Source organism: Pyrus communis, chromosome 14 (assembly GCF_041283825.1).
Source record: "Pyrus communis isolate YQ-2024b chromosome 14, ASM4128382v1, whole genome shotgun sequence".
Lineage (NCBI taxonomy): Eukaryota > Viridiplantae > Streptophyta > Magnoliopsida > Rosales > Rosaceae > Pyrus > Pyrus communis.
Window position 1 is genome coordinate 20,828,452 of NC_142578.1, and position 70,392 is coordinate 20,898,843.

At 36.2% G+C, this 70,392-nt stretch overlaps 5 protein-coding genes and 1 long non-coding RNA gene across 14 annotated transcripts; 2 read left to right on the forward strand and 4 right to left on the reverse strand.

Moving 5' to 3' along the window:
* Positions 1 to 3,398: 3,398 nt before the first annotated feature.
* On the reverse strand, positions 3,399 to 5,010 carry LOC148691370 (uncharacterized). Its single transcript, XR_015955615.1, has 2 exons — positions 4,532 to 5,010; positions 3,399 to 4,442 (listed from the first exon to the last, which is right to left on the reverse strand). It is a non-coding gene; the product is annotated as an uncharacterized LOC148691370 (long non-coding RNA).
* Positions 5,011 to 6,389: 1,379 nt separating this feature from the next.
* On the forward strand, positions 6,390 to 7,129 carry LOC148691371 (uncharacterized). The gene has a single exon (XM_088683879.1). It carries the CDS (start codon positions 6,548 to 6,550, stop codon positions 6,746 to 6,748), a length of 201 nt encoding a protein of 66 aa, XP_088540005.1. The 5' UTR covers positions 6,390 to 6,547; the 3' UTR covers positions 6,749 to 7,129.
* A 9,081-nt stretch (positions 7,130 to 16,210) lies between these two features.
* Positions 16,211 to 22,408, forward strand: LOC137712626 (uncharacterized). 4 transcript variants are annotated; one of them, XM_068451736.2, is made up of 9 exons: positions 16,211 to 16,401; positions 16,546 to 16,751; positions 17,076 to 17,183; positions 17,277 to 19,816; positions 20,081 to 20,153; positions 20,291 to 20,450; positions 21,305 to 21,374; positions 21,632 to 21,767; positions 22,131 to 22,408. In XM_068451736.2, the coding sequence occupies exons 1-6, from the start codon at positions 16,305 to 16,307 to the stop codon at positions 20,444 to 20,446; spliced, it is 3,180 nt and encodes a 1,059-aa protein (XP_068307837.2). In that variant the 5' UTR covers positions 16,211 to 16,304; the 3' UTR covers positions 20,447 to 20,450; positions 21,305 to 21,374; positions 21,632 to 21,767; positions 22,131 to 22,408. The 4 variants fall into 4 exon arrangements, with proteins under 4 accessions (XP_068307837.2, XP_088540180.1, XP_088540182.1 ...); XM_088684054.1 differs by having other exon boundaries at positions 20,291 to 20,513; positions 21,632 to 22,408; XM_088684056.1 differs by lacking the exon at positions 21,632 to 21,767 and having other exon boundaries at positions 20,291 to 20,513.
* An 820-nt stretch (positions 22,409 to 23,228) lies between these two features.
* LOC137712627 (uncharacterized) lies at positions 23,229 to 31,034 on the reverse strand. Of its 4 annotated transcripts, none has more exons than XR_015955666.1 (15): positions 30,854 to 31,032; positions 30,615 to 30,719; positions 30,005 to 30,073; positions 29,720 to 29,809; positions 29,527 to 29,610; positions 29,047 to 29,211; positions 28,188 to 28,375; positions 26,977 to 27,049; positions 26,279 to 26,332; positions 25,691 to 25,948; positions 25,105 to 25,311; positions 24,853 to 24,956; positions 24,048 to 24,192; positions 23,725 to 23,873; positions 23,229 to 23,603 (listed from the first exon to the last, which is right to left on the reverse strand). XR_015955666.1 is itself a non-coding variant. In XM_068451737.2 (15 exons), the coding sequence occupies exons 1-15, from the start codon at positions 30,941 to 30,943 to the stop codon at positions 23,427 to 23,429; spliced, it is 1,944 nt and encodes a 647-aa protein (XP_068307838.2). In that variant the 5' UTR covers positions 30,944 to 31,034; the 3' UTR covers positions 23,229 to 23,426. The 4 variants fall into 4 exon arrangements, 1 of the variants encoding a protein (XP_068307838.2); XR_015955667.1 differs by having other exon boundaries at positions 23,725 to 23,859; positions 24,760 to 24,956; XR_011065233.2 differs by having other exon boundaries at positions 23,725 to 23,859; positions 24,675 to 24,956.
* Positions 31,035 to 32,337: 1,303 nt separating this feature from the next.
* LOC137713217 (chaperone protein dnaJ 10) lies at positions 32,338 to 37,232 on the reverse strand. Of its 2 annotated transcripts, XR_015955723.1 has the most exons (11): positions 36,968 to 37,229; positions 36,486 to 36,545; positions 36,082 to 36,164; positions 35,769 to 35,928; positions 35,320 to 35,449; positions 34,569 to 34,727; positions 34,079 to 34,257; positions 33,908 to 33,988; positions 33,659 to 33,817; positions 33,288 to 33,420; positions 32,338 to 32,920 (listed from the first exon to the last, which is right to left on the reverse strand). XR_015955723.1 is itself a non-coding variant. In XM_068452495.2 (10 exons), exons 1-10 carry the CDS (start codon positions 37,052 to 37,054, stop codon positions 32,801 to 32,803), a joined length of 1,218 nt encoding a protein of 405 aa, XP_068308596.1. In that variant the 5' UTR covers positions 37,055 to 37,232; the 3' UTR covers positions 32,338 to 32,800. The 2 variants fall into 2 exon arrangements, 1 of the variants encoding a protein (XP_068308596.1); XM_068452495.2 differs by lacking the exon at positions 33,288 to 33,420 and having other exon boundaries at positions 36,968 to 37,232.
* A 1,748-nt stretch (positions 37,233 to 38,980) lies between these two features.
* On the reverse strand, positions 38,981 to 48,701 carry LOC137713482 (uncharacterized). 2 transcript variants are annotated; one of them, XM_088684721.1, is made up of 16 exons: positions 48,681 to 48,701; positions 45,256 to 45,528; positions 43,953 to 44,382; positions 43,652 to 43,745; positions 42,864 to 43,050; positions 42,515 to 42,773; positions 41,939 to 42,154; positions 41,772 to 41,858; positions 41,552 to 41,686; positions 41,324 to 41,437; positions 40,939 to 41,186; positions 40,747 to 40,827; positions 40,348 to 40,579; positions 39,977 to 40,075; positions 39,695 to 39,880; positions 38,981 to 39,529 (listed from the first exon to the last, which is right to left on the reverse strand). In XM_088684721.1, the coding sequence occupies exons 3-16, from the start codon at positions 44,307 to 44,309 to the stop codon at positions 39,431 to 39,433; spliced, it is 2,394 nt and encodes a 797-aa protein (XP_088540847.1). In that variant the 5' UTR covers positions 44,310 to 44,382; positions 45,256 to 45,528; positions 48,681 to 48,701; the 3' UTR covers positions 38,981 to 39,430. The 2 variants fall into 2 exon arrangements, with proteins under 2 accessions (XP_088540847.1, XP_088540848.1); XM_088684722.1 differs by lacking the exon at positions 48,681 to 48,701 and having other exon boundaries at positions 43,953 to 44,390; positions 45,256 to 45,460.
* Between the last annotated feature and the right edge of the window lie 21,691 nt (positions 48,702 to 70,392).

Consider the following 70,392-nt stretch of genomic DNA (forward strand, 5'->3'; position numbering starts at 1 on the left):
GCATCTTAGCATTGGTTGTGTGACTATGATTTGGATAATTTTATTAGGAATAATCTTCAACTCAAGATTAAAAATTGAATAATTAAAATTTTGAAAATTATACGATAAATATGCAATTTGCAAATGAGGAGTTTGTGCATTCTCCCATGAGAAATGCAACTATTATTCAAATTTTATAGCATGCAAAGCAAGGCTTGCAAAGCTGGCTTAAACAAGGAAGGAAGAAAGGAAATGAAGTCAATGGAGGATAGGAGGAAATATCGACTATTTTAATGTTTTTTTTCTTCTTCTTGTAATTTTGTTAAGGATGAGATGATGCGATGAAATATCTCGAAAGTAGATGTTTTGAATTTTTTGACTTGTTCAAATTAAGGTAATTTTTTTTTGACATGTCAGTTTTAGTTCCATTACATATAGATTTAAAGAAAACAACCAGATTTTTAAGATGTATTTGTTACACAACGAGCCTAATAAAAATTTAGCCGAATTTCAGCTTTTACTTGGATTCCTAGCATTTTTGAGGTTAAATTACTTTATAAATAGGTCATATTGGTCTACAGTTTGTAATCTTTCAACTATTATTCAATTAAAAATGAGGTTCCTCTTTAATTTCTTAATAAACTTTAGGACTTGCTAGTGAATTATATCTTAAAAATTTCGTTCGATTTTTCGTATCATATATCCCGCTGCGTCGGGCTGTTACTCGGCACTACAATCTTTATTACTCTTACCGTATATATATAAGACTGCCATGCTTCAACTTCCCATGTTCTTCTTTGAAATAGTGTTTCTCTGATGTGATTGCTATCTTAATCTGGTCAAGAGGATCCCACCGTATGTTCAGGAGGGGATCCGGTTCCTAGGTAGAGGTTGGTTCGAAGCTTTCACACGTTACCTTGGGTTTTTGTCTGCTTGACACGTCTCAACCAACCAGTCACACATGGAAACCAAAGTGCAAACCAAACCTTCTTATGGCACCAATTTCTCCTTTGAAACTCCAAAGAACATGATACCACTTGTCCATAAGAACATTCTTTTGGAGTATTTTTTTTTTAATGGGAAATGAGAGTCTGGTTCTCTTAGTCACCAAGTAATATTTAACTTTAGATCCAAAGTTTATGTTAGGTACCCTCACATTTCCAAGAAAATATGTATTGATTTGTTAGTATTTTTCTTCATTTTGTTGCGAGAGTTCATTAAGTTTAAATCTCTCACCTCTAAATAAAAAGCAAATAAATTAAGGGTAATGATAGGAGATCAAATTTCAAAATTAATTTTGTAAACTGAATAATGTGGATTTTTTTTTTTTTTTTTTTGGAAAACCTTGGCGCTATGAAGGGAATATTATTGATGATGAAAAATGAAGTTACACCTAATCAAGAAGAACATAAACCTTACCCTTCATAAAACAAAGAAAAGAAAAAAAAAATTGATAAAGAAGGTGAGACATAGACCTTATCCCTCTAGAAATAAAAACAAGACCGATACAAAAAAAAAAGGGAGACATGAAACCTAACCCCCTAGAGCCAAACTAAGGTCTAAACCTGCAAAACGAGTCGAACTCCTCCACAAAGTTAGGGGAAGAAAAAAAAAAGTGAGACAAATCTAAATACCGAGACGCACATTAATTTGAGAAACGGTAGCTAGGCAAGCCAACAGAGTCCGAAAACAAAGCAGCACGTGCAAATGATGTGGATGTAGATAAGGGTGGGCACGGGCCGGGCAGTACCCAAATTTAGAGGAATTGGACCAGACCTGTTTTAAATTGCAACAGGACGGGCTTAGCTGGATAATGAAATTTCAAAATTTGAAACCGGACCTAACCTGACCCATTTGAAACAGGTTAGTTTGGGTCGGGTCCAATAACATTTTTTTTATTAGAACATATTTAACACAACACACAATTTCTCAATTTGGTTGCCAATGAGCAATCATGTTGCGCAGGCACAACGAAACTAAATGCAACTGGGTAACTTAACTGACTGGAATTATAATTTTCTTATCAACCAAACATAATCTAATTAAAATTACCCAAGTATGAAATAGAAGATTCAAATATATGCAAGTTTGGAACTATCACATGACATACATATATATATATATATATATATTCAAATTCAATTTAATTAAACAAAAGATTTGAAATTGGAACAAAACAAAGGTCAAGATTCAAGAACCCAACAAAATGCTTTCGAGTTTGACAGAGAGAGAGACTGATTTCGAGAGAGTAAATGAGTGAGACGCATCTGAAATCAAGGAGCACCAGATCATCGATCACGATTGCATTCCTATTCCCAATTTCTTGCATGCGTTCAGAAATTCAAGCCACAAAAAAAATGAAGGATTTCCCTATAAATTGACAAGAAAAAATAGGAGAGGATTTCAGTGACCTTGGATCGAGATCTGATTATGATGGGGCGGACATAGCTAATGATGATGACGGTGGACAGAACTAGGACGGTGGGAGCCAGTCAGGAGGAGAGATCGACGTCTGATGATGATGGTGATGGACGGAGGAGAGATTGACGTCTGAGTGAGAGGAGATGAGTAAAGAGGAGAGATTGAGGGAAAGGGAAACTGAATAAATAGTTGAGTATCTGAATGATTCAGATTAGAATAAAATCTGAATGATTCATATTAAGATAAAATTACAATGCAATTATTCTAGAAACAGGTTGGGCCGGGGGCCCGTTCCCTCCTATTTTAAGAACCGCCCCGCCCCTCTAAATTTGTATACCTACCTCGGCTAGCCCCGTTTTGTGTTTTGAAACTTTGGACCCCCTCCTTACACGCCCTAAATTGTGGGTACCCGCCGGATCCGCGAGTCCTAGACCCGTTTGCCCTCCCTTAGATGTAGATGATTGGATTATTATTAAGTGTTGATTGACATACTTATTTTCTATTAAGTGTTGATTATTAGTTGTAAATTAAATTGGATGAAATTTGAAATCTCTCGGCGAGGCAATTATGTGGATATTTTGAATAATCAATCTCCCAAATTCTTGAAAACCAATTGGATTGAATTGTTTATTTACTTTGCTTGGATTAAGAGGATGAAACATCCTACAACGTCAAAACTCTAAATAATGGACAATATCAATGAAAATGTTTTCTTTGTTGTAAAAGTTGTGGGAGTGAATGCCCACATGTTTTTAGTTAAAGGTGAGGAAGACCTTTGTTATAAAAGTTGTGGGAGTGAATGCCCACATATTGTTAATCAAAGGTGAGGAAGACTTTAGAATAGTAGTCATGTTGTTGTTGTATGAGTTTATTCAAAGGGCATTCATTTCACTTTTGTAAATATTCAAGGATGTGGCTCTATATAAAGAGTGACACATCCAGACCAGAGTCGAGGCATGCTGGCGGTCACCCAAAGGTGACGTAACCAAAAAGGAAAGTGAAGCATAAAAATATGGATAAATTTAAACCAAAACTAACATTTATTTAATCTAAAGTAGAGAGTGCGCAGTAGTGTGAAGAACCCATAAAACAGAAGTGTTCAGAGCATAGATGACATAAGTAGTGAAGTCAAACTAGTTAAGTACACAAAAGGAAAAGCTCCTACATTTATTTAGGGGTATATCAAAACCGCCGGATATTCCTCGTACGCCATAGAGTGATCAGCTATGAAGACTGGCGTTAGGCGCGTCACATACAAGTCGGAGTTGCCTAATGCAACATGTATGACAGGACTGGCACCTACAATGGATCTGAGGTGAGCTTGCGGTGTGATGTGAACATACACGTGAAGCCTGGCCCTGGCCAAGGCGAGTACTACACCGGTGAAAGCATGCATGATGAGCAAGTATAAAGTGTATGAACATGCCATGACAATATATAAATCTCAACGTCATGATAGCATTTTTAAAATTAAATAAATCATGGCATATTGACATAATATAAATCTCAAAGCATTTGCGGAAACTATAAAGCTTTATATATAATATATAAAAACAAATGCCCACTCATTGATACGTCGATGGATCGTAGCCTCCTAACCTTGTTTGTCCTCGTACCTCCTCGGGGTAAGCCTCACCTATATGTGAAATAACTTTACTAGTTAATTAATTAGGACCTGTAGTAAAAGGCTAGGAAAATCCCCCATAGTTTGCTCAAACAGAGGGTTTAAATATATGAAAACATTCTACTCAACGTCGTGAATCTGTACACGTCAAGCACACGTCGGCCGTTGGTCGGACACGCCCTTATGCGCCGACAGGTCGCGGCCACACGCGCCTGACAAACTGATAGCAACCCTAGGCGAATATTCCGTTAAACTTGACGGAATATTCCGCTAAACAGTAACGGCATCAGTTACCTTTAACAGTGTCAAAATATTCTGTTAACTTTAAAGGAATATTCTGTCTTCTTCTCCAGTGGACCTCTATCGTCGTCGCCGCCACAATCTGGTTTGTCAGAATTTGGGGAATTTTCACCAGTTTCTGGAAAAATTTCAAATCTTCATTTCTCAACCATCTTTGACAAACTTTATATGGAAATGAAGCTTATGAAGAGTAGAACAAGTATATACCTTTTGGAAGTCCAAAAAATGGACAGAAATTTGACTGAAAAAGCTCGAAAGTCTTGGACCTAGTTTCCACTCCTTAAAATTGAGTGCTTCGATGTTGGCTCCTCTCCCAACTTAGGTTAGTGGCCATGGGGAGTTATGTAAGTGTTTCCAAAACTCCCAAAACCTTGTAACTCGCATGGAAAAACATCGAAGAATCCACACCTGAGTCAGAGCTCCGAGTTGCTCCGAGTTGGACACTCAAAACTTGTTCATTTCATGATCGGTTCGTATAGATGGGTTTGAGAGGAACATGATGGTGGAGGTTTAAAGGTCGATCTGTGAAGTTTTGAAGTTGATCCTTGTTGTTGCAGAGAAAAAAGAGTTACGGGTAAGGGAGAGAGAATGAGAAGATGAGAGAGAGAGACAGTTTTCTAATTAGGATGAGAAGAGAGAGAGCAGTGTCTAATTGGGTGAAAAGAGTGGGAAATGAAATGATTGGTGGTGAGGGAAAATAAGGCATGGAACAAGTTTTAAAAAGGGAAAAGGTGATAAGATTTGTACAATTTGAAATCAGATGAAATCTAACGTACCCTATAAAAAACAGTAGCTTCCAATACTAAATAATTAACGCACATGTGTACAATTCTACTCGTTGTTAACGCACTTTAACTAAATGTAACTTTTTCGTTACAACTCCGATTCGGGTCTAACTCGCGCTCATGCATTCATAACAACGAGTACTAACTAATTACGGTATCAAGAAAAATAATTTAAAAGCTAAATAACTACGTCCGCGTCAAGTTTCACTTTTCCAATAACGGCATAAACATCAATTTACACGCTCGGGGAGAAAATTACATGGAAAATTTGGGACGGGTTGTCACAAAGAGCACTCCATGTGTGATCTCAGCACACAGAAAAGAAAAGAAGTGAAAGTAATAATATCATTATCTCTTCCTTCCTTTCTTTACCTGCAATCCTTTTATGTTACAATTACGAAAACAAACAGTGTAATACATTACACCCGCTTCGCTCCTGTCCCTAGCAAAGGTTCTCTCTCTAACTTTTGCCTATTTATAACATGTTATTAGTACGACTCTCTAACCCTAACTAGCTCTTATTTCCCCTGGCCGAAAAATGCTTCCTCCAAGGATCTTACTGTTCTTCTTCCTCCTCTGCCTCGCTTGATGTACCCTCGCCAAGATCGGCTAGCACCATGCTTTCTCCTAGTTATTAATATAACAATTACTTATATTTTTTTTATTTCTTGTTTGGTGTAGCTCCTGATTAGTAACCCAATGTTTATATATGTTAATTTTACTATGATTTTAGATGATGTGGAATAATTGTCCATCTTGAACTGCATATTTAATTTTACTGTAATTTTAGGTGGTGCTGTATAATTGCTTACTCATCCTTAATTTTATTTCTTGAGCAAAAAAAAGATATTTTCTAAAGTCATATGGGGCTTAGAGAAGTTTTTATAAAAATTGAAGAAAAAAAAAATTGGTGGCACAATATTGTCCAATAAAACATGAGTTATTTGATCTTTTTAATTTATTTAATTTGATTGTCAAAAATCAAGAAGAGTACGTAAAAAGTAAAAATAAACACGTGGATAAGACACCTTGAAACATCCCCTGGTTTTACAACCCCACCGACCAATAAAAATTGAAAAACCTTTTTCTTTTTTGAGAAACTTTTTTGGAAAACCATAAAATAATAAAGAAGCAGCCCCATGTTTAGAGTCCAAAACCACTTACCAAAATTATAAAGGACAGAGACGAGTAAGAAAGTTTCAATTTTCTGTCTCTCTTCGAAAAGTCGCTCTCTCTCTCTCCCTCTCTCCCTTCGGCACCCATCCCCCCCCCCCCCCCAAAAAAAAACAAAACACGAAAACAAAAACCAAATCGTGTTTGTTTCACCAGAAATTCAGACCCCCAGAGTCCTCGTAATCTTTTTCTTGGTTTCTTGTTTTTTCCGAAATCGAAACAATTCTCTGGACCTTTTGATTTGTCCGAAATTAATTAAGCTGAAATGCTGCAGCTGCTATTCGCGGTGGCATTCTCGGCGGTGCCTCTGACGCTTTACGTGCCGCCGATCCGAAGCCTGAACCTGTTCGTGGAGACCGTCGAAGACCTCCTCCACCACACCACCGTGTACACCCGCAGTCTCTACCCGCGTCTCCGCCTCGGCTTCTCTCGCCTCCTCAGCTCCCTACTCCGCTTCACCAGGTAGACCTTCCGTACACACGCTCTCCCAATTTGCCAGGAAGTCTTCAAGGTTAAAACGCCATTAGATTACTCACCGTACCCGATCCACCCCCAACAACCCCAGATTTTTTATTTTTTTTATTTTTTGAAGAATTTTCTTTAATTTTAAGAGCTGTGATGTTTTAATTTGTTGAGGTGGTGTTGTTAATGATATGATAATTGGGTTGGTAGAGGTTGAATTTTTATTTAGTTATTCTTTTGGGGTTGATTAATCTTCCATTTTCCAAGTGATTCAGGTTTATGTTGAACTTGTACATCATTTACATAATCTGCTCCATTATTATTGCAAAATTAACCCATGATTAATAAATTAACTGGGTTTTCATTGAGCTCAAATTATTGCAAATCTCTCTCTTTATTTGTGTTGGTATCGTTGAGTTCTTGTGGTGGTTGAGCTATAATTTTAGTTATATGCATGGACTTGGATAGTTATCACGAATTATTTATCATTTGTAACGGGTTTATAAATCGGTTGGGTAAAAATATTCACTCTTACAAGTAATGTTTTGAATGGTATTCTTCTTCATTAGAGAGTGAGAGATTTGTTCAATTCTTGCAAAAACTGAATTTGAATCACATTATTATTACAAGTTCTTTGTGAGATTTAACTCACTTTCTTATCCTTTAATGTAAATAATATCGTTTGTACAAGTAATATTTCGAGGCTGATTTTCTTTCTTTATTAATGGGAAGTCGGAATAAAGGGGAAGTTATCTTGAACTTACTACTTAGATACTTTCAGTTCAGCAGGTATCTGCTCCACACTTGACTACTTAACGTTTGCTCTAGACACAATAATTGGTACACAAGGGGTGCGCCATCCCGGCCCTCTCGTATTAGGGAAAGGTCCTTGCAACTCTAACAACCACATGAATACCGTCTCACGATGTTCTAAACCCTGCCCACATACTGCTTAATGTGCGAACAGCCCAAAAAATAAAATAAAATTGTCATTCCATTAGTTCGACTACTAAATTAATTAAATAATTTGGCTCCATAAAAAATTGATTAATGTGTCGCTTTTGTTTTCTTTGATCGGAGTATTTTTCCTTTTGTGTGTAAATGAATGATTGGGTGCTTTCATGGCTGAGAGCTTGACAGTTGACTGCATGTCTGGATCTTCTTGTGCTCGTTGCACCTGGTATTTTGAATTTTCTAGTTTAGGAATTTCTATCCCTTTCTTTTGGATAAGGAGGACAAGTGGATTTTACATGTATTGGATCACAACAAATATTAATTAATTTTCTATGAAAAGAATATTTAGTGAATGAATAATGTGCTGAAATTTAACACGCTATCTACTAGAATAATAGATCCACGCTACATCTTGACATAGTTGCAAGTAATTCTCTCGTGTCAGAGCTTCAAAAAGACAGGTCAATGGTCCAACATCAATATTATCCCTAACTTAATCACATGTGAGACCAACAATTCTCTTCATTTACTAATTTATATTTATTTTAGGGGCATAAAACCAAATAGAAATATAGGGAGTAGTCCAACTAATTATAAGCATGTGCAAGGTCTTTCATTTCCCCGATGTGGGATTGATACTCTCAACACAGCCCTTCACATGTGGTGAATTTTCAAGCACGTGGACAACACAAATCAGGTGACATGGAGCACGTGTGGCCGTTGGACTTCACACACGAGACAACTTAATCTAATACCATGAAGAAAGTTGCGATTCCACCGTAAAACCAATGAATTTGTACAAATTGTATAGCTAAATAACACACCCCGACCGAAATCGAGGTGTTCTAGCCGTCGCGTGAGAATGACATAGCCAAGAGTGCAAAAGAAGTAAATAAGAATGTGAACAAGTAAAAACCAAATTAAAACTTATTAAGTAAGTATGCGGAAGTTGTCAAACCCAACTACAAACATTCAGAGCATAGATTACATAAAGGTGCAGTCGAATTGATTAAGTACTAAATATACAACTAAAGATAAAATATCCCTACATTATTTGATGGAGTGTCAGAACCGTCGATTAGTCCCCGTGTGAGACCAAAAGAGAACGGCTATTTAGGACCTGGATGGGTGAAAAACAGAAAGGTGAGTGGGCAAAAACAAAACTTTAGAAAACACGTTACTCTTTTCTGAAAGTAATAACCCCTCACTGTAAAACTCGTATAGTTTATAGAAAATAATACTACATAAGTACGAAAAAGAATGCCTGAGTGCAGTGAAAATGGAAGCATGCCATGCCACGATATCTCAACAATAATAAGCGTAAGCCAGGTGTGAAATCAGTCTAACTAGCATACTAGTTGGAGCCACCTAATGTGACCTGTACGACTGGACCTATTGTTCATCAGTCTATGCTAGCACACGAGTCGGAGTCACCTAATATGACCTGTATGACAAGCTAAGTGTAAATATGTAAGCTTTAGTGCTACGATCACGTGATGGCTAGCGATAAATCACGGTTCACCTACGAGTCGAAACTGCCTAATGCAGTCAATACGACAGGCTAACACCTACTTGGATCTAAGGTGAGCGTGCAGTGCGGGAGGTGAACATACACGTGAAGGTTGTGCCCTGGCCCATGGCGGGAGTACTAACACGGGGGTGCAGCAATGATAAGCTCTAAATGAATATATGCATGCTCATATAATGCAACCATTTTAATCACATAATAACTCACCTTTACCTACCTGCGCCTCCATAGGATCATTTGACATAATCACAAATTCCATCATAATGCAATATTTAAATATAACACATTTAAATCATGGCATGCTATGCATAATCAATTTAAAACATTTCTGGAAACCGTAATATATATATATATATATATATATATATATATATATATAAACAAATGCCCATTCACTGATATGTCGAAGGATCGTAGCGCCTTAGCCTCGCTTGTCCGTGCTCGTCCTCGGCATAAGTCTCCCCTATATGTGAAACAACTATTTTTAGTTAATTAATTAGCACATACGCAAGAATCTAAGAATAACATCTCATAGTTTGCTCAAACGGAAGGTTTGAATATACGAAAATGTTCTACTCGAAGTCACGGACCCGCACATGAAAACCACTCGTCGGCTAGAGGCCGGACGTGCCCTCACGCGCCGTCCAACCCAAGACCATACGCGCAGGCACGTGCACATCATGCGCGACGGAAACCCTAACGGACGTTAGGAATATTCCGTTAGGATCGGTGGAATACTCCATTAAATATTAACGGTCTTACCTAACGCCGTTAGAATATTCTATCAACTTTGACGGAATATACTTTGTCTTCTCCAATGAGCTTTGCCATCTAGTTCGTTGGATTCTGGGAAAATTTTCAAACCTTAATATCTAGCTCATTTCTCAACCAAAATCCATGAAATTTATATGGATTTGAAGCTCTTGAGGAGTAGAACAAGTTCGTACCTATTAAGAATCCAAAATCGAACTGAAAATCCCTCGAAAGTTCTAGCCAAAACTGAAACTCCTCGAACTTGCGTGATCCGAAGTCCACTCCTTCCCAAACTTAGTCTAGGGTCTCTATGAAGTTGAGTAGATGTTCCCTCATGTCCTAAAACCTTGTAATCTCGCCAAGATCACAACGATACCAACTCAACCGAGTCGGAGCTTCCGAGTTGGCAAGTTAAAACTCATTCGTTCGACGATCGAATGGTACGACTGGGTTCATGAGGTCGAGAAGAGTGTGATGGTGGTGATTTCCAACTTGATCTGTGAAGATTTGGTGTGCGTTCAAGGGTGATGGTGTCTCGGGTGCAAGAAGGAAGAAGAAGGTGCGAGAATGAGAGAGAGAGAACACCTGATTGGGCGAATGAGAGAGAGAGATATAATCTGATTGGGCTAGGGAAAATAGGAACTAAAATAATTGGTGAATAAGGTTAGGTACGGGTCAAACTTTCAAAAGAAAAGAGACGATAAAATAATTTAAAATTGCATATATACATCCACGTCACCTAGTTAACCAGACATAATCGTCACTTACACACTCGAGGAGAAATTATATAGAAAATAGGGACGGGTCGTCACACTAAATCTATAATCTTCGGAGAATGTTCACCGATGTTGGTCCACCCCTAATGCAAATGGACTGGTAACTAAAGTGGTTAAGAACATTTACCCTTGCACTCAAGGTTCTATCTTTAAGTCCTTCTCCAATCTCCCCAATATCACTCATATAGAAAAAAGAACCTAATTTAATGCTCATTCAAGAGCATAACATCCAATTTTCTCAAAATTGGATCATCACATCATGTACTAATATATGCGAGTAGGGGATTGCCCTGGTCGATAGGTTCTTCCTCTTCAACGTACTATGTTCTAGGTTCAAACTTTCACTCTCCCGTTACTGTATCTCTAAGAACTAATATTGTACATAATAACAATCATGTGCTAATGTATTGATCCATCACTTAAAGATTTTTGTTCAAGTATAAAGGTTGTATGGGAGGTCTGTGAAAACTTTAGACCTACTAGCCTGCTAGTAATACATTCCATATATTTTTATTTGGGGTGGTGCTATCCACACATCTATTTTTACCTTTTACACACCTCTCTCAATTTTCAGTCATTGGAACTAATGAATTGAAAATATTAATGGATAAAAATTAACAAGGATGTGTGAAAGGTAAAAAGGAGTGTGTGAATCACTACCCACTTGGTACATTCATGCATTTACATCATTCATTGTATCCAACTATATGGATTCACCTATAAAACTTCTATATATACTCTCCTGTATTAAAAAATCTATATTTTATTATATTAATATTTTTCCATAAAAGAAAAACATTATCTTTTGATAAAAAATAAGAAAAGGCAAAACCATAGGGGTTAATCGGTTAATTTAAGCCATTTATTACTATGTTTTAGTCATATTCCTCTTTACTTGTTATTGAGAGGTCTCAAGTTTGATTCTCGCCAAATGCGAGTTTAAACTACATTATTGTTAGCTCATTGTGAGGTTAAGCCCACCCCTTATCGTTAGTGTAGACAATATCATTTGTTAAAAGAAAAATTGTTAATTTAAAATTTTGTGGATTAACAAAGAATAATTAGTGGAAGAAGAGGAAAGGCTAAAAGGAGTTCCTAGGACAACAACATGAATATCGACAACAAAAAAGGAACAAAAAATCTTTAGTTTATTATTTGCAACAAATTTCAATTTGAAACCTAGGAACAAAACAAACACAAACATGTCATTCACCAAGGAAGAAAATCTATTAAAATGAAATTGGATTCAAAGAAAATATAAACCTATAAATTGCAATGTGGGAACGTTAAAACACATATGTTCTATTGTATTATTGGTCTGAAATGTCATGCTGACTTTTTTTTAGGGTTGAAAAGAAATATGGAACAAACATATAATGAGCGTTCATCCAAGTATCCAATAAGTTTCTTACAATTTAGTGAAAAATTGACATGTAAATGAAAATTATCTATTTTATGTCTAAATGATAGTTGCGACCTATGCGGTTTAGGTTGGTGCCAAGGTTAGTTTATGCGGGCTAGGTGGATGCCTACGTAGATCTAGGTACTCTTTCTTATTTTTCTTAAAAACGCCTAGGGATTAATCGTGACGGTGTCTAGCTACCTAGCATTTAGGCTTGGACGTTTAGAACACTAGTTTTTTCTTGTTCCATTCGGTAAAAGCTCATGAAAAATCCTCTTTCACGTATAATACTATGAATCACAAGTCTTGGGTTTGATTTGAAGTCACTTTGGTAGATGTTCCGGTCGCATTTCGAGTTTTAAGGATCAAAGTTTAAGTAATAATATGTTCCACAATTCCAGTTATGAATAAGTTGTAAAACATTGAACCTGATATATTCCAGACGACAATTAGGTGTTTTCCAGATAAAACGCATTCAAAATATACCATAAAAGAAGAAAACAAAAATAATATTTACTGAGTATGGGCGCTATAAAAAGATGGCTCAAGGCCAGAAGCTGCACCTTCAACCTTTTCAAACCCGATATGCAATTAAATTCATAGAGATTTCTTCATAGATTTCAATCCAGATTTCAGATATTACTTCTTGGAAAGCACTTATAAGGTTTGTCTTAGTACCAATTTGTAGTTAAGATTAGTCAATTGCATGTACTTCTCATTCTTGAATATGTTATTGACATGTGCACCTATCTTTATTTTTATTTTATTTTATTTAGATTGATATTGAAGTTAATTAGACTGGTGATTCTCTTTGTTTTGCAACACCGTATCATGGATGAGTAGGAACTTCTATTCAAAACTCTTTGTGTTTGAATCACATAGTTTTGTCTTGATGATAAGAATCGTTCATATTATGAATTACTCTGTAAAGATCATTTTTGCAAAAAAGAATGAATTAAAACTAAGGTCGTATAGTCAATCTATTGTGAAAAAATACATATACGGTTCATAATGTTTTTACCAATTTTGTTCATCTGCTTTATACAGTTCAATGATTAAACGAGATTAAACGATCTTAGTTTTAATTGATTTTTTACATTGGCAATATTTAATAAGTGATTTATAATATAAATAGTTCTAATTATAAACACGAAGTTCTATGATATAAATCGTCAACTAACAATTTGAAGTATGAACTCTTACTCATTCTTTAAGTAATCAAGTATTATCTTATTCAATACTCGATCTGTGCAAGTTCAAGGACTAATTTTTACAAATATTTAATTCAAGGACCAAAGCTTCAGTTAGACCAAAATTCAAGGACCATTGCTTTAATTTTCTATTTCAAATATTTATTTCCATCCGGTTTTGATTTTTGTTTTATTTTGACAAAACAAAAAAAAAAAAAAAAAAACTCTTCGTAGCAGCAATGGCAAAGAACAACGGCGAAGACATCGATCTGGAGGCTCAGAACAAGGACATTGCTGAGCAAATTGGAGGTCCCAATGGCAAAACAGAACATCAAGTAACATGTTTGTACGAAATTCCCGACCCACTTCCTCCTTTGATGGAACTGTATGACTTTGGTAAGAAGAAAGCGAGTTCTACTGGTCGACCTGAGACCGAGAAACAAGTTAAAAGCAAATGCTATGAAGAACATGGTTGCTGTGAGCTTCCTGCACCAGCGTTGAAGAAAAGAGGAAAAGAAGTAACGAATGACGATGCCGGTGGCCTCCCAGATATTGTTGAACCACTCCCAGAAAATCTTGATCAACTGTGGGAGGACCATTGGACTCTGGAGAATTTCTTTGATAATGTGCCTGAATTTTAAGTTCTAGCTTTGACACAGTTTTTTTTTTTTAAGTTCTAGCTTTAAACAAACTAGTCCGAACTATTGAAGAAAAATAGTTATTAAGTGGACAAACTAAAATAAATCTAACTGCCGTTGAGCGGTTTGGGCTTGAGACCAATGTTGTTTTATTTTTATTCTTTCCCCGCTATCCAAAGTTATATCATATGTTTTCAGTGTTTTACTTTTAAGAACTTACATTTATACACTTTAAATCTAACAACATGTGAATGAAACAACAATTCTATACTTCAAAACTAAGACATTCTAACAATTACAGGATAGTTCAGTGGTTCGAGACGAATGTCAAACCTGTATTTCGCACGACATGTTCTAGTTTGATTCCTAACACTGTTGAATCACACGATGATAGTCAGAGATAGGCTGAAATGCTTTTGTGATTCTTTCCGACCCTGAAAAATTGGACTTGAACTGTCATGACGAAGCTACCAGCTGGTCCCCTTTTAAATGAAAAAGATTGAGAGACTCTAATAAAGTACTTTCTATAATCTTACAAGGATAAATATAAAACCTAACACTTTTAACAATTTGAAAGACATGTAAAGTCAAAATTGCATCTAGCAGTCTAATTTCTAAAATTTTAAAAACTATAAACACAATTGAAAATTCAATCAAAGTTAACAACTCACAATGTAATGTTATTAAAGGTTACTATTCAATTCTGAAAGATTCAAATCAAAATTCTGGGAATCTCTAAATGTCTTCCAATTTCCATTTTAATTTTTTTTTTTTTAAATATGCAGATTCAAAATTTTTGAGTTCGGATTTAAACTTTTACAATCGAAAAAACACTAGTCCAACTTGCACCCTAGTTGCCTTGAACGGCTCGTGATGTTTTTTGCTACACGGGTGGTGGTGTTCGTTCTAAAATATTTGCAACATAGAACTTGGCATTGTCGTTACCTTCCTTGAACTTTTTCACAATAATGATTTTTTCCTCAAACTTTTATATTTTTCAAAACATGGATAGCCAATGAGGAGCTTATTGCGAAAATTTGGAATTTTACATGTCACTAAAATATAAAATTTGTTTAGTCACTTAGTATTACTATCAAGTAGTATTTCTCTTTATTTGTAAGTGAGAAGTCTTATGTTCGATTCACACAAGCAAATTTGAATCTCATTATTGCTAGCTCATTGTGAAGATAAACTCACTCTCTATCCCTAAATATAGATAATATCATTTGTTAAAAAAATATAAAATTTGTTTATAAAAACTTCTAGCTTAGTTGGGCAAGAATACATCATCCTACTGATGGACTTTAGAATTTCGAGTTCTCAAATTTCAAATTCTTCTTGTCCAATATTGCTTTATAAAAAACAAAATTTTTGTTCATATGGGTAAGAGAAAATGAGATGGAGTTTAGAATGACAAGTTGGCAACTCTAGTGTAGAATTAGAAGGTTCTTTTGGAATGGATTTGTGTGTCCAGAGCTCGCCAACTGAAAGATTCGGAACATTTAAAAGAGAGAGAGGAAGGGACTCAGGTTGTTTAAGTTTTTTATTTTGTGAAGTAAGTCAGTGAGATGAGCTAATATGAAGTATGATTGAAACTAGAAAAATGCTAAGGAGACTCTTTCAAAAAATGGGACTCTCTATGAACTCTCTGACACATCTTTTTTTTTACACAATATTTTATAATGTTGGTGCGAGAATTGTACTAAAAATACGATGGGGCGGGGTCCATAGAGAATCTTACTTTTGAGAGGGTCTTGTTAGCATTTCTCTTGAAACTAAGTGGTTTGAATATGCAAGTGACCATTTACTACAGTAGTGAAAAAAAAAAAGAAAATGTGTTATGCCCTTATATAATGATGTGGGTTCAAATTCTGTCGATGACTAATCTAACATTTAGCTTATTAACGTTGTTGTTCTAATAAAAAAAAAAAAAAAAAAGAGGCAGATTGTCTACCCTCTTGTTTGGTACCCTTCTATCCCCTCCTATTTTTGTACGGTCACGGTTAAGTCACGTCAATATTTTATATTGATTTTTTTTATAGAAATAATAAGACAAAACAATAGAAATACCATAACCGCACAAATAAAAGAGAATAAAAATAGCACCCAAACAATAGAGAAGACAATCTGCCTCTATAAAAAGAAAGTGGTCTGAATCTCTTGACACAGACCGGTTTTTACTCAACCGAGCATTTACATGGTATAAATATCATTACTCTTTCAATATCTGAAGATCCAGCAAAAAAACTGTCCCTTCTGAAGCAAAAAGCTCCCGTCTTTGGTTTCTGAACCTTCTTCTACAGCAGCGTAGGGTTTCCCATGGACGGCATGAACGACCATGAGAGAGCCATTGCTTGGCTTTGGGCCATTGAAGCCCTCGCAAGCTTCAAACAAGTAGACGCATCGCTTTTACACGGTATTCACAAACCTACATTCTTACTTCAATGTTTGATTTTTTCCTTTAATTTTTTTTTTTTCCAATCAATCTGTGTAAGTGTGTAGATTGAAGAAGATTAGGGTTTTTTCATGGCGTTTTGGTACTTTTTGGTGGCCTTTTCAGATTTGATTGCGTTGGCTCCACCATTGCCTGATGATATGGGGAATAATGCAAAGGAAAGGGTTGCTTTGAAATCTTTGGAGAGTTTGTTCAAGTTCGATTCTTGTAATGTGACGAGTGGTGATGTTCCTTCTTCTGCCCAGCGTTCGAAAATTGGCTTTAATTTGTCGGAAACTTGTCAAAATGTTCTCAAACGCATTGTAAATGAGGTGAAGTTCCCAACTTTTTGGCTTTAATGTGTAGGTAATTTGGATGAGTATCTAAAAGTGGTAGCTTTTGTGGCAACCCATATTCTTTCAGTATTTGTACCCTTTACGGGATGGAGTCCGTTTTTGTTCACCCCTAACCCTGGTGTAGCCTTATCCCCCTTTAACATTGTGGCACGATCTAGAATGCGGTAATGCTACACCAGAGTTTGGCGGGTGAGCAAAAATGAACTTTCTAAGATTTTTGGTAGTGGCTATAGTTGAACTCAACTCTCGTAAGATTTTTGGTAGTGGCTATGTTAAGCATACAAATATTTCTTTTGTCAGACGCCAGAATCTGATTTGAGAACGGGTGGACCGGGGCTGTTGAAATGGGATATTCAACCCTTTATTATGCATAAAAGAGCTTCTTTGCCCAAATGTGCATTGAAACAGGTAAGCCTTTGGCTTTTCTTTGCATATTTTGCCCTTCAATCGATTTTTCTGTATTGTTTAGAAATGAATTTGTGGAATTCTTTTTATGAACAGCTGAAAGATTCGATTCTTGATGGCACACATCTACATGCAGAAGTCTTGAGAAAAAAAGGCGGTTTAACACTTAGAAATGATGGAAATAGAGTTCTTTTGAGAGATAGTAATCCCAGGCTCAATGAGAGTGGCTCTAATGCTCAAAACATGGGAGTCAAGGGAATCACAGATCCTCTGATTATTGAGCATGAGAATAAACTATTGGAAGAACCGAGTAATGCAAATCTATTTCCTTCCAAAAGGCATAGGATTTCTTCAGATGCTGAAAACATGGAAGATGACAACCGTAGTAGCGCGAATGATTCTGATGACTGGAATATAAAATCCAAGAAGATGAAGCGGGATGCCTCTTACGTTTCAGAGTCTACAGAACAGAACCAAATTCCTTTACATGGAAAAAAACAGTTGGAAGATTTGTCTGAGAGGGAAAGCTGTGACTTGGCTGAAAATCAGATGGGAATGATGGAGGAAGGTGCGGTTTTAGAGGATTGTATTGATATTTATACTTCCTCAAAGAGATGTGGACAAAGCAGCGGTGATGCAATCCTTAAGAGTCAGTCAGAAAATCATCTTAATGCCACTTCAATGCCTCAAGATAAATTTATGGATGAAGCCCATCAAAATTTATGTATTGATCAAGCCAAAGATGATGGTGGGATTCATCCTGAACTAATAACATCAAGTGTTGCTCCTCCAGATGGAACTCAACAAAAGGTTTCTGCTAAAGTAGCAACTTGTAACAATGAGCATGAAAGTCATATTAAAGCATCACCTCCTGTTTCTACCGAGGGACCCCAAAACAAAAGCATCTCTGAAAGTGGCAATGGCTTGGTTATGGAGAATCTGGCAGATGAAAACCATAATTGTGTAATTGGTTGTGATGATCGCTGTGTAATTACCAGGAAGATGAAGTGGGATCCCTCATATGTTTTATGGTCTATAGAGAAGAACCAAATTCCTCTACATGTAAGAGAACTGTTGGAAGATTCATCTGAAAGAGATGTTCCACTTCCGGAGAGAGAAAGGTGTGACTTGGCAGAAAATCAGATGGGAACGATGGACAAAGGCAAGGTCATAGAGGATGGTCATGATGATCATACTACCTCAAAGAGGTGCGGACAAAGCACTGACCCTGCAGTCAATAAAATTCAGACAGAAAATCCGTGTAATGCTGGTTCATTGCCTCAAGACACATTTCAGGATGAAGTCCCTAAATATACATATAATGATGAAGCGGAAGATGATGGTGGGCTTCATCCTGAACAAAGAGCATCTTTTGTTGCTGCTCCAGATGAAACCCTGCATAAGATTTCTACTGAGGTATTCAATCGTAACAGTGAGCATGATTTTCATGTTGAAGTATCACTTCCTGCATCCACAGATGAATCCCAACAGAAAAGCATTGCTAATGAAGGTAAAGGCGATGAACATTGTCCTGAACCAAGAACTTTAGGTGTAGCTTCACTTGATGAAACCCAGAATGATTCTAACAGTGAATGTGATTCTCATGTTAAAGTGGCACATCCTGCATCTGACGAGGAGTCCCAGCAGAAGAGTATTGCTAATGAAGCGAGAGAGCTCTTGGACTGGCTATGTCATTATGAATCAGAGACCATGACTGATAGTGTTGAATTTCATGATGAGAAGATTGATGCTGTCATGAAGAAGCATGCTTTGTTGAGCTCTCAATCCACATCCAGTCAATTCTCCGAGACAACCAAAAATGTCTGTAAGAAGCCTAATGAAGGCAGTCTGTTGATCTGTGATACCAGTAATTGCCCTGTTGTGGTTCATGAAAACTGGCTGCGTTCCTCAGACATTTTATATGAGAAGGATAACTTTAAATGCCCCTTCTGTTCGTATTCTCTTGCTCTTACTGAATACCTTGATTCTAAGAAAAGAGCCTCAATGTTGAAGAAAGACCTAGATGCATTTATTCATACTCTGGAACATCAACCAAAAGAAAGCCTCGGAAGCGAGCACAACAAAGAGAATATCTGCATGAGAAAATTTCATGAGGATCTGAATGCAAAAACTAAAAATCATCAGAATGGGCATTTGGGAAAGAGTGTAGAACACCTCGGAAAGCAATGTGAAGAACGTGCAAATGAAGTCAATGACCCTCAACTACAGAATATTATAGGCACCGAGCAACAAGTAGCACCTTCTGGATCTTGTATTCCTAACAATTCAGAGTGTAGAGATGAAAGTGTAACTCTAGTTGGTATAAACCTGGATGTATCAACTGGTGAAAAAATATGGAAAGAAAAGGTGATCCAGAAGTGCATAGCTGTGGTAGGGCTTGATGGATGTCAGAACCAAGTACCAACTAAAGGTGATACTTTGTCCGTTAAAAATACAGTAAGCCTCCTTGTTGACCAAAGACAAGCTGTAGTATCTGAGAAAGGAGGTCTGCAGCAGCACATTAATTATGCGCCAAGGGAACAAGGCCATGCACTTAATGTTGATTCCGAGCAAGCTGGTGCTCAAAAGTCTAGCACTTCCAATTACAACACAAGACTCCGGAAGAAAATTCCCTAGTAAGTTATTGGCTTATAAAGTGTTTTCATTTCTATTTTCTTTTTAGTGTCTACTTTCATGCCTTATTGAAATGTAAAGTACACTGTCTACATGCTCAATAATGTCTGAATAAAGTCAGTATTTATGTTAACCCGATCTTTAATTGCAGTCCTGTATTTTCCCCAATATACCCATATACTTACCTGTTGATTAGAAAGCAGTGATTTGAGAATTCGATTGCAGTAGTTGTGAAGTGAGAATAATCCTTTTTTTGTGTCTTGTAGCACATCCCCGCCCATCTCTCAGTTAAGGCGGGTAAAAGTTCCGTGGAGCGTTGAGGAGGAAGAAATGCTTAAGGTTCCTGGGTTTCTATCTAATTTACCTTTAGAAAATTATGTTCGGTTCCATTTTAAATTGATTACCTGACTGTAGTTAATTAATTGCATGTATGTTGCTTCAAAATATTTGATTATAACTCTTTTATATGACTGCAGAAGGGAGTTCAAACCTTTTCAAGAATTGATGAAAGAACTCTTCCATGGAAGCAAATATTGGAGTTTGGTGGTTCTGTGTTTTTGCATAGTCGTACGCCAGGGGACCTTAAGGACAAATGGAGGAACATATGCAGACGGCGTCCAAAGTCGAATTGAAGTGGTCAGTTACATATAAGGATATGCTCTCTTATTTTGGTCCACCTCTGAAATTTCATTTGTCATGGTACCAATTTCCATAAGAAACCATTAATACAGAACTATACTGGGAAACTTTTGAAAGAGGCAATGACTGCTTCTTGCAGTTTACAGTTCAAACTTGAATTTCTTGTTTTTCGTTTTCATCTTTATATCCCTCAAATTCATTTCCAAATGGTGTGATGCTAAATTTCTACTTGATATTGATATCAGAGACCTCATTCCTTAATCAATCTTAAAATCTATTACTTATAACTGAATAAAAAACTGATTTCAAATATCCGTTGATCCATGCTGCCCTCCAGAATCTTTCCTTTCCAACACATGATCTAGGAATTTCAGATCAATAGTTGTATTGAAATCAACCTTAAAAACTAACCCTCCTTTTTAAACGGTTACTCTCTTTCATCACTTCATTTGCAGTCATCATATTTTATCTCAGATGTTACCCTTTGGGATAACTTCAACGTTCTCTTGCGTTCGATCTAACCCCTGTATTGCTATGAATCCCTGATATAGCCTTTGTCCTAAAAATATGATTGCTGAATAGCATGTCAGCCATCTTTCCCCAGCCCTTCAAATCCCCCACCACCTTGGCGAGTTTACATTATATTTCTGGGCACAACTCCTCTGTCTGGATTCTGAAATAATGACGATGAATGTGGCCCTATATATTTCTCAGACCAAACTCTTGTATTTCCCTTAAAAATTTCAGTTGATTGTCGCGATGACTTTCACAATTTTACTTTTTACTCTTTTTCGGTTCCACATAGAAGCATATTTGTAACTACTTAATCTGAAATGCCTTCTATTTTACAGATGATGAATTTGATGGATGAAGGAAGGGAAAAAGTCGCAGTTGTGGTGGATGACATGATTGACACAGCTGGTTAGTTTTAATGCTCTAATGCTTTCTATAAAAGATAACATATATAGAACTTATGAAAACATTATATGAACACGGCAAGGAGCCATTCCTCCTGACAAGCTGATACATATACTGAAGTGACTGATTCAAACATAACATTTCCTTCCCCCTTGTTTGTGATGTTGTCATGTATGATTAATGGAACAAATCATATTTAGTTGTTGACCGAAATCATGTTTTAAAGAAAATCAAGGGAAATGAAAATTGTGTTCTTTCAGGATCCAATTTGAAGAAATCAGCATGCTCTTAAGGAGCCGAACCCAGTCTTTGGACCATTTTGGCCAGGGAACTTGGTCAGTCCGTAGCAAGATTGGGGAATGATTGGAGAAACTGTACTAACCACGTCCATCTCAGGTTTAAATTGCAAAAGGTTTCTCAAAATTTGTTCTGGTCACGAATCAAGATATACAACTGCATAACTTAACGGCAAATGTGGTTACCAGAATCATACGTTAACTGATCTGTTCTAATTTCAATCATGAGGGACCATGTTTTTGAACTAAACTATGGAATTAAATTTTTTGAAGAGATGAGAAACCTCGGTTCATTGACAGGACCATCTGATAGCTTATTTTATATCTGTTTCCAGATCTTTAAGTTACATTTTCTACTTCATTGACAGGACCATCTGATAGCTTATTTTATATCTGTTTCCAGATCTTTAAGGTACATTTTCTACTGTTAGTTGTGAGTTCAACTTGTTACTTGTCTTGGCAGTTTTGTGGCAGGTAGCTTTGTGTTTTGGTATTTTGTGCTTACTCCGAGTTTGACGGATGACGGAGATTATTTTTGTCATGCCAAAGGGGAATATAGGCGGATTTGAGGAAGTAGTAGTTAGTCATTGCCAGCCCTTGATGTTATTTATGCTGTGCTGATATGCTTTTTTGGGGATGTTAATCTGTAAATAGAACTGCATGCAACAAGCCACGAGACTGTCTTGTTGCCATAATTCTTAAGAAAAATGAGGAAAAATGCTACTGACCTATTTAATCGAACTTTCTTGCTCTATCTTTTTGGTTGTCCTTATTATGCAATGTTGCACGATGATCTGAACCGTTTACTTTCTAGTTTTCCCTACTAATATCAGCTCCACAAGAAATGATTAGTAAAATGTTAAACTGTTGGATTAGTGTTGTTTAAATTTCAGTGTTTACATAATAACAACGCGCAGCCGAGCGTTCATGTCATTCATCTTCCTGTGATTCAAAACCTGAGGCTCACATCATGAGTGACAAACCCAAAATACAAAATGTTCCAGAGAAGGAGAAAGATGTCGAGTTTTATCTGAAAACCAGCAGAAGACCACCAGGAGAAGCCACGGTCGATCTCAATGAGTTTCTTCAGCAGCTGGGGGTACTGGAAAAGGAGAGACAATCAGAGGCAACTGTGAAAACAGAAACTTTCATAGCTCCGGAATCTTCGATCGGAGAAGTTCATGATGAATTCGGACCCTTTGCTGACAAGAATATCAATTGGGATGCGTTGATTGAGATGCATAGGATTTCAAACCAAGGACCTTGTTTACCAGATGGAAGAGTAGGACCTGCTTTTGCGGGAGTTCGTTAGAGAGCGGCAATTAGTAGTCACTTAACATAATTAGCATGTTATGTCGTTAGACTGTCGATCTGATAATCCTCTCCATCCATAACTCTTCAGTCACATTTCTGATCATGAATTGAGAAGATTAGTCCATTGCCCTAGTAGTTGCAGAGACAGCACCGGATGTGCGATTTCCCTTGGTATGAATCAAGTATCGTTATGCTTACAGAGTTCATCAAACAAATCTCCAACATATCGCATAAGGAAAAGTGCATTAAACAAAATTTCAATTGGTATCAATACCATTAAGAATTATAAATTGTGTTTAATAGGTGTAACTTGTAAGTTGTCCTCTGCTTCAAAAGCAGTGCACGATCTTAGGGGAACTACATCCCCGAGGTATGGTATCGATCACCAAACACAGCCAGTTCGTAGATGCTTGTGGGGGCAGAGAAGCCGATTTTGCAATTTTGGTCATTCGTTGCTATACTCTGAGGCACTTAGATACTCACCATGCTCCTCAAAATACTCTATCAATCGCTTCAAGAATGCATCACTAGTCACCGTGTCTGTGTCGCATACAAGACAGCATTGCCTTCTTGCACGTGTTACAGCCACGTTCATTCGCCTGTGGTCCTTCAGAAACCCTACCTGAATTTTTGAAAATGCTCAAAATTTAATTTCTTGTATTATAGAATATTTGGTAATTGAGATGTCTACCGTCGAAATTTGAAAAAATGCATTAAGAATGGTACCAGGGATACACGAATACCTCTTTTTTTGAATTTGACCGAACCATTGAAATAATGATGGCTTCCTTTTCCCGGCCCTGGAAGCCGTCAACTGTTGAGATTTCCAAATCCTTTAGCTTGTCGTCATTGCTTCTCAACATCCTGAGTACGACAACCTGCAATACTAGGTCTGATATAAGTAAGAGAACAAACAAAAATCGATGCCATTGCTATTAGCATTTTCATGGAATGCTTGATTTTTATCTAGAAGCTATTGTAATCCCTCACCTTATTTAGAGAAATAAAGCTCACAAAAGAAGCTATTGCTTACAAGAACACAGGAAAAAGAAAGAAACTTAAGTACCTGTGCAGCATAAGGAGTGATAATTCCAATATCAGAAGCCTGAACACCGCTTTGAACAAGTCTCTTGGCATGGGCAATAGCAACATCGGCTTCCCCCTCATTCAAAGTGCTTTCTTCTTCATCCTTCTTTTCTTCCATGTCACACCTGACACCGATCAGCATGAACAGGCACAACAATTATACAAAAAGGAGTTTCTTTTATTAAAAGAACTAGGAAGGCTGTTAAGACAATGTGGTATAATATCTACTCATTTCTCACAACCTTCAAAATGTCTCTACTAGTAGCAATCCTACACTAACCTAAGAAAATTAATGGCACTTCATGTGGTGTTACTGTGTTACTATGAATGATGGTTTTCCAAATGACATGATAAAATGTCACACCTCACAACACTATGTAGAATTGGCATTAATTTCGAATAAGTGATTGTTCCATAAAGCATCCATATCAAGCATTTTCACATGAATTTGGCATGAAATAACCAAATAAATGGCAAAATAACCATCTCAACATAAAGCATATCACTCATGTTGTATGTGCGCAGTGTCATTTCAGTATTAGGAACAAAACACCAAAAACAAGAACCGGTACCCCTAGGTTTTACTTGACGGTTTTCTAATACCAACCTGCTGGTACTCCTACTGTTTAACATTTCACTCAAGTGCACAATGGCATTCCAAACCAAATTTCAAGAGGATATTGGTGATTTACTTCATATGATTCTAAACCTCCTCCAAGAAAGACAAAGTATTCTCAAAACAAACACGCTGAATGTTGGGTATATGGCTAGTATACACAGCATACCCAGCTGTGTCTATTAGAAGAAGGGTCGGTTCTGTAGAAGAGGTCGTCTTTACATCCTCCAGGTCCAAAAGCATATGCCCAGCAACACTTGAATGGGCCTTAATCTGTAATGAGATTAAACCACAAAATAATTTAACACAATCAAATGTAATGACTTTAATTTAATTTTCGTTTAACATAATAAAAATTCTAACAGTCAATTGATGATATAGTTCTACTCGGTAAGCCAGCATCCTGGCATGGTCTGAGCACCTTACTGTTGTAAAGCTCCTTTGATGACCAATCCATGATCTGCTCGTGCATGCGGTACTGGACAGTGAGCATAGACATGACTTCATTTCCATATATGTCTGCAAGGCGTTCAAAGAGGGTCCTTCCTAGACCTTTCTTCTCAGCTTCAGAACTCTGAATGGTAGGAGGAAGCTGAAGATGGTCGCCTGCAAGTATACATCTTGAACCCTAAAACAATGAACTCAGATACTTTAAAGTGAATTTTGGAACAAGCTGTACATGTATAATGAATTGCTTACAATGTAACTTTTTGGCTTTGGCTTTTGATTAATTTAAAATTACTAAAGACCTTTTCTTTTCTTGCAGTCATACAATAAACAGTGTACTTTTCCATGGAGCGCAGCTGTAACTTCAATATTTTACTTTTTTTTCCTTTGAATTTTAGTTTCCTCAAGTAACCAAATTTCTGAAAGAACACCCATAACATTTCTTTGAAGATCACCAACCAGCATGCATTACTATGTGAATGCATATGTGCATTTATGGAAATACATACGCAAATTGCTGTGCACATGTTCAAGTATATACCTTTGTATTAGAGCATTACCTTTAGTAAAGCCATCCAGCATGCTATCTCAAGTGCCTGAGCAGCTTCATCAATAATCACCAAATCAAATGAAGTATTGTCGAGCTTGCGAGAAGATGCCCCAGTCAAAGTTGTCAAAATCACATCTGCATTTTTTATTACATCTGTTACAGCTAGCTGCTGCCTTTTACGCTCTTCCCTAGAAAGAGTCCTAAGCTCCTTCTGGATTTCCCTCCTAGTGTTCTTATCTTTGGTCCTTAAGAGCTTCCCATTTAATGCCTGGAAAAATGCAATGTGCAAGTTCCTTTGATTAAGCCATGCAATGGTCAGTGAGACTTCAGTCTTCACCATATTAACCTCTACAATTAAGTCCTACTAAATAACTCCGAGTGTTGAAGGAGGGGCCGGGAATGGATATAATTAGGAAAGATTAAAGTTTTGATCCCTTCCGATGGAACCAAACGAAAAAGTACTACTGAATACATGAATACTAACAAGTTAGTTCAGTAAAACATCTCCATCAACAAAAAATGAAATGCAACTTTTATTTGAAATTGCATATATGCATAGATATCAAGTTCAAGGTTCAATTTTACTCTGCATAACTACCTTCATTTCCTTCCGAATGTCATTTGCCAGAGAACTGTTATCCCCTCGCAAGACCTGGCAGAAAGAACAATACATCGTCTATGGTAAGGACAACATTTCAAACAAATATAGGCTAGTATGATAAAGGGAGTGTCTATAGAGTGTGTTCTTTTTTTATATATTATCATGACATTTTCTAAAGTTTGTCGTAACACTGAATTTATCTTTTTATTTTATTTAATTTAGACGAACTAATGGTTTCTGATTTGGTTTATTTTCCAAGGTTGATCTTTTAAGGAGTGATTAATAATTTGATGTCATGGATCATTAAACCACATTGTTGGGTAATCCTAATCCCCACATGTGATCTTTTCTTTTCTTATAAAAAAGGCATCCTATTTAAAAGTTTTGCCCTATATGCACCATAATATAAAAAAATTAATGCATCTACTTAGAAATACACATCCATGCTAACACTATCTGTAATAATAGAAGCAGAAAAGAAAGCACTTGCAACTGAGGATGGCGGTAGAGTTATATTTTACATATATATATATATGTGTGTGTGTGTGTGTGTGTGTGTACACATTTATACATATTAGAGAAGATGCAAAGAAAGACAAGTATCCATGGCTTGCTCAAACGAAGTCAAATCTTCCTTTATAATAGAGAAAGAACTAATTTTCTTTTCGTTTTACGAATTTGAAGAATTCACATACCTGTGCATCCAGTGCACTGTCCAGCACTTGAGGTAGTAAACGTGCAGGATGCCCCACTCTCACTAACTTTACTCTGAATAAAGAAACAGCAATAAGTAATGAAGTGGTAAGCATGCAGGATGCCTCAAACCCACTAACTACTATCTACTTGATGAAACAAAAATCAGTAGATATCACAACGACCAACTTAAATTAAAAACAGATTTCATAAGTTAAACTGATGATCTCAGCACAATGGGGTGCAACAGACACGATGATTATTATTATCAGTTGAAAATATAAAATTATTGTGTTTAGTTAATTACTAATATGGTAACAATACGAGCTAAATATTTGGGTCATAAATCAACTAAGTCATTGGTCAACAAGCTAGTCCTGAATAGTTAACTGAAAATGTCTACTGAAGAAAGATTTTCGTAATTGACATATGGTATTCAAATAAAGGTGCCTCCATTGGAACCCAACTCTTATACAAGTACACCCATTTTTACATCTTGACCCATCTCTTTTAAAAAAAGAGTATAAAAACTAGGTGACGCAAAACATTCCCAAACAACCGCACCCAGTTCACTCAACTCCATCAAACCCAACCACTGAACCCAACAAGGAAGCATCTCCACAGAGGTCCATGTGTAGATCTCTAAAGTCCTCGAATTTTTTGTATATTCAGTTAAAATTGGGATAAAATATGGGGTCAAAACTTGAAACTTTGGAATCACAGTAGGACATTCTACGAACAGGTGATATGAAATGGTCTGCAACCTTAGAAATAGAATGACAGCAGAACTAGTGAAAGAAAAATAAACAAATATAAGAAGAAAGGAGAGGGAAACTAGTGGAAGTATTACAGGAAGCTTATATTCAAATTTTTCGTATTTTTGGTTAAAATTTGCATAAAAGATGGGGTTAAAATTTGGAATCACAGTAGGACATACTACGAACGGGTGACATGAAATGCATATATCAACATCAAAATCGGTTCTTTATGTACTCATAAGATTTGAAGTTTTGGTGTATGGTCTGCAACCTTAGCAATAGGTGACAGCAGAACTAGTGAAAGAAAAATAAACATATATAAGAAGAAAGGAGAGGGAGACCAGCGAAGGGATTACATAAAGCTTAAATTCAGGACCTTGATATTTCTTTGCTATAGTTAAAACTAAATTTTCAATTAAAAGCTGAAATCCTCAAATATAAAGGCAGTGAAATACTTGTGGCGTGCAAGTCGCTCAACAATGTTGTCAACAGCAATATTTGAAGCAGCACAAGCAAGAATCTTTGATCCACGTTTAACTTCTTGCAAGATAATTTCCACCACAGTTGTAGTCTTTCCCGTGCCAGGAGGTCCATGCAGCAAAAATACATTCTTTGATGACAGGGCCTTTGAAATGGCATCTCTCTATGGAGCAAAGAAAAGAGAAAAATTAAAATACAAAAAGAAATGCAGAAGGTGCTTTAGATACTGAGAAATGAAACATGGATAAACCTTGAAATACTGTATGCATGAAAAGCAAACTTGGATTAAGATGCTCATCAAAATAAAGAGGCACAGATACACAAAACAACAACAATAGGCATGGTCCTATATCGGTCAACTAATATTCAATACTCAAGGAAGAAATAACTTATCAGCTAATATTTGCTTAATCTCACTAAGGAGATCTAAAGGTGGAATTATTTGAACAAATAATAGCAGTTTTATTCATAAGAATTTTATGTAATTCAAACCCTAATTGTTAATAATACACAAGAAATTGATATAAAATAGAAGAGGCTATGATATCCTCAGGACCTCTACGGAGCAATTATGTGATCCTGTACGTGATGACATTATGTGCAGTGTGCACACACGTATACAGTGATAAAAATATGCATGCATTTACATAGTCTATGTTTGTGTTTGTTGAATGCATGTTTGTGTGTGTCATTCACTGAAGCCGCTGATTCAGAAGAACACCATTAATAGAATGTGTGATATTAACTCAAAATGACACATTTTGAGTGGACCGTTATGATTCAGAAGAAAGGGGAAAAAACACAGAAAATGTTCAAAATATTAGGCTTAAGGACCTGAGAATGATCAAGGTTTTTGTTAAATGGGGTGAATGTGACATCCTTCTTGGACACTGTTGGTGTCCTCTCTCCAAATAAGACAGGAATTAAATCAGATGCGGGGCCCTTCTGCACACCTTTGCTCAATTGTATCAAGGCATCCTTCATCCTCTGATATGTCACCTGAAACAAGCAGTTAATATTTTCAGCATTTTTTCCAATGACTATTAATCTGGCAGGGAATGAGATATAGAAGATCAGTAATGCCTACACAGACGATCGATTACTAAAAACTTTGATTGTTTCCTCATTGACAGCAATATTTTGGTAGAAACCAAATTTTAAATAACATTCCATGTCGATGATCAATATGATTTCAGGTAGGAAAGCTTTAAGAATCATATCACCATACTAACTAAACTGTAGCCTCTAAAGCAATGTGATAATTGAGGAAATTTGAGGAAATAAATCAAAGACTTAAGAATTTGAATTTCATACCTCATTTCCCAGTTTCTCCAACCGTAGAGGACTATTTAAACCATCTTCAGGAACATCATCAAAAGCAACAATGATTGATGAGTCCTGTTTAAAAAGCGCCAGCAAACCACCATCACAAGTAAGCTCAAGAGCATGATCCTCAACAACTAAAAATATAATGACCAAAAATGCAAGCATCCCTGCATAGAATTACCTTTAACCGATAAACTACACCTTGTCCAAGAGCAGGGGCCCCCAGATCAGTCTTATTTTGTTTTAGAACAACCACATCATGGGTGCTAAACTGCAAATTAAAAGAAGAGAAAATAATTGGACAAACTTTGGATAGTATGGTATAATTTGTAGCTTGGGATATCCTTCAATATGTTCGTTAAAATAACCACATCTAGCCTTGAAGCAATTTTACAACTCAGTAAGAAGAGCAAACATGGCAATAAAACTCACTGAGGGCGTAGAAGCGGGAGTATGGGTTTCTCACCTTGTGGGGAGGAAGAACATCTGCTTTGGTGGATTGAAACTCAAGAAGACTCTTCCCCATGAGTCCTGTCTATTCTCAAAACCAAAGATATAAATAGTTATTAGAACATTTTTATTGTTCAATGCTACACATGCCAAATACAAAAACTGTTGGCTTCGACAGACTGCATTCCTTCGTAGAAAAAAAGTTTCACCAAAAGAATTCCTATCGTTACTGAAAATATCATCCGTGTACGTTTTTCTAATTATGTTTTGAAAAATGCTGCAACTAACATGATCACTAGAGAAGAATCTTTAAGTAAACATTTCTCTTCAAAGAAAACTAAAGCTCTATTTGTTTAGACAAGACAGCTTCAAATTCTCTGGCAGTTAAAGCAAAACCTTATACAACCCTTATGTTGCATTGAAGCCAAAAGCGGAAGAAAATCAAGCAAAACATATTCTACAAAGCATTTTCCTAAAAAATTATTCTGTCAAAAGAAACTGAACCTAAGCATTTCTTTCTCTCTCTCTTTTCGGGTCGCCTCTGATTTTCCAAGCAATCGAATAAAGCTCGAAAGCATTAAACAGGAATCCATAGAAAAGTGGAAAGCAAATGCAACACTTGGTACCTGAGCATCAACACATTTCAAATTGAGAATGGTGGAGCCCTTCTTCTGAGCAGTGTCCAAGTTTCTGGAAGACCCAGTTATGATGGAGGCAGATATCTCAGCTTCCTGATTTCCAAATTAGGTTAGTTCCATAGAAGTCCATTTCTTTGCGGCATATGAACTGTCAATTGGAGTGCATAGAAACAAAAGCAGGAACAAAACTTAATGATTGATTGGTTAGAGAGAGAGAGAGAGAGAACCTTTTCGAGGTCGATAAGAGGGGCGGTGGTGGAGATGAACTGTTGGAGAGTGAGAGCCGGCAATTTCTGCTTCGTCTTCCCTCCCTCCATTGTCACACCTATGGCTGTTGCTGCTGCTGCTGCTGCTCTGCTTCTGGTGATTTAATAGATGAGAGAAGGGGGCTTAAGTCAGTGAGATAGGTACTTTAACGAAAAGTTCGTTGATTTTAACGAAAAATCTTTTTTTTTTACATTAAAAAATTAATTTGATACTATTTGTTTTACGTTTTATTTTCCTATTATCGTTAAAACTTAAAGTTTTAAAACTATTTTTATTAGTTTTCCTATTTTTTATTTTCCCATTTTCAACATTCTCTTAACCAAATTTCTTTTGGATAACTCACCAACTTCCTCTCTGTTTTTCTTCTAATTGATCAGTGTCGTTTTTTATATTTACCTATGCATATCAATATCGTCTAATAAGACCTGCTACAGAGGCCTATTCATTTTTATTTACGCCAAAGTCGTACGACTTTGGCGAACCAACTTCGAAGTCCAAAACCAAGGCCTGGACGATCATTTCATCTCTCTTCAATCTGTCCAAGGGCTTGAGCATGAGTCTCTCAACTACATAGACGATCAGAACTCAAGAATATCTCGTCTACTTAAATGCGTACGTACACATCATTCAACATATTGAAATAACTACTGCAATCATGTGAACCGCCTCAATATACAATTGAAGGTTAAGGCCAAATAACCAGTCCACCCTTGCTTTGGCTCAGCGATACGATCCAGTTTGCTCCTTCTTCAATGCCTTTAAATAGAACCAGAGGCCTTCAAGCTTGGGACTCTTGTCAAATTCAATCTCTATGATTACACAAAAATCTTGAATGATTCTTCAATCAACCCAATTGTTTTTCAGCGCAAAGCTAATTGCTCTTCTGCAAAAACCAACTCTCAAGTCCCTCAGCTACAAACTCAAAGCCTTCATTCAAAGCAAACACTGTCTACGATCCCTGAGATTTTATTCTTATGTGAAATTGTAACTAATAAATCATTTGCAAGCATGAGATTTTATATAATTGAAACTTAGTCCTACCTAACTACATAGAACTTTATGTTCCAAAAAAATTCTCTTTTGATGGAATTAAAATATGTGAATGCTTAGAAAATTAAAACTCGAGATGTTGGACGGTTTGTTATTGGTGTGTTGAAGGCTTCAACCGCCTAAATCAAATCGCACCAAACCGCCATACCGATCAATAATGGTGGCATTGGTCAAAATCAAACTACAGCAAACCGTTTTAAGTACTAGTTGGTTCGATTATATTTTTTGTGTCAACCAGAATTAATCCAAACCATATTTTTCTTTTTGTTTTTTTATTTGAAAAAACCACTACATTTTGTCTATCCTTTCTGGTTAATGGATGACCCTTGCTTTATATGGGAGTAGTTTAAATGGACTGTAATTTGCAACACAAGAAATATGACCAACACAAGGATAGAGAAAAATTCCATCACATAATCTGTTTCCACGGACAAATGTACACTAGAGTCTTGATATTTGTTTGTTATCTGGGCAAATCAACATGAATCTCCACATCGACAAAAACATATGCGCCTAAAATTTAAACCTTTCAAACTAAATCCGTCACTCCAGAAAATTACACGAATAAATAACAACTATAACGGCTAACTGGTGACAACGGCATCCCATTTTCTACAACAATCTATCTTCCTCCCTACGTATATAAATCTGTCTTCCCCATAAGAATAAGCGAGGCCTACGCAGCTGGAGGTGAGTTGCCAATTCAAGCACAATTGTAACTCGTTTCAAGCATACACATCCAGCTAACGATAACCTCAGATTCTTCCCGCAAAACCAGCCACAATATTGATACAAAAGATATGTCACAAGTTTTATACTACAAGACGGAAAGCAAGGGGAATACCCGATCTCCACCCTCAATCCCTGCCAATGGAAGAATGTCTCTGGGCACCAGGTGGTGCAGTTGGCCTTGGGAAGTGATAGTTCAACTGTGCACCGGCAATTTGGGGGGCTTCCACATAGGGGCTCTGTGACACCTAGTATAAAAAAGAGAAACAAGATAAAGCATTAATGATACAACAAACGTACAAGGGTTTCTACTTTCTACTTTCTCCCCACTCATCAACTCTCTCATCATTCCCCCAAAACAGGAAAAACGTAAAACATCTAGTTTCAGCTGTATTGGTCTCTATTATGGTTCTTACTCGTGTGTTTCACATGTTTACAGTAACTTTCCTTTCTATTCGGATCATTTGAAATGTGTGATTGGAGTAACAGAATTACGTTGGTTGTTAAAAAATAAAATAAAATAAAATATTTCCATTGGAAATTTAATAAAGCCATTACCCTAACTACTATTTAAGGTCAATTCACTTTCCGTTGTCATCAACGAGCAGAACTTACCAAAATTTACATTGGTTTTTACTTTTCAGGAGCATAAGCACTGGTTGTACTTGCAATCTTGAGTTTAATCAAATTGTTCTTTTTCTATTTTTGTCATTTTGTACCTCTCACAATGGTGTCAAATGAGTTGATGCTGTTTGTTTCCAGCAAGTAATACCTTGTTAGGAACCATTTATAATTAGAAAAACGCAATAAAAATGATGCAAATGTGGAATGCCTATGTTTAAGAAGTACATAACAAACGGTCATGTCCCAAAACTAGAAAATACCAAATGTCAAAAACTACGCATTCTGGGCCGTCTTGAAATGCTATTTGATGAAATCCGAACAAGGATATACACATAAAATGAGTTTATCAAACGTGAAGATACCTGTGGCTCAAATGCAGTGTAAGATGGCTCGTCAAGAAATGAGGACCTTGGTGTTGTTATAGGAGACGAGGTATCATTGCTTGATTCACTTCCATTCAGTTTATGGACTCTACTATTTTGTGCAGGTTCACCATCATTCCCACCGGTTGACTTAGTTCTCTACAATAAAATGTCATAGCTTCCATATGTATTAGACAATGGAGATTACAGCAACATAAAATCATAAAATTAGGTTAAGAAAAACAATACCTGGAAGATTCTGCCAAGAGTTTTCAACCCCTTTGCCCGCGCACGGAGTTCCTCTTTCTTGGCATTGCTGTCTTGAAGAACCTAAAGATCAAATGAAATATTACAATTGAGACCGGAATTTTGTTCATGTTTTAGATAACTACCTAATAAAACAGAGGGGCAGCAACCAACCATCTGACAAACACGAGAAAGAGTGGCCTCAATATCAGCCACATTAAGCTTCCACAGGGAATCAATCATCAACTTCTTGTGAGATTGCATGTATTCTTCGAGCTCTTCCTCTGTATAATTTCCTTCTGCACTTAGCTGCTTTTTCATGTCTTCCTGCAGCTGGATCAAAGCAATTGCACCTGAAAAAATATAAGTCCATTAACCAAAGCATATATTAGCGTAGCCAGCAAACTTGTGTGCATTTGTGAGAACGTATCCCTTACACATGTCAAAAAACAGACAGAAAACACATGAATATTCTTTTCCTGTCAAATATTTGAATACATACGGATGAAGTGGATTGGACTCTATTAGTTTGGGTAAGATCAGTCCCCACACCCTGGTTAGGCCCATAGGTCAATTAATTATTGGAGCCAAAAGTTACAGTCACCATGATAACAAAGATTTAGGACACGACTGTCAATGACCGAATCCAGAATGATCTGCTAACCTGTTGCTGCTGTTACTTGGGATTTAATGAAATGCCCTTTATTTCTAAACCACTCTGCAACAAATGGCACGCCCAAATATATTGCTTTCTTGCCTAGCTCCTTTGCTGATTGTCTGGCATAGATGTAGCCAATCGTATTCAACATATCAACACCATAGGCTGTTGAAAATAGACAATATCATTGAAAATGATAGTGAAAATTAGATAATACTCATAGAAACAGATCCATAGGGCATTAATCAACATCTGAACTAAATGTCAATGTATTTATAGAAAGAACCAAGGAACTAAAATTGCCGATATAACTAATATTTTAGCCAATATATCACGAAAATCAAGGGAGGGGGGAAGGGCTGAACCCACTTGCTATGCAAAGTAATTATAAGTTAACCGTGTTACAAATCTATATGTTAAATGAAGCGTTATTTGTTAGCTTTGGATTTTAAAGAAATTTCAAAGATAATTTGTATGTTTTTATTTCTAGTTTTTATTATTTTCATTTTTCACCCATATTTCTGCCAATATCGATATATTTTGATATTTCTCCGCAATTCAGCTACCGAAACCGATATTCAAATCCTTGGAAAGAAGAAACAATGTAGGAGCTAAAATGGCAATGCTTATGGATAGTGTTTTCAGGATCTCAAATTGTATGGTCCCAAAACCTCATCTAATTTTACACGAGCCAACTTAAAAGCAGTTGAAAATATTATATTCTTGTCAACCAAAAGCACCACATGCAACGAATTACCTGCATTGGAAAGCCTTGCAACTTCAGCTTCAGCATGACTAACAAATTCCTCTTTGTTGCCTTGCACATATTGGTTGAGTCGATTTTTTAGTGTTTCTGCAAGCTTTTCTTCTCTTTCCTTTTGAACAACCTGCAGTAAAGGGATATTGGCAATTTTTCCACACATTAAGCATTCTTTAATGATAAAGACTTGTTCTTTCCAAAAAAAGATAAGAGGTTTGTTTATCCAAATATCAAACTGATTAAAAGGACGAAGTAGAAGATGCAGGTATCCAATTGGTGAATCCGGTGGAGAAACCCAAATTCGTGATAACAAAAGAAACAATTACTTCACATTACCAATATATTAAATGTATGGCTCCCAATTTAATTTCAAATCAAGTTGTTCCCATCCATCAAAGAAAATTGCAGGTAAACTGGGTCAGTGAGAAAAATTAAACAAACTGTACCCGCATTTTCTCTTGCAACTTTTTGGGATCAAACTGTTCGCCTTCTGTGAAAATATCTAGGGAAGCCATTGATGCCATGGCTAGCTGTCCAATATATTCCTCGAAAAGCTCACTACCAAAAAGCATGGCGAAGATCGCTGCAGGATCAATAATTGCGTCACTGAAATAAAAGGACCATTTTGAAAAATGTTAGAAGCACGCAACTAAACACACACATTGCGATACGCACAGTAAACCCATAAGGTGTCACTGTGTCAGCCACCTTTTAGATCTTAAAATTCATATATTAATGAAATAAGAGAACAAAACTAACGTTGAAATCCCTGATTTTCCATTAGCATCATACGCTTGGCGTTGGCTTGGGTCGCTTAACACTTGGTAAGCTTCTCCCAAAACCTGAATCAAATGCGAAAAAATGTATATATACTTGGTAAGCCTACACTAGATCAACGAAAGAAGTTACTAATAATTCAATTTCAAGTCCAACCCTCTTCACAAAACAACCTTCCCACATTAGACCATCATTACACATGTTGCGGAAATGATGGTATAAAGGGAGAAAAGGGGTTGTGAATCCAGTATCGAGAACTTGTAGTTTCTAAAATACAAGTTCGTGGAAGTAAATAGCAACTCTCTAATGTCGCAAATGCATTGTAGTGACCATAATTTATAATTTGATGGGCATTAATTTAAATGAAAAACAAAAGCAAGTCTTACCTGAAAATTTTGTGCTGCAAGTGGATCATTTGGGTTTTTATCTGGATGAACCTGCCTTGCCTGCAATCCAAAAGAATCAAAATACTCAATTTTTTTTACATTTGTTGGAAATGCTTGTTAGAAAAGCACTTCTGCCCAGACTGAAAGCGTTTCTATTAAAACCACGTCAACAATTTTAACAAAAATGCAAGTGCTTGCTTCCTGGAAGAATCCCATAGCAGGTGCTTCTTCCAAACATTGTCACAAACGCTTTTGATGATCTAAAAGCACTTCCAAACAGGCCCTAATATATGCAACTGATACAATTAACATCGCTAAGTGTTGTTAGCAACATGGGTTGGATCTAGTATGCTTATTGCCTAATCGATTGTGGAAGAAGCAACTAATTACGAATCAAAACTTCCGACTAATTACCGCTAATCAAAATTAAAGCTAATATTAATAATAATAATTCTCTCAGTTTCTGCTAAAAATTAACTGACCTTCATGTAATAAGCTTTCTTGATCTCCGCCTCGGTGGCGGACGGGCTCACGCCGAGGACGTCGTAGTACTCCGTTTCCTTGACCATTTCTTCCGATCGGTCAAAATCTTCGCTTCGCAGTTTGGAGGGAGGAGCCAAAAATAATAAAAATAAAAATAAAAATAGAGAAGAAAAATAGAGGACGAGGAAGAAGAAAAGTAGGATAAGAGAAAATAATAATCGAAATAAATAAAAAGATTCCCCTTCCCACGTCCCCACGCGTAGACGCGCAATTGCCGCGTAATATTTAATTTATTTAGTACTACCACCTCCTATTCCTAAGTCATTAATTAAGTTAATTAATCTTTGTTAGGACCAAAATTTTAAAAATTAAATTGATTCGTACAAAGACCTTGGGCAACTTGGCGTTGACTCTTAGCCTCCCACGTAATTAACTTACTACTTAAGTTATAAGTCACAGTTGTCACTTGTTACTACGATCTAACCGTTTTCGCTTGTAAAAATTATGAAGCTTAACTCACTCTTCCACCTCATTAATGTAGATAAAATCGTTTATTAAAAAAAAAAAAAAATTCCTCTCAAAAGATCTCAGACCAAATTAGTAGGAAGAATTTTGATTGACCGGAAAAAGAGTGATAATACTTCATACGTTGAGCAAAAGAGCAATGAAGAAAATAGATGCTAAATAGTTTCCACATGTTGTAAACGTAAGAGTAAATTGTAGTAATAGTCCATCAACTAAAAATTCATTACTATTAGTTCCTCAATTTATCTAAATGTGTAACTATAGTCTTTTTCGTCAACTTCGTCAAAATGAGTTATGTTGGAATGATTATTGCTACAATTGAGGTCCCTCAACTCTTCAAAACATGTAGATATGGTTTTTTTTCTTCAACTTCGTTAGAATTTTATCAAAATGAGTTATGATGGAATGACAATTTTTATAATTGGGTTAAAATTGAGGTACCATTTCTCCAGTTAGATTAAAGTTGAAGGATCGATGGTAATGAAATTTTAGTTGAGGAACCATAGTTGCACGTTTTGATGAGTTAAGGTACCAATATTAATAAATTTTTAATTAAAAGATCATTTCTCTAATTAAGTTAAAGTTAAGAGATATTGTTACAATTTACTCTAAACATAAATAGCAAATAGGACAAGTATTTGGTAGATCGGAAATTGGGCAGGCCCAGCCCAGCCTCAAGAGGTCAGGACACAAGCCCTACCAAACTCTAAATTTTTTGGCCCTACTAATTAAATGCCCGGCCGCCCCTATATATAAAATAAAAAATAAAAAAAAAACTTTAACGAAAAATCATATTTTTACACTAAAAAGTCAATTCTGATACTATTTACTTTACCCTTTAATTTATCCTTATCGTTAAAATTTAAAATTTTCAAATCATTTTCATTAGTTTTCCTTATAAAAAATGTAAAGCTCTGGTCTTGTTTTGTAGGTTTATAATGTTTTCTCAATGCCATAGAACACAAACAAAGACGTTTCTTCATAGCCTTAAAAGAGAATCTTTGATGACACCCACATCTACGGTGTTATTATTAATCGTCATCTAGTAAACATTATATGATGTACTTTCTGCGTTATTAATGAAATAATTTTGTAGTGGTTAGTGAGTAGCCTATTTTTAGAATTATTGTACATATTATATGGTTCATGAGTTGTTTAGCACGAGTATTGAGAAAACATCATATACCTAAAAAACAAGCGTTTCAAGCATCACAGACATTGAAGAAATGTGGCCCCCCCCCCCCACCTTCTCTTTTTTTTTTTTTTTTTTTAAAATGTTCTTCTTTAAGGACATATAAAACGTCATATATGTCACAACAAGCTTCGTTGTTCAAGCACAATGGTGCGAAAACAGCGTCGTAAAAAAACGTCATTTGAGATCCAGGTCAAGCCACAAAGTATCAAACAATCTTTTCTGTGGTTATGTTGAAACTTGTGTATATCATGTTAATGACTTTATCTTATGAGAGAATTGAACATAAGTTAGGTGAATTTTGAACCAAAGTTTTCTGCTATCACCTGTTATCTCACATGTATACCTATTAGTATGTAAGATAATATGAAAACATAAAACAAGTTTGTACTTTCGTCTCCGCTTATTCGGACCAGAAACGGCAGTCCCCACGCGTGCGCCGACAACTTCCGGCCAAAATGCATGTGGACCCCACAATATATCCACCTAATACTTAATGAACAGTAAATACGTACAAGATATGAAGAAAATTAAGGTCCTTCCATTTGGACAAAATTGGCTTAAACTGGTGTACAACGTTCAGAACACCTGACTTTCTGTATCGAACTGGATGCTGCATATGATGAGCTTCTCGTTTGAATGACACAAGTTGTCATCATGCTTGCTTCCTCTTACCTGATGAGCTCTTCAGATACAGCAATTATCATCTCTTCAAACTGGTTTAGCTGCAAGCAAGCATGTTTCTTCAGTTGCTTTTAAACAAACATTCTTGAGGTAACCCGAACTCCTTTTTGACAGGAACATGTTGCCTCCACGGGTCATTATGCAACTTGTAATGCAAAACCTGATTAAGATGAGAGCAGGCGGTCAGCGATTCCTCTTGAAACGTTTTAGTGTTAATTTTAGAACTCGAGTAATTCCATAAATTTTTTATCAACTAACAGAAAATGTTGGAGGAGGGTGGTTTGAGTATTAAACATCTTGCTACATGGAATAGGAGGATATTTACCTGTACCAACGTTGCAAAGACATCGTCTTCAATTAGTTGAGAGAATTGAGCTGCCCACTCTGCCATACGACCAAAACTTGTTTTTTGCCTCTCAGCTTCGAGCATAATAGAATCACGATACAGAAACCTCTGCCAAATTTTCTGCACATTAGCCAGCCTGAACTTTATTTCTGTCTCATTAAACACCTGCAGAATTCAGGAGTCCAAAAATCAGTCAGCTTAATGCCCTCCAAACTTCCAGTCAGAAGCTTCTTTGAATCAATCATAAAAGTAATAATTTACCCGAAGAATATTGATCAAATTTGGAATTTCATCTTCGCTTATCCGAACAGCAAAACTTTCATAGTTGAGCACATTTTCATATGGCAGGAAAATTCCATCCTAAACATGAAACAACAAAATATAAGAAAGACCGAATGTATGTTATCATCATTTGGTTATCATGGTTTAGAATAAAGCATCTAAACATGACCAGGAAAGATAAAAATCCTTAATAATTTGAGAACATAAATAATAAAAGCGGGTTACGCATCCCATAATATGAGAAGATGCAAGCAATCACTATCTTACAAACATTTTAAAATAAGTGATAAACTAACTGAATGTTCCAAGACTCCAAAAAAGGGCCAAGAAATGAATAGAAAATTAACTACCTGAATGACAACAGGAATGCACCCTTGCAAAATACTGTCTTCCATACGACCACTCCAACCATCTCCAGGAAATACCCCGCAAAAAATAGAACTGGCTAAATCCAAGTGATAGTTTTCAGCTCGTAGTGGTGTAACAATCACATCTTCTGCATGTTGTTTTCCGAGTTTCCCTTCCTTGTTAGGACTTGACCCAAATTCTTCAGCCAGTTTCTGCCTGATACCCATGCTATAGCTGCATAAATACCCCAAAATTTTATATCAGATCTTCTGTAAGTTGTGCAATATAGTATCAGTAACTGTTGGCAAGGCACACTCTTGACAGTTGACAGGTTGTCCACAGAAAAATTAAATTCAACCACCCCACAAGTAGATAAATAAATAGCTCTTTCGTTCACTTACGAAGCTTCTGGTCTTCCATTTGGGTAAGCTGGTCCCAGATTTCCATTAAAGTAGAACAGTGTTTTCCGGCTCTCACGAGTTCTGAAAATAAAGTATTGAAATGCCATTGATTAGTTATCATGGTTAACTTTGGGGAGTGCAAAGAAAAAAAAAATCATGGAAATATGAGTACGCTTTCCAGCAGACATGCACCTGGACCAAAGTTTTGAGCTTAAGGAGTTGACATCCGGACTTTTCCAAGCAGGAAGTACGAGATCTTTATCAGGATCAAAGCAAGGATGGTTACCCCTTTTATCAGAAGAAATCTCATTCCAGTTGTCAGCCCAATAAGCTGTTGTTGAATGCTTGTGCTTCGAGTTTGTGTTTCCCCAGTGAACCAACATCATGCTGTTCCATATCTCCTTGGGAGCATAGCAAGCACCTTCATCCCATGAAAAAAACTGCCTTCAGATATGAAGACGACATCATCAGCATGTACTCTTTATAAAATGATCTAAACTACGACAAGAAGAAAAATCTCATTCTGTTCAATTTTTCTCCACACTGGCCTTAAGTAATTCTCTCAGTTACATCATACCCAAATATGGTCTCTTCCAGATGAGCGGTTCCAGAAGGGATACTGTTCAACAATGTGATCGTAAGCCTTCCTATAATATTCCAGAGTGAGAGAGCTCCTCAAGCCCTTGTGTTCCTAAATGTTTCAATAAGCACATAAGAACAAAAGCCAAATCCGAAAGCATTGACTTGGCAAACCCAGATGTGAAATTGCAATTTCACAAATGTATTAATAGTACAAAAAGCATACCTTCATAGTCAAATGAGGAGCATCGTCAGCACGAGTTATAATGCATGAATCAAGAACAGGAACAAAGAAGAAATCTGCTTCATCACCATTTAATGTACGATGCGGACTGGCTAAGATACTTTCATAAAGTGCCATCTGCAAACAAGCAACAAGACTGATGAAAAATCCTAAACATGCTTCAAATTTACAAGTCGACTACGAGTTTCAGTTCAATTAATACCTGTGCACCATACAGCTGATCTGTCCACAATGTTGAATTTTGGTCATCGTAGATTCTGTTTACACACTCTAACCTAAAGTGACGCCCCTGCAACAGGAAATCGAGAAAAAATAAGAACCTTGCTTTGAGGATGAATCAAACAATCACAGTTTTAAGCAAATTCTGACCTCAAGAAGTAGGCTGTTGAAATCTGGGGGCAAGTCATAAACATATATAAGAGGCCTTTTCTTTTTCACCACAGCATTGAGGTTGTCAACTTTCCCCGGAAGATGCGAGCTATCAGGAATATCAACCTGAGCAGGCCGAAGCCATTGAGGCCACTCTCTAACTGATGATGCAACAGATGGAATGCTGCAATCAGTTCCGTACCAGCCACTGTTACACTGGAAACTACACTCAGTTTAGGCAGTACATATTGACAAAGAGCAAATATTATGATAGTCCACATCTATCGATGAATTAAAGGGAACTTGCAAAGGAAAAAGTGCAAAAATTTTTTAAATTAGTGTCAGCAAAATACTTCAACTAGTTTTTCGTTTGAGTGCCTGCACAACACAAAAACCACACACCCATCCCCGCTTCTTGTATATCAAGCCTATAGGCTATAGTTTGGTTTCATACGCTGGTAGCATCTTAACCCTAAAATTGTTGGTCCTCATTGTCCACTACTACGTGTATATGATAACAAGAAGGCACTCAAACAAACAACACATAGCATTCATGCATAATAAACCAGTTGTTACCTGACAAAATCCACCACGGCAATGCCCACGTCCAGAGCATTGATTAATACAAGTACATACTGCAGGCACTTCACAGAACCGTCCCCATAAACCGTCGTATTTACAATCACATTCCTCTTTGAATTTCACCTTATGAGCATACGCTTCAGCAGGGTCCACATTACACCATCCCGGTTTGCTACTATTTGTTGTGAAAACATTATCCAAGTCAGCTTTTGCCCAGTCAGTCAGTTTAGGTGCACCAGGTTCAGAAGGTAACCTGAAACAGATGTCACAGATTTGTGGCATATACAGTGTTTAGTAACTTATTTATACTGACGGAAGCCTAGTTAGGATCTGATAAACTTACTTCACTTGAAAGCCACATGACTCTGCCACAGGTCGATTTGGATATTTCGTGCCTTCCCCACAGAAGCACATTGCTTTTGTTGTGTCACAATGCGCAGAGCAAATTGAGACAACCCATCTCCCGTATGGTCGATCTGGCAATGCTGGGTAGTTGCATTCCAGCTGCAGTCTCTCAGAGCATCCTTCCCCTGAAGAACTAGTTGATGTTAGAATCACAGAAATGATTCATCCGACAAGAGCATACTAGTTCTGGTTTTACCGCAACAGAACAGGCTGTTTAGAAAAAAGAAACCCAAATCTTTGTTGACTATTCCTTCTTTTTTTCTTTTTTTTTTTTTTTAATCTTGTTGTGGGTGGGGGGGGGGGGGGGGAGTCAAAATTTTCAACTAGAATAAGGAAGGCAACTGGGAAACTACGAGAATTTAAGAACTCTTTGAAAGTGATACAATGACAAGGTTTTTTGTTTGTAGTGATGGCAACAATTAGAGCCAAACAACAGAAATGGTGAACCTGCAACCTACCGAAACTCCTCAATAGCTGAGAGAGGGGAGAAATTAAAGAGAGCTTTTTATGTCTTCTACGAAGAAAATATATTAAATGTTCCGAATAGACAGTAAACCATGCAAACCATGTGTTACTCAACATATCACCGAATAGATATTAAACCATGCAAGCAATGATTAGCAAAATATTTGTAATTAAGAATTATTACATCTGTTTTCTACTACTTACTGACAACTTTGTATTTGATCAAGTTGAAGGAAAGAAAGAAGAAGAAATTATACTGACCGGTGTATCCATGAAAGCACCGACAGTGTCCCAATTCATGATTACAGACGCCTTGACCACTGCATTCATTTTTGCAGCCACTACCACCTATAATCTGTCAATATAATTAGTTATAAACAGATAAACGCTCTTCCAATAAAATTTGGCAATTTAGTTTCATTGGATGACTTGCGCAACGCCCACCCACCCCGCTCTTCCGCCCACCATTTACCAGAACACTCCCATGGCATTACTCACTGATATCTTCACGCATTTAGGATAAAACAGAAATATTATGCATATATGAAGTTGTTCTTATTACCTCAACAATGTCGACTTCATTAGAAATTGAATGACAACCAGCAAGCCACCGGCCAATCTCAGCCTTCCATGGTGCACCACGAAAAACAACTGCCTTGTGCAAGTCAGACGGAAACTGACGATCTAAGTCAATAGGTGGTTTTAAATTTCCCTTTGCCTGATCAGTAATTGCTTCAACAGATCCATTAATTGGAAGACAAGAGTTCTGAGCTTGAATAAAGTAATCAAAAGAAGGAACCAACGGAAACCAGAACAGATGAACCATTGAAACCAGTACGATCGAGACCAATGCCACAACAGAAGCAACCGTTGCTATCTGAGACCCTGAGCATTTCCACTTCTGAATGGGAAGCATCATCTTAAAAGGCTTTTCTGAGACAAACCCACAACTATAACTCCATATTCTTGACCTTCTAGCCCTTTATCTGCACCTAAGAAGCTAACACAAATACAAATAAGAATCTATAAACTTAAGAAACCGTAGATACGAAAAACATTAAACAAATCACACAAAGTAACAAGTCAACCATTCCAAATTCCACCACAAAAGTGTAAAAATAAACAAACAAGAGAAATATGCACAAATAAAAAAAAAACGCGATGATTGATGTTTTAGCCTTAGTTCGGTGAGGTAATTCTGAAAAAAAATGGCTGCCAAGGTTTTTTTATGTTTGGTAAACATTCAATTTCAACTTTTTTTTTTTCACGGTTTTGGGTAAAAAAAAAAAAAAAAAACCAAAAACACAAACACAAAGCCACAAAACCCAATTTTGAAAAACTAGTTTTTTTTTCACATTTGTTTTACATAAAAGTTTATCAAACACTGTAATACTGTTTTTTTTTCTCAAAAGCACTTTTACACAAAAATTTACCAAACATTCTGGTGTTTTTATATCACAACTTCTTCTCATAGCATAACAGAAACAATTTTTTTTTAAAGCACAACAATATCAAACCGGCGTTAGTGTGGCTTTAATGGAGAAGTTTTTTTTTTCTTTTTTTTCCTTAAAAAGTTCTATTGTGCATATTTCGGAAAGAAAAAAAATTCAGTAAAACACCCATAGACTTGATAGCATTATAGCAATAACAAAACCCCCCATTACCATAAGTTTGTAAGCAAATCATCAACAGAAAATTTTAATGGGTTTCTGTAAATCTCAATATTAGTCCTGAATTGGTTTCAGCTCCACACCAATCAATCAAACTATTTCATTAATTTATTTTTTGTTTACAAGAAACTATAAAAAGTGATTAATTTCAAATCAGTTCTAGCAAATGAGCAATCACAGAGAGCATTGACTGACCTCTTCTCAGATCTACAGTTGAAATGATGCAAAAACAGAACCTGATGAACTCAAATATATATTTCAATGGAGGGTTCAGATCAATTCAACGGGGAGAGAGAGAGAGAGAGAGAGAAATCGTTCTTCTCTTCTGGGTTAATACAAAAGCCACCCAAGGTTTCTGGCTGAGAAGTTCGAACAAAAACAGAACACGGTTTGGCACGATTCTATTAAATTGACTGTGATTGCCCTTTTCAGTTGATTTTTTTTTTAGGGGGGGGGGGCCAATGTGTTCTGTCTTTTTCCTTTTGTATTTTGTTCCTTTTTTCCTGATAATAATTTTTTTTTTTTTTTGAGTTGAACGATAGCGATTTTATTTTTATTATGAATATGACATACAATCATTCAAAAGGATACTCTGAATTAATTCCGGAGGTTCCTCGAACCAATGGAAGTTAGAAGAAAAATCTAAGGCACGGGCTCATTAGTGGAACGACTAACATTACAAATTTTGAAGGATCCAAAACCTCTCAGGCACTCCCGGACATCATCTAGCAATAAATCTGAAGAAGAGGACCCTCGCTTCAAACTGCCAACCCCCTAAACAACCTGCAAGGCATCACTCTCTAAAATAATGCACTGCATATTCCGTTGCATAGCCCAGTAAAGACCCTCTCTTGCCACCATCAATTCAATCGTATAGGGATTATTGACATGGTTAATTCTGCGAACGAAACCCCTAACATAATTACTAGCTTCATCCCGAAAAACCACACCAATTCCCCCCACCTGAGAAGCAGCACGAAAAGCACCACGCACATTGATTTTGACCCAGCCCGTAGGAGGAGAAGACCAACTGATTTCCTAATAAAAATTAATAGCAAAATTACAATCAATTATATTTTGTTTTAATAATTTCTTATCGAAAAACACTCTATTTTCTTTTATTTAATTTTGTAATTATACTTGGTTATTAAAAAAATGAGTAGGTGCTCTTACTCAAAACTTTTCGTTTCTAATTTATAGACATTCTCATTTATGATTAGAACCGTTCATATTATAAATCACTCTATAGGCTAGTTTGGTATTACTGTGCTTTAAAAAAAAATTGTTTTTGTTGTGCTGCTAGAATAAAGAACTGTAAAATAAAGTTGTTGAGTGTTTGATAAACTTTTTTTGTATGTGTTTTTAACAAAAAAACAATGTCTAAGTATTTAGTAGACTTTTATATAAATTGTTGTAAATATGTTAAATAACTAAAAAAAGGGGTATTTAATGTAATATAATAATTGTCAAGACAGTAATGTAGAAGCAAAGATTATAATTTTGTAAAAGGTAATGCTAGGGAAACCAAATTTGCAAACCAAATGATGTGGTTGTAGATGGTTGAGTTATTAACTAAGTGTCGATTAAGGTCGTTTAGTCATAGAATTGTGTAAGAATAGATGAACGAAAATGGTAAAAACATTACGAACCGTCTATCTATTTGCTACAGTTGATAGAGTTAATGACCTTAGTTTCAATTCAATTTTTGCATAGATAATCTTTATAGAGTGGTTTATAATATGAATTTTCGGCTATAAGCACAAAGTTATGTGAATTAGACAAGAAAAAATTTGGATAGGAGCTCCTACTCATCTTTCAGTAGTCATGCATTCCTCATAATTTTTGGTTCAGGAAAGATGTCAAAATACAATAACAAGCTCTAGAAGTAGAAAGCTACAAAATGTAAAAATGAGTTAAATTTTTTAATGGATTCACATAAACTCCACGTGGATTTAAAAGGAATTTTATACAGATTTTGTTATGGAGTTTAATGGATATTAATAGAGTTTTTATAGCATTTACATAAAATGCTAAAAATCACAACCAATATGCCAAAAGGAAAGCAAAAAAGAAAGCAAGATTTCTACAGTGATGAAGGGGAGTAGTGTTGGCAGTACAACACCTATTAAGTGATTAAACTACCTTCGTGAACGTCACAACCGATGACCTATAGCCTTTTTTTTATCTAATATGGTAATTAAAAGACTATAGAACAACAAAATTACAAGCTTTGTCGGGTTATAACAATCTAATGACAAAGCGTCCATTCACGGGTATTTTTCTTCTTTAGGGGATGCCAAGATCAGGCAAGAAAATTGAACCAAAAAAAAAGTATCAGGCAATGAAATTGATGTTTAGAATTTGGTTGAGTTGTTGAGATTTTAGGGCTCTCCAAAACAAAATTGGCCATGAGGAGAAGACAAGAAAATTGTGGATTACTAGTTCCTTGAAGACAAAGAAATAAAGATTTGGCCATACAGAGAAGACAGAAAAATTGAAAACGAAGTTTGTAGGTTTCTGGGTGTGTTACCTTTACATGTTTGCTTACAAGAAGAGTTTGTTCCTATCCAAGCCTGCTCATATGTTGTAGAGGGAGGAATCACAATGAAATCTTAGGGGTAGAGGCATGATTTGTGAGGGCTCTGGTATTTATATTTTTTACTCTAGAATCCACCAAAATCCTCCAACTCTTAAATTCCTACAAATTCATTGAATTTTGAATACAACCAGATTTTGAAACATTTTTAAAAACTTGATATTGAATACCACCAGATTTTGACAGACTCTTTAAAAATCTCAATTTAAAATCTTAATTTAAGGTCTAATAGTATTCCTCTTCACTTGTAAGTGAGAAGTCTTAGGTTCAAATATCGCCAAAAGTGAATTTAATTTTAAACCACATTATTGCTAACTCATTGTGTGGCTAAGTTCAGCCTCACCTCCCTTCTTTAATGTATAATATGTTAGCTTAAAAAAAAAAAAAAAAACCTTAAAAGTCTACAAAAATTCACCACTAAAAATTAAATAGATTTGACAACACAAAAAAATAAATTAAATAGAATTCATTGACCTTTAAATAGCACAACACTTTTCTAGACTTGTAAAGAATCATAATTAAATACCAATAAATTTTGTCAACCTTTTTAGAAATCTAAATAGAATTAATTGAAGAAATTATCACTAGCACTTTAAAATTTTAAATTTTCTTTAATTAAGGAATAAAATTTATTAGAAAGCAAAATTCTGAGTACAACCAGTAGCAGTAAAATCAAATTGAAGAGCTTGGACTGCACAAGACGGAAGTGTGCGACCCTAAATAAGAGTATTTGTACTACTAAACCCAACAATAGTGATCATATCTATAAGGAAATTTGCCTCTCTAAAAACATGACTCCATAAAACAGTCTGAAAAGAGGCTGCCAGATTCCTAATATCCTCAACTATATTCCTGTTTCTCCAAGGAATTCTGGACCTCCCTTCAATTGCATCAATGACAAGCCCACACAAATGTTTTTAAATCCTCGAATCTTAGCCATCAACAGAGCATCTCGCAACCCAATAGCCTCTGCTATTTAAATTGTATTTTCTCCGAAGTTTCGGTTGATTTTTGCAGGGAAGACCGATTTTCCATGGGTAATTCTATAAAGGGATAATTTGATATAGATCCAATTTTGTGAGCCATTACTATAATTAGTCTATTGCATTGAAATATGTCCAATAATTGATATTCCACGTAAGCTTATTTATAATTTGTACCATATTTATCCTTTAGACTTATAAATTGTAGTAAATATTCAAAATTTCTTAATTATATCATTATTTGTGATTTAACTAATCCCTTAATTGTAGGATTAGTTATAGCAATAAAATCTCAACCCCCAATCCGTTTCATCCCTCTTTTTTTTTTCCTTCTTCTAAACAATTTCCTTTGTTAGATCATGGAATCAATCATCCTCTTTCTTCTATCATATTTCATGGGTGATATTTTGTGTTCCTCCCTCCAAATTCTTTCATGACAATTTCAGTTTTTACATAGCTTTCACAATTTTTTTACATATTCGTTCGGCAATACAGTATCAATTGCAAGCAATAATACAGTATCATGCATTTATATTTGCTCTATTATATTTTTGTGCGTATCATAAAGGTAAACTGAAACTTAGTATTTGTTCCTTTTTTTTGTTTAGTATTTGTTCCTTTAATAGAGGTATATTATATCATATTTCTATTCTAATGTTCTGCCATGGAGGTTCAACATTTTTCTTCCTATACAATAGGTGGTTTATTTTTATCTTGTTGGTAGATTATATCTATTTTGTAGGTATAAAGCATTTTTCTTCCTATACAATAGTTAGTTTATTTTTGTTTTGTAGGTAGATTACATCTGTTTTGTTGGTATAAAGTATTTTTCTTCCTATACAATAGGTAGTTACTAAATTATATCGGTTTTGTAGGTAAACATCATTAGGTGGTTACTAGATAATATTTTAGCTAGTATTTAAATATTCAAAATTAAAAACTGAATAAATGATACAAAAATTAAAGAATTCAAATATTTTTATCTAAAAGGGCAAAATTGGTATAAAAATATGTAATTAGATAACTGGACTTAGTTAAAAAACTACCTTTGTTTTTGGACCTAAATCGAAAAGCCCCTTCTATAAATGTACATGTTTGTGTCTCTGTGTTTGTTGATAAGATTAAAAGCACACTATAAAGTAACACACAAATGTTCTGTTGATTTTTCTAAAATTTGTCAATTGTAGCATATAAAAATAAGGGTGTTTCCCACGGAAAATTGTTTTATCTAACTACTTAAAATGTCACAAAAATTGGCTGATGTCCCTACTGACCAGCTACTGAAAAATAATTATTAGACCAACTTACACTTTTCTAAATTCAACAAAATTTTATATGCAGATACTAGACACACAGAGATACACTCACACAAATTTTTGGGATTTTTGGAGTTGATTTGCTATTTTAATTAAATTCAACAAAAACAAGACAGATACGGATTTTAAATAATAAAAACAGATTGTAATTCACAAATTAAGAAAACAAGTTAGGGGAATAGCTATCCACCACCAAATAATCATGCAAACATGTTATGTTTCATTCAAAGTCCTTTTATTTCCGGATGAAAATGCTCAGGTCGGTTCAATGTTAGAACATAACCTATTACTCTTTCATACATAGCATGTTAAGAGGGTTTTCAACTTAACTTAGTTCCTAGCATGCAATCTAGAATGGTGTGTTCATAGATTTAACAAGTAGAAATCATTACGAACGAAAAGAATTTGTGTTACCACAAGGCATCGTAAGTACTGACGTTGTCTTACCTATCCTAGAAATTAATTCACATGTTAATCGCAATTAACAAGCACTACTCAAGAACATAAGTAGGTCCTCATTCGACAAGGGTAGGCACATACATATTTATAGTATTAGAATCCTAGATATACTTACTAAGTATACATCCATAGAAAACATATAAAGAACTCATCACTGACATAAGTAGTGAACCAATTTTTATCTTTCATAAAAGAAATTGAAATGAAATGTCATAACAAACTTGCAATCATATTTGGGGCTTCAAAACAGCCCCTAACTTCTAGAAATTTAGTTACACATAATTCTCAAATTAAACCAAAAGTAAAACATGGGTTTGAGAAGATAGAACCAAAAGAATCGAGTGAGGTCTCCTCTTCTTTCCTTCCTTCTGATAGGAGCATATTTATGCTACTTAGTTGTGTTGTTTCCTTACACTTAGTGAGTTAATTACTATGTATTTCAGTCTTTTAAAGTATTTTCGTGTGTTTTTAGGTCCTAATGGCAAAAGGAGCAAGAAAGTGCATTTTGAGGCTATTTGGAGCATTTTTGGGCATGGATTGGATAGCTTAATCATGTAGCAATGAGGATGGACGAAATTGAAGACTAGAAGAGCTAGGAAAGGCTACAAATCTGGTGGAAGAAGTTCTACTCCAATGAAGATAAGGAAGAAGCAAGAAACAAGGAACCTTATCCAACCTTATCCAACCTTATCTTATCCTATCCTAGAAACCCTATCCTATCCTATCTCTAACATTATCCTATTCTATCCTATCCAAATCAGATTGGGACCTAAACCTAGCTACTTAGGGAGAATCAATTACACATTTAAACACCTATTTCAGTTTCTAGAAGACTCATCCATACCATTGCCGCAAATCACCATTCCTTGTAGGTTTAGGAATCACAATCCTTTTCCTACTCCTATATCACATGTCCTAGGCCCTTTAGGATTAGGAAATCTGCCTTAAACACATTTTCTAGAACACCTAATCCTATCCCTACATGTGTGCCGCACCTAGCCTTCTAGAAATCCCTAATTCCTAGCCGAAATTCCTATTCCCATTCCCATTTAATTTCTGCCTTGAGTTAACCTTTTTACAATGGGATTAGGCAATCCTTTTCCTTCACTAAGTGTGCCAAAATAGCCTATATAAACAGCCTTGCCGTGCCATTTAATAACCACCACCCTTCACACAACAACAACCATCCCTTCACACAACATTCATACATCCCTTCAGAAATCAACCCTTGCCGTGACCTTGCAACCACCCATCCATCATTCCCCTACTTCCATACATCCATCCCAACCTCCATACACCACCATAACCCCTTGCCGCACCACCATATATACCTAAAACCATCCAAAATCCAGAAAATCGTCCACAAACTCACCATAGACCCTTATGCCGTGACCTAGCAAGGAGGAGGAGAAGGAAGACCAAGCCTTGGGCGTTTGTACATTCAAGTTGGAGTGTTGGACGTGTCTAGGTGTAATCTATCTTTTATTTTCAATGTTTAAATCTATATTGCTTTGTTTTGTCATGAACATGAGAGGCTAAACTCGTTTTAGCCTAGGGATGCTTTGAAACCATGATTACAATTATAATATGATTTGATTAATTCCAGTTGTGATTTCATAAATTGCGAATGCAATTTACTTAACCGTTTGATGGATAACTTATTCTTGTATGTTTATTAGGGAGGCCTACTTAATTTGCATGCTTGAATTTGGGGCTAGAATATAAGGGTGTTTCACATAATCGTCACAAACTTATATTCACAAGTAGTTAAGGTTGTTTTCACAATCATGTTAAGTAAATTCCTAGCATGCGTATCATGATGTCATAGTTACAAGTGCTTTGTCAATACTTATGGTTTCCATTGAACGTAATGATCTTTAACCGTATCTCTATTATGATGTCATGTAGGGGACTTTTTGAAGAATGCTTTGGGTTGTCGTATGATGTCATCCAATCCACTAATTTAAGGGAAATCTGAGGGTTAATTAGTGATGTCACGGTTAATCTGGGGTGATGAGGTTCATGGTTTATCGGAAAAGCAACTGGAAATCAATTTATGTTAGAAAGTATCATGTGTGGAGAAGTATCCCTTGGCTATCCCATCATCCATTAGTTTTTCTTATTTTCGTCCAAAATCTGTTTTAAAGTTTTAAGTCACTTGTTTTCTTCTAAATTCGTCCAAAATCAAAACCCCCTTTCTTATTTGTTCCAAATCTGTCCAAAAGGGTCTTTTTGAGTCTTTAGAGTCAAAACCAAGTGTATTTTCGTCCAAATTAAGTCATAGAGTCTAAATTGAGTCTTTGTGGTTGTTTTTGGTTGTTTTGAGTCTTTAAAGTTTGTTTTGAGTCATATAAGTTAGTAAGAGTCTTGTGAGTCTATTTAAAGTGTTTTAAAACATATTTTCACATCTTTGAGTCAATTTTCATTAGATTAGCAATCCCTCCTAATCCCCGGCCTAGAACGATCCCTACTTATATCTATACTACAATTGTCGAAAAGAGGGTTTAATTTGTGTGCTTATATATTTCGCATCAAATTTTTGGCGCCGTTGCCAGGGATTAGCAACTTTGCTAATCCCTTGGTTCTGTTCTTTTTGGTTTAGTTGTTTCCGTTTTAGTTTCTAACTTAGTGTTGTTTTCTTTGTTTGTTGTTACTTTTGATATTTGATTTAGTTCTCTTTCTTTGATTTTAGGTACTAGAGAAGTAAGATATGGATTTTGCTAGCATTCAAGCTCAATTGGCAAATCTTACTTCTCAATTGTCGCCGTATGCCGAACGGACCACAATGCAGAGTGTCCCTACATTTGGTGCTTCATATAGGCAAGGATTTCAAGCCAATCAATGTCCACAAAGAGATTGGAAGGATCATTCAAACTCTATGTGGTGGGAAGCTCAACAAGTTCAACGTGAAACATATTGGCAGCCATATGAGGAGTTCTATTCAAGACCTATGCAGCCACCTCAACTTCATATGCAATATGCTCAATCAAATTCAAGTTCGTCAATAGATTATAATCAAATTCTTAATGAATTAAATTCTTTGGTGCAGGGGTCACAAAATCAAGCCAAGGAGGCTCAACAAGAAGCATATTGGCAACCATATGAGGAGTTCTATACAACACCTATGCAGCAACCACAACCTCCCCCACAACAATTCCAATCAAGTTCAAGTATGTCCATGGATAATGATAAAAATTTTCAATTACTAACCTCTTTGACGCAGGACGAACAAAATCAAGACAAGAAGTTGGGTAAATTGGAGGAGCAAATTGGGCAGATTATGGAGTTCATGAAACAAATTCAAGAGCAAAGTGAACTCTCCAACTCAACTATTGAAAACTCGAAGGAAGATTTTGAAATCCATAATGCTATCACTTTGGGAAGTGCTATGGAGGTTGGAGCTGACCTAATAATGTCCAAACATAGCCTAGAAGTGGATGAGGAGCTGCTAATTGAGGAGGAGGAAGAAGACATGCACACGGCAAGGGTAGAACAACCCTTGCCGCAGCCCCCTAAGCCCTCTAAATCACCCACCACAAGTAAGGACGTCCCAATTCCATGCTATTCTGATGTTATTCCACCCAATGTCCCTTTTCCTAGCAGGTTTTTGATTCCCAACCAAGAAGAGAGTAAAAAGGACATCGTGGAAGCCTTCCCAAAGGTGCAAAATGCTATTCCAATTCTTGGTGCAACACAACAAGTTTTAGATGGTGTTGAATTCTTCAAAGGACTTTGTACACCAAGAAGAATGATTCAAGAGAAGGTAGTGGCTGGAGAAGATGTAGAAGGCATCAAAGAGGACATATTTGAAACCACAAAACCCAAAGAAGTTGAATTTGATGACATTGGACAAGTCATAACCATCACATGCAATCTGGCCAAGTCCAATATCCCTGAAACTTTCAAAGGAGTGGTGTTTGTCATTGAGTTCTTGTCGGACAAAACAAGTAAGTCATCTTCTCCAAATTCCATTACATTTTATACTAACTGGCTGATTTTGATGAATCAGGCACCTACACTAGAATTCAAACCAATGCCGGTTCACTTCAAGTATCACCTTCCATTCAAGGATCCATTCTATTCCGTGGGCTCCAAATGAAGATAAGAAGAAGGTTCGTCCGGCTGCACGACGTTAAAGCAAGCGCTCTTGGGAGGCAACCCATGCATTCAACGAGAGAGGATGTGGGCAATTCACCAATTCAAGCTACAAAATCAGATTTGCGTTCCTCAATCTCTATCTCTTTATTATTTTTATTTTGTCATGTTAGTTCGTTTATATTGTTTGTTTGGATGTGAGTCTTTGTGTGAAACATTGAGGACAATGTTTGATTTAAGTGTGGGGGGGGGGGGGGTAAACAAAGTGTTTTCCATGCAAATTCGTGGGATTTTATCACCCATCATTTCTAAAGTTGTTTCACACTGTTTTTAAGTGTTTTTAGAGTGTTTTGAAGTGTTTTTAGGTCTTGTGGTCACAAAATCCGAAAATTTACAAAACAATTACACAATAGTTTTGAAAAACCCAAAAAGAGTTGTTTTTAAGTTGTTTTTGTGTGTTTGTTTGTGTCTTAGGTCACCTTCCAACACAATGATGAGGATTTGGTTTTTAATTGCATGACTATTAAAGAATGTTGTAAACATGGCTGGAAGTTGATTTATACTTTGGTTTATGCTTGGTTATGGTTATAATTTATGAATTCACATGTAATTACAAAGATAAAATCAGTTTTTGTAACATGCTTGAAGGAAGAAACTCAAACTAACGCTACATCCTTGAGAGACTTGAGCCTATAACGTTCTTTGGAGAGTATAATCTATGATTTCTTGTTTTCTAAAGTTGTTGCATGATCTCATCATTCTTTGCTTGGTTGCTATTTAGAATGCATTTCATTATAGTTCCAAATACTAGAACTCATGCCCATTTCATTCAAAGCATGATATTGATTGCATAACATACAATAAGATGAAGTTGTTAGTCAAGCCAGAGCCAAAAAGCTTATCCCTTTTCATATGTATTGTAGGGTTAACCCTCTTGAGCCTTTTCAAAGCCTATTTTCGTTTTTAGCCACATTATCCTCACCTAGCCTAGAATAGGACTTTCCATACCTTGGTTTTTAAAGGATAGTGAAGCACGACTTAGAGTGAACTCCTTTAGTCAATTCATGGCAGAAAACAAGTGTGGGGGAAGATGATAGGGCACGAAAAAGAAAAAAAAAAGAAAAAAAAAAAAAAAAAAAAAAGAGAAAAAGAGAAGGAAAGAAGAGAAATTCGTAGAAAAATCAAAAGAAAATAGAAAAGTGTTCAAAAGAAAGAAAAGGAGTTGAAAAATAAGTGAGAATGAACTCACAAGTGTTGGTTGTTGAAGGAAGGGTCCAAAAGAGTGAATTTGACCCTAAATGTTGCATGAATCTTCTCTTGTGTTTAAAAGTTAGTTTTTTTTGCCATTAGAAGTGAGTTTAAGTGTCAATTTCATTACTTTGCTTACTATTGCTTTAAGAACGTTTGTTTATCCTTACCTTTCTTTGTTAGCCAATACCTTAGCCTCGTTACAACCCTCAACTTCTATCTTGATGTTATGTGTTCAATATGTGGAGTTTGAATTTGGTATGAGCATATGGAATCACTGGTTCTCGTTCTAAGTAGTAGCATTCCATTCATGAGATCATATTCATGTCATTGTCGTAAATCCAGAAAATGCTTTCTTTGATATAACATATGTGAGTATTAGTCTTCATATTTACATCAATCTTCTCACATATAACTAGTGTAGGGTGTGAAGTTAGAAAATCTGTGTGAAAATAGAGTGCATTCTAGTGAGGAATTGAGGGAATTCTCTAAGGCATGTTACTACATTCGAAACATTGTTTTAATTGATTATATGTGAACTAATAGGTAGTAACTATGATTAAGTGTTTGTTGAAGTATAAAGAAAGATAAAAACCGTGGGGATGATGTTCTCTAATGTGTCATGTTCGTTGGGAATCCCTGAGATACATGTTGGAAGGTTTAGAATGTGTTTTGTTTTGTTTTTGATTTATTTCGTTTTGCTTGAGGACTAGCAAAAGCTAAGTGTGGGGGAATTTGATAGGAGCATATTTATGCTACTTAGTTGTGTTGTTTCCTTACACTTAGTGAGTTAATTACTATGTATTTCAGTCTTTTAAAGTATTTTCGTGTGTTTTTAGGTCCTAATGGCAAAAGGAGCAAGAAAGTGCATTTTGAGGCTATTTGGAGCATTTTTGGGCATGGATTGGATAGCTTAATCATGTAGCAATGAGGATGGACGAAATTGAAGACTAGAAGAGCTAGGAAAGGCTACAAATCTGGTGGAAGAAGTTCTACTCCAATGAAGATAAGGAAGAAGCAAGAAACAAGGAACCTTATCCAACCTTATCCAACCTTATCTTATCCTATCCTAGAAACCCTATCCTATCCTATCTCTAACATTATCCTATTCTATCCTATCCAAATCAGATTGGGACCTAAACCTAGCTACTTAGGGAGAATCAATTACACATTTAAACACCTATTTCAGTTTCTAGAAGACTCATCCATACCATTGCCGCAAATCACCATTCCTTGTAGGTTTAGGAATCACAATCCTTTTCCTACTCCTATATCACATGTCCTAGGCCCTTTAGGATTAGGAAATCTGCCTTAAACACATTTTCTAGAACACCTAATCCTATCCCTACATGTGTGCCGCACCTAGCCTTCTAGAAATCCCTAATTCCTAGCCGAAATTCCTATTCCCATTCCCATTTAATTTCTGCCTTGAGTTAACCTTTTTACAATGGGATTAGGCAATCCTTTTCCTTCACTAAGTGTGCCAAAATAGCCTATATAAACAGCCTTGCCGTGCCATTTAATAACCACCACCCTTCACACAACAACAACCATCCCTTCACACAACATTCATACATCCCTTCAGAAATCAACCCTTGCCGTGACCTTGCAACCACCCATCCATCATTCCCCTACTTCCATACATCCATCCCAACCTCCATACACCACCATAACCCCTTGCCGCACCACCATATATACCTAAAACCATCCAAAATCCAGAAAATCGTCCACAAACTCACCATAGACCCTTATGCCGTGACCTAGCAAGGAGGAGGAGAAGGAAGACCAAGCCTTGGGCGTTTGTACATTCAAGTTGGAGTGTTGGACGTGTCTAGGTGTAATCTATCTTTTATTTTCAATGTTTAAATCTATATTGCTTTGTTTTGTCATGAACATGAGAGGCTAAACTCGTTTTAGCCTAGGGATGCTTTGAAACCATGATTACAATTATAATATGATTTGATTAATTCCAGTTGTGATTTCATAAATTGCGAATGCAATTTACTTAACCGTTTGATGGATAACTTATTCTTGTATGTTTATTAGGGAGGCCTACTTAATTTGCATGCTTGAATTTGGGGCTAGAATATAAGGGTGTTTCACATAATCGTCACAAACTTATATTCACAAGTAGTTAAGGTTGTTTTCACAATCATGTTAAGTAAATTCCTAGCATGCGTATCATGATGTCATAGTTACAAGTGCTTTGTCAATACTTATGGTTTCCATTGAACGTAATGATCTTTAACCGTATCTCTATTATGATGTCATGTAGGGGACTTTTTGAAGAATGCTTTGGGTTGTCGTATGATGTCATCCAATCCACTAATTTAAGGGAAATCTGAGGGTTAATTAGTGATGTCACGGTTAATCTGGGGTGATGAGGTTCATGGTTTATCGGAAAAGCAACTGGAAATCAATTTATGTTAGAAAGTATCATGTGTGGAGAAGTATCCCTTGGCTATCCCATCATCCATTAGTTTTTCTTATTTTCGTCCAAAATCTGTTTTAAAGTTTTAAGTCACTTGTTTTCTTCTAAATTCGTCCAAAATCAAAACCCCCTTTCTTATTTGTTCCAAATCTGTCCAAAAGGGTCTTTTTGAGTCTTTAGAGTCAAAACCAAGTGTATTTTCGTCCAAATTAAGTCATAGAGTCTAAATTGAGTCTTTGTGGTTGTTTTTGGTTGTTTTGAGTCTTTAAAGTTTGTTTTGAGTCATATAAGTTAGTAAGAGTCTTGTGAGTCTATTTAAAGTGTTTTAAAACATATTTTCACATCTTTGAGTCAATTTTCATTAGATTAGCAATCCCTCCTAATCCCCGGCCTAGAACGATCCCTACTTATATCTATACTACAATTGTCGAAAAGAGGGTTTAATTTGTGTGCTTATATATTTCGCATCACCTTCCCCAACGCTGCAACCTTCTTTCTTTTTTTCTTCCTTGCCGCTGCCCTTTTTTTTTTTGTTCAGCTATCCTTTATTTCCTCCCCCCAATGCTCCTTTAAACCACATCATTGCTGCATCAGTTTCTTCTCCATAATTCACCCCCACTAATAGCCATTTAGTAATGAGAATAAGTAAGAGGAAATGGAAAAACAATTGTAACTTTTTGGGTTGCCTTTAAGTCAATTACTCCCACTTAATCCTCATCTTAATTTCCCCTTCCATTGATATTTGAATAGGTGTTGGTTGGCTTGTGGTTCTTTTGGTTGGATCAGTTTTGGCTGCTAGAATTTATTCAATTTATTGATTCCGTAGATTCTTATCAGTTACAAACTGCTCAGTCTCTTGGGAACCTTTCAGTGTTGAAATGTGCATAACTTCTTCTAGAAAATTGATTAACAAGCCACAAAATGCTCCAGAAAATAGACATCTGTAGCTTTCCAAGAATATAAGGCTCATTCTCTAATTCATTCCAAGTTGTTCACAACTCGCCTCCAAAGTTAGTTGATCTGCATAGGCATTTTTGACGAATTTGTTATTTAAAACCTCACTTGTGCTATTTTCCTCTTCTTTGCATGACAAATCCTACAAAACACAAAAATGAAGTAAATTGCTCAAAAATATAAGGAACTAACTAAGAAAAGACAAGTGAATTTGATGTAAAATATATATGAATATGAGCTTATCATGTGTTTGTCTTATTCCTTTCATATTTTGTTTTTTTCTTTCTAATAGTAATTAGTAGCAAAATTATAGTGAACTCTATTTTCTTTTAATTTATTATCGAAAAATACTTTATTTTCTTTTGTTTAATTTTGAAATAACTTCTGGTGCAGAAAAATGTCAAAATACAGTAACAACTAACAAGCTCTAGAAGTGCCACTTAGTACTATGATCTAGTGGTTCATCTTCACTTGTAAGTAAAAGGTCTTAAGTTTAATTATTGCCAAAGGCGAATTTGAACCACATTATTAATAGCCATTTGTGAGGCTAAGTTCACCCTCCCTTCCTCCTAAAAGCTGCAAAACGTGAACATGAGTTACCTTTTTTTGGTACCACTAGAAAATTTGATGTAATCGTATTACGTCCTTTAATTTCTGCCTAAATTTGGTGTGACGTTTGTATCAGTACATCATTATGAATTCAAGGATTATAGTATGGGTGAACAATGTGTTTATTTGGCAAATTACACTAAAAGTATTTTCAAATTATCAAAAGCGCTTTTAATAGTATTTGAAAAAAAAAAAAAAATTTAGAGTGATGCTAGACAAACCAAATTTTTAACCATCTTTTGTAAACCACATGATAGATTGATGGTTGGACTTCTTCGTTAAATAATTAAAATGCAATTTAACCATTAACCTTCATATCATGTGCTCTACAAAAAAAAAAGTCTAAAAATATAGTCTTCTTAGTGTTTTCCTTTTTTGAAAACCAAAAGTCGGAAAACTTTGGCAACTATTTTCACATTAAACGTTGGGTGGGTGTTTAGGTGGAACTAGAAGGGGACGGTCTAATGGTCGTTGCAGCTCTTCAACGGGAGTCTAAAGCAAATTTTGATCACTTTAGGCATATCTTGGACGATGCCCATTGATTGATGAGGACATTTCCTCAGGGGAAGATCACTTTTAGCAAGCGAGAAACCAAGAAAGCAACACATCGCTTAGCAAGATTTAGCTTGATTATAACAAATCATGTGGCGTGGTTTAAAGAACCTAGGGGTGGTGTAATACCCTGAAAATTTAAATATATGAATTAGATATTCATAATTATGAATATTTGGAGAAAATTGATAATAAATTGATTTATGGGTATGGAAACATTGAATTTAGAACTTTTAAAGTTTTGTTTCCGGAAATTATTATAAATTATGTTGTGAAATTTATTGTTAAGTTGAAAAGACGGAAATGCCTCTAGTTGGCTTAATGTAATTATATGAGGACGTATTTTATCCTCATATATTTTATCGGATTTCTTGACATATTTGGATAGAGGATGATCCTATAAGCGCGTAGGCGAAAATCGTTCGTGAAACAGAGTTTTAACGAAAGAGTTATTAACATATAAAGTTAGGGACCTTTTTGTAATTTAGCCCTCATTTAGAAGGCGCCAGATTTCTGGGGTACTGAGATTATGCCAAGTGTGTGGCTGAGATGAGAAGAAAATGAGAGAAAGGGAAGAGATGGACAGCTGTGATAGAAGAGAAAGGAGAGAAAAGGGAGGGACACAGACAAATCAGGGAATGAGGAAAGGAGGGGAAATGAGGGGAAAGGGAAGAGAAAAAATCGGATCTTCTATGACCTGTCGACCCAACCAGGCCGGATCTTTCGATTCCAACCACCGTTGACGACGGGGCTGGTGTCAAATTACTCATCTCTTTGAACCCAGTCGATCCTTCAATCAATTACACCAAAAAACATACTGGTTTTGGCCCTTCTTCATTATGAAACCCTCGGTGCCGCCAGGGTTCCTTGGCGGCGATCCTTCGTTTCTGAAATAAAGTTTGTAAAAAACCACCACCAATAGACTCTCCTCAACCCCAAGGACAAAGCCTAAGCATTGGTTGGGACGTCGGAGTTGTTTTGCAGTCGAATCAAGAACACCCAATTTAAGGGTTTCTGGTGGTTGAAGGGCGATTTGAGGTGTTTCCTGGCCGAATTGGACTTCGGCCCAGGTATGAAAGTTGTTCCTCTCATTGAACTCTACTTGCGTGTAAAATTTGGTACTTTTTCGAGTTGGTTAGAATTTGGGGGTTTCCGCTCGCCAGAAATCACCACCTGCGGCAGCGCAGGTGGCGGCAAATGGCCAGAGGGCCGAAGTTGTCTTTTTAAGCTCATTTTGATCTTCTGAATCCATGAATGATTTTCATTTGGTTTGGTTCATTTATTTGAACCTAGTTTCATAAATGGTAGTCACTAGAAGGATTTGGAAATGGAATAAAAATGAATGTTGAACTACGAAAGGCTTGATCCCATTCAAGGGTACGTAGGCAGTCTAACAGGGGTTAGATGTAGCCTTAAATAATTGAGATTAATCTTTTGTTGGGAAATTGAATTGATGAAAAGAAATTTGGTGTTTAATTGAAATTTTAAATCTTATGTTTTGGTAACCAAATTTTGGTTATGGATTTTGTGAGTGACTAATAAATTTAGATAAAGAATTGTGATTAATGTTAGTAAATAAACAAAGTTTATTTTGGCCTATCGCGGAAATTATATTGCAAAAATAAATATTTCCAGACGGGGCGTTATAGGTGGGCATGGGTTGGTTTAGGTCAGTTTTGGGCCAAAATCGAAACCAAACCGATATAGTTGGTTGGGCTAAAATTACAAACCAAAACCGACCAAACTGGGTCTAAAACCGATCAGGTTGGTTAACCAACAATGGCGAGTTAGTTTGGATCAGTTCTTGATTTGTGTGAAGACAAAAATGCATAACAAATTTATGTCCCAAAAGTTACATAACATAGCACCAATATGAGTGATTGCTCAAAGGAAATCATAAATGAAGCAACCCAAGGAGAGCACCAAAGCAACAACTATTGCCTTCTCAAAATGGTCCCCCTATTATTCTCCAAAGGAACTCTTAAACTAATCAGATTTTGTTTTCATGTGGTGAAAACAAGGTAACTCGTAAATAAATAACCATTTATATTACTACATGTATTAATTATGATTAAAAAATAAAATTAAATATATGCGGGTCGGTTCAGTTAACCGCACCTTAAAATTTTTTGGAATTGGTTAAGATTGATGCTATTTAGATTAACCACCGAAAATGAAAAAAAATAAAAACCAAACCAAGCCGCCGGTGCGCTTCGAGCGTTTCATCCCTTCTCTTTTTTTTTCTTTTTTTTTTTCTTTTTTTTTTAAATGCCCAGCCTTTGAAGAAACACCAGATATTATTTTTGATGTTCTATTTGGGGATAGCAGTTCAACTTAGTAGTTTGGTGCGGGTCACTTTTTTTCTCTTAGACGAGGTTAAAATTTCCGGCAAAGTTTTTATTGAGGCCCATTATAAGCACTCTATTATTAGTATTTGTACGTATTCCTTTGTTATTAATGAATATCGTACTTCATTTGAAAAAGAAAAAACAAAATGCTGATTACATAGCCTGTAAATGGATCCATTGCTAAGCAAATTTTTCTTTCAAGACACACTTTGAACTAGTAATGCAATTTGCATTTTGGATTAAATAATACACTAAATATAAATAATTGCTTAGAGTTTCCCTTCTTTAAACAATAAAAGGTATGCTCTCTCTAATTCTTTCCTCTAAACAACCTCTCTCTGTTCCACCTTTTCTCGAACCCCTTTGTGCCAATTTCTTCAATTCGGTACAAAACTTTGTAATTTGATTCAAGATTTCGTGCTCGCCAAGCAAATTACTAGCAGAAAAAGTACACTTTAGCTGCGGTTTCCTGCGATTTTTCGTTGAATTGTGAAATGATGACTCAATGACTCATCAACTTGTTATTTCTTCTCATTGCTTGGATTCACTGCACCTTACCTTGATTTGGTTTTGCAATGCGGAATCGATGATGGGATATTAGGGTTCTGATACGAAATGTAATAAGTGATCGGCTTAATCACTTAGTAGAGGTTAAGATTAAGGTTTAGTTGTTAATTAGATAATAGTAAAAGTGCTAGGTGGCATTAGTTGAATTGTTGAGTTGTATTAAAGGCTCACATGGAGCTTGTGAGTCTAACTGTCATTTGAATCAAAGAAATATTATTAAAAATAATATTGGGAGCTCAGCTTCCTTTTCCTCCTCCTCTCGCAATTGTTCCATTCTCTCTATTGTCTAAGCTACTTGCAGGTTGAGATAGGGCATCTGAGGTTGATTCATATCATTGGTATTAGCTTTCTGATCCTAGTTTCCCTCTTGTATGCCCCACCATACCAGCAATTCCAAACTGGCTGCCATGGAATCTCGTATGATTGTAGTGGAAGCTACCTATGCTGCCTTAAATGCTTCAGATTGTTATTTCCTCCAACAAGCTTCCTTATCGGCGTTGTGGGAACTCAAATTGCAAGCCTTCTTCGAGCAATTTCAACGAGAACAAGTTTTTGTCAGTGGGGGTGGCCAACCATCAGATTCGCTGTTCCAGTTGTTTCTTCTCATATCTTCATTGATGATGTTGATCTTCGTAGTATTGAGACACCTCGCCCTCATTGACGAGATGTTTGCGATAAGGGAAGCTTGACTCCTTGTCCTCAATGGCAATGGTGACTAGATTTCCCTCATTTCAGTGACAGTAATGATCCACTGGCCTAGATCTACAAAGCTGAACAATAGTTTTCCTCCTTCGCCATTCCGGAGCACCAAAAGGTAGTTACAGTCTCATTCCATTTAGATGGTGAACCATTATAGTGGTTTCGATGGAGAAATTGTATGCACTCAACGCCTAATTGGTCAGAGTTCACCAAGGCCTTTTGCCAAAAGTTTGGTCCCATTAAATTTGAAGATAGCATGAAATCTCTTTTCAAACTTCGGCAATCAAGTACTTTGAAGGATTATATTGTTGAATTTCGTAAGCATGCAACTAGATTTAGTGTTGTTCGTCCTGTGATGCTCAAAAGCTGTTTCTTAGGTGGCTTAAAACGAGAATTGCAATATGATGTTAAGTTGTTAAGGCCTTCTACGGTGCATGATGCTATTTCTATTGCTCTTTAAGTTGATGCAAAATTGAGTGTTCTCAAACCACTGTTCCCTCGAGCTGCCACTAATTTGAAACCACGTGCTTCGGTATTACCCCAACTTTCTGCCCCTCAACCTAGAACTCTTACCCTTCCTTATAAGAAACTCACACTAGAAGAAGTTCAACGCAAGAATGAAAGGGGATAGTGTTGGTTCTGTGAAGAGAAATGGGTTATAGGTCATAAATGTCCCCATAAACAATTGTTGATGTTGGACGTAGTTGATGAAGAGTTAGGGATTGACCATGGAGAAGATGATGTATCCCCTATGTTGTTGCACATGGAGTTGAGTGAATGTGCATTCTATAACACACTTGCCAATCAATCAGTAGTTGATGTAAACCTCAAACTTCAACACCAGACTTCTCAGCCTAGTAGTTGAGGTACCATTGAAAGCAAATTTCAGCTAATCCCACATCTCTTTGGCGATTGAGTACCCTTCATACTCACTAATAAGATCATTATGCATGTTGCTTAACATAGTAAAACGCGTACTTTGATCTTTCTTGAACCAAGCATCATAAGACCTTACTCTAGCCGTATGATGAGTCGTAGTGGTTCCATCTATCTCCATGTCAGGCTCAATTAGCGAAGCTTCTAAAGGCTCCAAGAGCTCTGGTTCATTAAAAAGATATTGGATCTTCCTATGCCATATATCATAGTTGGTTCCAACCAGCTTTTCACCTTTGATCAAATCAGCAACAACATTTTTTGCAGTCATTTCTTTCAACATGGGTGAAATAATTTATGACATCATTTTACACATCTTTCGTTTATTTATTTCAAAAAACCCATTAGAAAAACATTTCACTTTTCTCCTAGGTTGAAATCGAAAAATTTGCTAAGTCACTCGTAATTATCATTCAATTCTAAGAGTCAAGATCATATTTTCCTAATTATTTTCAAAATAAATCTTAGTTAAAACATAATTACGTTTTACGTTTTAAGCTAATCCAATTTCATGCATCATCCAATTGAGTGCAAGAAAAAATATTATATGCAAAGACAAACAATCACATAGTATTTAGGCATATAATGGGCCTTTCGTTGGGATTAAATTAGAGTTTCAGACAATGGGCTCGACAAGTGGGCCTTAGTAAGTGTGGCTAGGTCAAATTCAGGAGGGGTGGCAGCGCGAAGCTTTTAAAAACTGACCTTCTTTGACACCCAATGTGTCTCCTTAAAGATTTTTCCTAAACACCACATCAAATAAGAGGTAACCATTAGTGAACCCTAGTTGAATATCTAATTTTAGGCCCAACTAGAGCATGTTTGATGAACATCCTAAATATAGATCATTTTGCTAAATGACATGTTCAAAAACAAGCCAAATCTAATGATTCACAATTAAATAATAAAGTAATCATATTAAAATTATCTATATACTAAAACCCAACAGAATGGCACTGTTCATCCTGTGAGAGAGTGCACTGTTCATCAACAGTGAAAGGGCGGAACTGCCCTTGGTTTTTGCTTTGGTCCTCGTACTGTTCACACTTTGCTACAGTAAGAAGTCTGTTTTGTCCTTGCTGCATGTGCATCTCTCATTCATCCGTCTCTAGTCTTTTTTTTTTTTTGTTTTTTTTTTTTTTTTGGGTTTTTGCTTTGCCTTTTCAGTACATGTTTTCCACGTGTTGATCATCGGCAGTGTTTCTGTTTAGAGGATTTTGCCCTTGCTACCCACGTGTCCATCATCGTTGAAGGTGCCTATTCTCGACTCTTCTGCGTCATTCCGCTCTCTCTTATCGAAATCCAAAAGATTAGATTGCAACTTCTCAAACTCTCTCTCTCGCACCGCCACCATCAGGCCTTAGCTGCAAGAAGGCTGGGTCTCGAAAGAGGTCGTTTTGTAAAATGCTCTCTACTTAGAGCAACTCCAGCGTTGGAGCTCTCCCCCCAGGTAATGCACTATTCAATCCACTTAATGAACAGTAACTGCCCTTAATGAACAGTAAATAACCCTGGCAATAGCATTTGCATCTCCACCGTTACACTTCAATAGCCCTGGCAATAGGCAATAAAATATTAGTATTTTTTTTATTTATAAAATAATACAAAATAATTTTAATTGTAATATTGGATAAGATTTTTAATCGTTCTCGTTGCGCCACGTGTTATTATCCGAAGTATTATTAAATAATACAAAATAATTTTATTTGTAATTTCGAATAAGATTTTTAATCGTTGTCATTACGCCACTTGTCATAAAATCCGAAAAGACAATTATTGGGGATGGATTTCCGATAAATTTTTTAATCGTACTCGTTATGCCACGTGTCATTATCTGAAAATACAATTATTGGTGATGGATTTCTGATAAGATTATTAACCAATCACGTTGCGCCACGTGTCATAATCTATTCACAATCTTTGAGGATAGATTTCCATCAGATTTTTAACGAATGACGGCATGCCACGTGTCATAATCTGTTCGCAATCTTTGAGGATAGATTTCCATCAGATTTGTAACGAATGACGGCATGCCACGTGGCATTATGTACAACCTAATCCTTTCTGAATCCTCTATATAATCCACCATCCATCCTCACAAATCTCACACCAATTTTCTCAAGATCTCTATCATTATTCATAGTTTCTGCTTCCTTATTCACAAAAATCTGTATCATTATTCATAGTTTCTGTTTCTTTCTTACAATGTCTTCTTCTTCCTCAAGGATGATGTGGGAATTCAATCAGGAAGAGGAAGAATTGTTTAACGAATCAGAAGCAATGTTCAATCACTAGGGGGCAAGAAATGAGAGGAAAGAGGATGAGGAGCGTAAAAGGAGAGATGATGAAGTAAGAATGGGCAGAGCCTCACATTCCCGTCAAGTCGTCCAAGGTATGGCTCAGATCTGCAGGCCCAGTCGTTTTGGAAACCTTGATAGAAGCAGGCAACGACGAGGTATGGAACTCTTGGATGATTATTTTGTTCCTAATAATGCATTCCCTGATACGTACTTTAGACGTCGTTTTAGAATGGAACGACATTTGTTCAACAAAATCATGATTGCTGTTTGCAACCATGATTCTTACTTCGTGCAAAAGAAAGATGCTTTTGGTGCTATGGGTTTTACTGCCTGAGCAAAAAATTACTGCTGCCTTGCGGATGCTTGCATATAGAGCATTTGCAGACCAAGTGGATGAGATAACGAGGATGGGGAAATCAACCATTCTTGAGTCCCTGATGAGGTTTTGTGGAGCAATCGAATCTATCTACACCGCTGAGTACCTCCGCAAACCTACAAACATGGACTTGGAACGGCTGTTGAAGAAGGCGGAGATGCGTGGCTTTCCTGGGATGATTGGAAGCATTGATTGTATGCACTGGACATGGAAAAACTGTCCAAGTGCATGGCAAGGCGCTTACGGGGACAGAAAAGAAGCAAAATGTATCATTCTGGAGGCGGTGGCATCTTTTGATACATGGATTTGACACGTCTTTTTCGGGGTCCCGGGAGCTCAAAATGACATCAACGTCCTTGCCCAATCCCCAGTGTTCAACGATGTCCTGCAAGGAAGGGCACCAAAAGTGACGTATGAGGTCAACAGACGTATGTACGACGGGCCATACTACCTAGCTGACGGCATTTACCCGCGATGGTCAACATTTGTCAAAACAGTTCCACGTTCGCAGAGTGCAAAGGAAAAACACTTTGCAAGCTGTCAAGAAGGGTGCAGGAAGGATGTGGAGCGTAGTTTCGGTATACTCCAAGCTCGCTGGGCGATCGTCAGGGATGCTACTAGATTGTTTGATGTAGAGTCGCTTCGATCCATCATGATGACGTGCATCATTCTTCACAACATGATTGTGGAAGATGAGTACGATTATGAAGCCGTTGATGAATATGAGCCAGACACGATGAACAATTCAAGAACACGTATATATTGTGCTCATGACGCCACCGATGAGCCCGTGCAACATGAGCCATTACAAAGGGATGAACATTACAATGAAAGGCTCATTCAACGATATACTGCATTTCAAATGCCAGACATGCACAATGCCCGACAACTTGACTTGATAGAGCACCAGTGGGCATTGAAACAAGCTGAAGATAATTAAGTTCATTTTGTGTGTTTTTTTGAATTTGGTATGTTTATGTTATTTTATTTGGTGTGTTTTATTATTTGGTATGTTTATGTAATTTTTTTAGTGTTTTTAATTATTCCATATGCTTATGTAATTTTATTTGGTGTGTTTTTGTCATTTCAATAAATATTCTCTTAGTATAAATAACTTACCAAATTAATTTGAATAAATATTCAATAAATTGGAAACAACATAAATAATACAAACAATAAATAATAAATTACAACCCAAAGTGATTGGAAAATTATGGGCACCGATTACAAAAAGTACTCTATTCATCATCACTTAACCAATTTGTGGTGCTAGGATGATCTTCTCTTGTGGTGCTAGGACCACCTTGGCTTGCTATCACTTCTCTTGCACGCCTCCTTCGCACCACGTCCGCTTTCTCTAACTTCCAAAAAAATTTGGAATTTGGAGACTTCCCTTCTAAAGGCGTGTTCATAATCTCACGATCTTGTTGAGCCCGTCTTTCTTCTCTAACATGTTCCCTTTCTTGCCTAAGTAGCTCTCTTTCTCTCTCATTAGCCTGAAATTCTCTCTCAATAGCTGCAGCTTTTGCGTCATCTCTAGCCTTATCACCCTCATATTTCGCCAATTCCCTCGCCAAAGTCAATTCACCTTGGCAAGTAAGTTCTTCCATGAACTTTGCATAATCGTTCTTGGAAGCACTCCCTTTTCTCTTTGAAGCCTTCTTACCTTGAGGCCTAATTGGATAACGGGTCGAACCCGACGCTTGTTCAGGGAGGGGCGTTTCGGGCACTTCTTCTGCATCATCTTCATCAACATGCAAGATATGATCGGGTGTAGAGTGTAGAGGGGTGTTGTTCATGTGCACTTCTGGACCGACTGGCACAACTCTAAATTTAGGACAATCTTTGACAATATTCCAACATTCCCACCGGTTGAATGATTTATTTTTGCTTTTGGTTTTGGCAGCGTACCAAGCTTGTGCTTGAAGTTCCTACACAATGAAAATAAGTAACAAATAAATAATACAAATAAATAATTATAATGAAAATAAGTAACAAATAAATAATACAAACAATAAATAATAAATTATGTAGGTAACAAATAAATAATACAAACAATAAATAATAAATTATGTAGGTAACAAATAAATAATACAAACAAATAATTATAATGAAAATTATGGGTATCAAATAAATAATATATTGTTACCTGATCCGAGTAATTTTCCTCACTTCGAATATTACTACTAGCTTGTGCCAAGGCATCTCTCTACGTACTAAACGATTGGCTAAGTAATTTCCAACGACTGGATATCGATTCTTTGGTTCTTTTCCCACCAATTTTCTCAAGAAAATTGGTATGAATAAGACTCCACATTTCTCACAACTGCATCTCATTACTCGTAAGCGAACTATGAGTAACTTCAACCCAGCTAGTACACAACGCAACATCTTCAATAAGCGACCAATTCGTACCTGCACCAGTGGTCATTTTGTTGAAAAAAAATGGATTCAAACTTTGAGACAAAGAAAGGAATGTGATTGAAAGTAGTTGAGAAAATATGAAATTGTTGTGTAAGGTAGATGATAATGAGAAGATATTTATAGAAAAGTAAAAACAATTTTTTTTACAATTCTTTTCAGATTTTTCAGATTTTTTTTTTAATTTTTTACAATTTTTTTAAAATTTTTATTCGATTAATTAATCTCTGCCGTTGGATATAAAAAAATTTGAATTCCAACACTCCAGATTGTACCACGTGTCACAACGATAACTTTTCTTAATTTTAAAACTATTTTTTCTTTTATTTTTTTATTTATAAAGCATTTTAATATCCACCGTTGATCTCAGATCGAACGGTGGATATTAAATAAGACTTTTTTATTTTTTTTGACCGTTGAGATCGAACGGTCCAAATTAAGTAAC

Bases quoted from the DNA above. Each gene is read 5' to 3' on its own strand.
- LOC137713482 (XM_088684721.1), bottom strand. From the start codon at position 44,309: ATGATGCTTCCCATTCAGAAGTGGAAATGCTCAGGGTCTCAGATAGCA. The intron at 42,774-42,863 runs GTAAGTTTATCA...CATCTGTTTCAG, and splicing joins TCATGTGGCTTTCAAGTGAA to GTTACCTTCTGAACCTGGTG. The intron at 39,881-39,976 runs GTAAATTATTAC...TGAATTCTGCAG, and splicing joins ATTTGATCAATATTCTTCGG to GTGTTTAATGAGACAGAAAT.
- LOC137712627 (XM_068451737.2), bottom strand. From the start codon at position 30,943: ATGGAGGGAGGGAAGACGAAGCAGAAATTGCCGGCTCTCACTCTCCAA. The intron at 30,720-30,853 runs GTTCTCTCTCTC...TTTGGAAATCAG, and splicing joins CTCTTATCGACCTCGAAAAG to GAAGCTGAGATATCTGCCTC. The intron at 29,611-29,719 runs GTAATTCTATGC...CTTTTTAAACAG, and splicing joins GTGTAGTTTATCGGTTAAAG to GACTCATCAATCATTGTTGC.
- LOC137713217 (XM_068452495.2), bottom strand. From the start codon at position 37,054: ATGGTCAAGGAAACGGAGTACTACGACGTCCTCGGCGTGAGCCCGTCC. The intron at 33,989-34,078 runs GTTGGTTGCTGC...TTTGATCTTTAG, and splicing joins TTTCTCGTGTTTGTCAGATG to GTTCTTCAAGACAGCAATGC. The intron at 33,818-33,907 runs GTATTGTTTTTC...ATTTTATTGTAG, and splicing joins CTCTTGGCAGAATCTTCCAG to AGAACTAAGTCAACCGGTGG.
- LOC137712626 (XM_088684054.1), top strand. From the start codon at position 16,305: ATGGACGGCATGAACGACCATGAGAGAGCCATTGCTTGGCTTTGGGCC. The intron at 16,402-16,545 runs GTATTCACAAAC...TGGCCTTTTCAG, and splicing joins AGACGCATCGCTTTTACACG to ATTTGATTGCGTTGGCTCCA. The intron at 20,154-20,290 runs GTTCCTGGGTTT...ATATGACTGCAG, and splicing joins AGGAGGAAGAAATGCTTAAG to AAGGGAGTTCAAACCTTTTC.
- LOC148691371 (XM_088683879.1), top strand. From the start codon at position 6,548: ATGCTGCAGCTGCTATTCGCGGTGGCATTCTCGGCGGTGCCTCTGACG.